Raw genomic sequence first — 72,089 nt, 5'->3', positions numbered from 1 at the left:
TACTAGTACTCCAAACACCTTCAGTTGGAGTGCTGTATTAGCGTTGTAAATGCCCTATTATCTTGTCATATAGAGACACTATTAGAATGATTCAAACACCTTCAATTGGAGTGTTTTTAAATGGTTGTAAATGCCCTATTAAATTGTCATCTTGAGTCACTACTAGAGTGATCGAAACACCTTCAGTTGGAGTGTTCTATTAGGGCTGTAAATGCACTATTATCTTGCCATATAGAGACACTACTAGAGTGCTCCAAACATCTTCAATTTGAGTGTTTTATAAGGGTTGTAAATGCCATATTTAATTGTCATCTGGAGTCACTACGATATTGCTCCAAACATCTTCAATTATAGTGTTGTATTAGGGTTGTAAATGCCCTATTATCTTGCTATATAGAGAAACAACTAGAGTGCTCCAAACACCTTCAATTGGAGTGTTCTATTACGGTTGTAAATGCCCTATTTTCTTGTCATGTAGAGACATTACTCGAGTTCTCCAAACACCTTCAATTAGAGTGTTGTTATAGGGTTGTAAATATCTTATTATTTTGCCATATAGAGACACTACTAGAGTGCTCCAAACTGCTTCAATTGTAGTGTTGTATTATTGTTGTAAATGCCCTATTATCTTGCTATATAGAGTCACTACTAGAGTGCTCCAAACACCTTTAATTAGAGTGTTATATTAGGGTTGTAAATGCCCTATTAGCTTGCCATCTTGAGACATTATTAGAGTGCTCCAAACACCTTCATTTGCAGTGTTTTATTAGGGTTGTAAATGTCATATTATCATTCCATATAGAGACACTAGTAGAATGCTCCAAACACCTTCAAATGGAGTGTTGTATTAGGGTTGTAAATGCCCTATTATCTTGCCATCTTGCGATATTCCTAGAGTGCTCCAAACAGCTTTAATTGGAGTGTGGTATTAGGGTTGTAAATGTCCTATTATCTTGCAATATAGAGACACAACTAGAGTGCTCCAAACTCCTTCAATTGGACTGTTGTATTAGGGTTATAAACGCCCTTTTATCTATCCATCTGGAGACACTACTCGAGTGTTGCAGAAACCTTCAATTAGAGTGTTGTATTAGCATTGTAAATGTCCTATTATCTTGCTATATGGAGACACTACTAAAGTGCTCCAAACACCTTCAGTTGAAGTGTTGTATTTATGTTGTAAATGTCCTATTATCTTGCTATATAAAGACACTACTATAGTGCTTTATAAGGGTTGTAAATGCCCTATTAAATTGTCATCTGGAGTCACTACTAGAGTACTCCAAACACTTTCAATTTGAGTGTTGTATTAGGGTTGTAAACCCCATTTTATCTTGCTATCTAGAGACACTACTCGAGTGCTCCAGACACCTTCAATTGTAGTGTTGTATTAAGGTTGTAAATGCCCTATTATCTTGTCATATGGAGACACTACTACAGCGCTCCGAGCACCTTGAATTGGAGTGTTGTATTAGGGTTGTAAATGCCCTATTATCTTTGTCATTTGGAGACACTATTAGAGGACTCCAAACACCTTTAGTTGGAGTGTTGTATTAAGGTTGTAAATGCCCTATTATCTTGTCATCTGCAGACACTTCTAGAGTGCTCCAAACACCTTCTATTGGAGTGTTTTATAAGGGTTGTTAATGCCCTTTTATCTTACCATCTGGAGTCACTACTAGAGTGCTCCAAACACCTTCAATTTGAGTGTTGTATTAGGGTTGTGCGGTTAGTGCTTCATTCAATCATATCATCCTCGTCAAAACTGTGTTGATGGTCGGTTAGTGCAACTGTTGTCATATCTAGAGTTACCTCCAAAGGGACATCCCTATCCTCCGCATGACACCAACTCTAGGAGAGACGCTCCTCAATAATAATTGACATAAGGGGAAGGCACGTATGCATACCATCATAGAGATGGTGGAGAGGTGGGCCGGCTCGGCCAAGAATGTGCATCTTGTGGAGGGTAATCATATCCAGGAGTGTCCTGGCGCCTGGTATCACTGGGAAGACAGAGAAATCCACATCCATCTTTCTGGTAATGTAGTCCACCATACCGGTGTAGTCGAAGGGACCCGTGCTGGGCTCATTGCTCAGAACCCAATTGATGGTTCTGAGCGACAAAATGGGTGATGTTGGGCTGCATCGGCCCCTCCATATGCCCAGCCAGCCTCAGCATACATTGGAGAAAGAAGATCTTGCTGGTCTGAACAAAAGACATAGTCTCGCCTCGTGGGAAGACTGAGTAAGAGAGGGCACGGTGAATGTATCGGAGCAGAACATGGCAGATGTGGTTGCTCTTGCACTCTCTAATGTGGGTCCTCCTGGTGATCCTCACCCACGTCTTATGGATAAGACATGGTGGCTCTTTGACTCCTCCCCTTAGGACATCCAGTACATCAGAGAAATTGTCTGATAGGGTGGAAATCAATGCTAATAATATTTATAAATCTACTCTACTGTCTATTCACAAGCGTATTAATCTATCGTATAGTATAGATCATGGTGTCGATCCGCAGGGATGATGAATCAAGAGATCTAAGTGTGAAGTCTAGGTTATTAGTTCTTTTATATTGGTTGTTTGATTGTAATGTTGAGTTACAACAGTGAAGTAGTAGTTGATTTAGTGTTTAGAAGATGGGCTTCTAGAGAATCAGACATCTATCCTTCAAACTTGTCTAATCTAGATTCTGGTTATCATAACAATTGTGTATGGTCTGGCACTAACTGTATGCTATTGCCAATACCTGCCAATGTAAAGTAATTATGTTGCATACGGTTCTGTCACCATCTGCATGCTACTGCGCAATTTGTACAAAGATTGGTTACCACTCCAGTTGAAATCGCACACGGTTCGGCTAGAACTGTGCACAGCCTGTGCCGGTATCAATTGCAATATGAGAGTTTCTAATCCTGTTTTAGTGTTGATTTCTTGGACAGTAAACACCCTAATTGACTAAGTCATGGTTGGGTACTTAATACAATTGCAAGAAGATTTATGATAACTCCTAATTAGTAATATTACAAAAGGGTCAAGTTCACTTGATCGGTCCTTCCTCTAGCCTTTCATAATAACAATTAAGATTAGTTCACTATCAGTCATAAAGTGTGACTTCTGTCTACTAAACTATATCCTAATAGGTTTTTAACTGAAGTTCGGATACAAGTGGTCAACCGGTCAGTTTATTCTACTTTTATCTAAGATACTTATATTATATGGTTATTAGTTAACCCCGCAGGGTATGCAAGGAGCGTATGTCTCAATGCATACGAGGTCACTCTAAGCACACAATAAGTAAGAACATAAGGGATAAATCTCAGTAAGAATTCAGATCATAGTGCAATGATAATATAAATAAACAACTAAATTAAACTCATAAGAATTCAATGTTACATGTCTTCACCCTAGAAAAGGGTTGCTTAGCCGCTCATGGCGGGTTCAACAACAAAAGAGATAAAAGACATAAAGAAAGAGAGAAAGAGAGAGAGAGATGGAAGAGGGACACCTATGCTGTCTCTTCTCTCATGCACATCTTCAAGTCTTGTCTCTTCCTCCTCTTCTAATGTAGACTTCGTTATTTTATTGATTTCTCCTTTGCATAGTCTCCATAAGAGAAAAACCCTAATTCTAAGTGCTCTCTAATGTGTATGCGTCTTCAATTATGCATAGATTCGAGAGAGAGATCTTTCCCTGACGTCCATATTCTTATATAGGCCTTGATTGGGAAGTTAGATCTGTAACCACTGTTTTGGCAGTTTCTGCGTGCAGATGCCTGAGTTGCATGCGGTTTGGGTGTAAACCGCACAGATGGCATAACCGTCTATGATAGTTCTTCTGGGTCGCATGCGAATGAAGGCATCTGTACGGCTGAGGCTAAATGTCAAATTGCATCGTTTTGTGGCTGTTTTAGCTCCAATATCATTGAAAATCTGCAATTCTCTAAAATCAAGTGAAAATAAAAAGGAATTTGATTCTTCATAAAATAAACAATTGTGACTCGATAAATGGTAATAATTTAGGCTAAGTGATAGGGAAAATAATGACTTATTTCACCTCTATCATCATTCAGGCTCATCTCGTGATGTTAGTCCAAAAGCTGGAACTCAACCTTGTCATAAAGAAGCAGATGCCGATGATATCCACCAACCTGTGGAACTGCTTGGTGGTCCCAATCTGCGCCATGGTGGGAGGATCAATGACCCAAAACTTCCCGATGCCTCGGGATCGAATCATGGCCACGTACCTAGGGTCTAGCCCTGCTGCACTGGAGCTACCTCCCTGATCGGAGGTGTCTATCTGGACTCTACTAGGCTGATCCAAGTGCCCAAACTCCTGCTCGTAGAAAGTTGAATCCTCGAATGAGCCTTCTGTCTGGCTAGCACTGCTATTAGCCGGCTGACGAGAGGAGGACCCTGAGTTGGAAGGAGATGGAGAGCAGGGAGCAACAGACATATGTTTGTGTTGGGTTTTGACGGTTCAAACCCATTGATTAAGTATGTTGGGGTTTTGACGGTTCAAACCCATTTGTTTGCTTAAGGTGCGGAAAGAGTAAAACAAAATTTTTACATCTACCTTAAGCTACGGATTAAATGAATCAAGAAGATCCGTTTAATCCTATTTACAGATCTACTACATAATTGATTTCTAAAACATTAAATCTATTTATCAATTAAATAGATTAATATAACATGTTTATACCTTGTTTCCAAATCACAGTTGGAATGCAGACCGAGCGAGTAGAGCTACACCAGGGAAGGAATCGACTCGGAGTATCACACGTGTGATACCTCTATTGGTTATCCACCAGGACAAACTAGAGAGCGATTTATTTCTTTTGCCAGAAATACTATAAACCGCGGAATTCTGCAAAAACACTATTCATCAAACTTTCGGTCAATCAGATTCACTGATTATCAAAATCTGAAATACCGCTAAATTCGGTAAAACACTATTCACCAATCCAAAAAACCATAAACAGAGAAAGAGAAAATTCCAATTAACGAAGTAATCAGATTAACACGTGAATTAGTGAGTTTTCTCTTTCACCTATGCCCCTCTATTTATAGGCATTTGAGGAGGTTCGCAAAAGACCGAAATACCCCCGAAGTTGCCAAAATTACCAAAATGCCCTTTAATGGCGGTTTTGGAGAGGTATTCAATTTGGATTTTGCAACTTTATATTGGTTAGATTAGTTTAATGGATTCTAAACCCATTAACCCAAACCCATTATGAATAGTAAATATCCAAATCAAATATGTATAATTGTCATGTACAATTATATTCGTCTACGGTTTTCGTTTGGTAATTTTTATACAACATGTCAAACACGTTTATGAACTAACCAGTGTTTCTGTTTGTCATTCTAAATGACATACAATTAATTATAATTAATTATACCAAGTATAACTAATTATAACCATTAGTTTTTGTTTTGTCATTTTTAACATGACAAATATAATTTAATTATAACACGTATAATTAATTATAACCATCTTAATATTAATTACAATCAATTTATAATTAATCAGTAAGATTCTCCGAATAGCTCCTATATGGTGTGACCCAATATGATCTGTGTTATGTTGGTAAATAGAGTTAAAACTGTTTTAACTTCTATAATCATAGGAGGCATCTGGCAGTATACACTATGACCATCCAATTACACAGATGATGCTGTACTGTACAATATCACGATCCAGTAAACAATTTACTTGTGTCAGTTCTTCTGTCTCATAGCTATCAGATTAGTTTCAAGGTAGATGTGTGTCATCCTTGCTAACTGTATCTTTTCTTGATCTTGAGTAGATTATCAAATATAATTACTCTTGTAATTATACCGCATGTAGATAATCTAACTCTCGTATAGAGATACGAGGGACAAATAGTATTCTTGGCAGACTATCACTTCCTCAGCTAAGCTATACATATGGAAATGCTACCGTTATGACTGCTTTTTACGGACAGCGTTAGATAACACTTACACACACATATTTCTTAGTAGGAACGATAAATACCTCATACTGTAGAACTTGACACTGAATGAAAACATAAATGACACGAACACAATTCTTTTTAATGATTCATTCGGGGTCTGTCAAATACCATGTTCCTATAACATGTATCTGTTACGTTACGAAACTTTTACAATTACTTTTTAATGATTTAAAGGCAAGAATCGAAAATCGTGCTAACAAAATGGAAGTTTAAACCTTAATTAAGGTTCCCCTAAATAAGTAAATTAAGTATGAATCAAAACCGCATCGGAATTTTGAAGTTCTGAACCTTTATAGGTCCAGTGCGTCCGCACTGGTGGTGAGTGCGGGTGACTGACCCGCACTGGATTCTGTTTTCCTTAGTTGTTTTCTGAATTTCTTCTCAGTGCGTCTGCACTGGATTGAGTGCGTCCGCACTGGAGTATTCTTCTGTGTTGATTGAATTTCTTTCCAAAATCCGTCTAAGTACTGAGTGCGGGTGACCGACCCGCAATGAAATTGAGTGCGTCCGCATTACGCTCAGACATTTCCCTTGTTCAGTGCCGTTTTTATGAAAATTTGACTAAGTGTTGAGTGCGTCCGCACTAGACTGAGTGCGTCCGCACTGGAGTATTCTTTTCTGTGTTTTCAAGCTGCCGAAATTCTGCCAAGTATTGAGTGGGGGTGATTGACCCGCACTGAAAATGAGTGCGTCCGCACTCATGTATATTTCTGTGTATTTTCAACTGCTGAAAATCTGTTCTAAGTGCTGAGTGCGGGTGGCCGACCCGCACTGAATTGAGTGCGTCCGCACTCAGGGTATCTTTTCATAAAAGCCCAAAATTTCTTTCTTTCTCTCTCTTCCCTCCGCCCATTTCCCCATTATTTTGTGATTTTCGCCAAGAGAGAAGAAAAAGAGTGAGAGAGCTTCACTTTCCTCTCTAACCCCCGATTGTTGCGAGAAATCGAAGCTGGAATCGAGTAAGCGCCCGTGGATCTCTCCTAGCTCTCCAATTCGGTATTCTTTTTCTCTTCCCGTTTCTCTCTAAATCTCGAATTTTCTCGATTTCTCGGATTTTCGTTTTAAACCCGAGATTTGTGTTCGAACTGCTTGTAGACTAGCTCCTTGAGCTTCTTTGACCGTTTATTTGCCGATTCCTTCCCAATTTCAACTCGATTTCGGATTTTGATTTTTAGGGTTTTCGTGCCAAAACTGAAATTGGGCATAATCGTGAATTGATTTGTTTAATCCGACCGATTAGGCTTGTAATCGGAAGGGTTACCTCTTGATCTTGAATTTCTAGAACATTTAACGGCTGATTTGAGATTTGACCAAATTAGGGTTTAACCAAACGGTAAATGGAATTGTCACGAGAACCAAATTGGTGAACTAGTAAGTGAATTGTTACCCAATTGAGAGTTTGTAAGGTCCAGAGGACCTAGATGAGATTGTGTGAGGTTTTAGAGGATTTTGGTAAGAGATAATGAACCGAACGAATTAGTACCAAAGGATAGGAGATTAGTTAAGGTATGAGCCCTAATACAACTCGAGTAAACTCCTCGATCATGAACCAATGTTAAACCTAGTATACGCGTAATATAGGTGTAGGCTCGATCAAGCAAGACGTTGCGAGGCAATTCGAGACGCCTGATACTTAACTAAGCGGTACGCTCATCGTAACCAGGTGCGGGATTCTTGGACTTGTTTGATACTTTATTTTCAGGAAGTAAACTGTGTATTCGTTTGTCATGTTGAATATCATTGATTGCATCATTGAATTGTGTAAAGCATTTGCATAGCCCAATCAAATTAAACTCGAATTGATGTGACTTGAGTGATTTGCATGCTGGTATGGTTATAGGTTGTGTTGATCTATTATGATCTGATTTTGATTGGAAGTCACCACGAACTATGTATGTGAATGGATTTACGAAGTTGAGCACTTGGATCCAATGAATTTGCAAAGTCGGGCTGTATGCTGACTTTGATTCCCAGGATCCTAATGGCATTAGGTGAACGGCCCTCAATGTTTCCCAGTACCGGTTGGGACGAGGGAGGGTGATTATGTATGATGTGTGGATTGGAATCGTGGGTGACTAGTGTGTAACGTCTGTGGCTCGGTGGCATTCTCCTACGTGTTAATGCATTTGGAAGGTCAATTGAATATTGCGAATATTGGAAACGATTCTAAAGATAATTTTCTTTATGTGACTTGAACCAGACCTTAATAACTGTTAAGCCAAGCAATTGCAGATGGGCGTCAGATAAAGGGTCCAGCTCAGTTGGCCATCTGTAGGTGTCAGTAACCCTACAGATGTGGGTTTGACAAAGGGTCCAGCTCGAAAGAACATCTGTAATTGCTACAAGCCCTAATAAATCGAGTTAAGCCAAAATATGTGTTGTGTTTGAAATTCATCTTGGAAATTCCGTTAACTGTGATTTATTTGATTAATTGTTGTCGAGCATTGGCATTCTGTTATTTATGAATATATATCTGTTTGAACTGTTATGGTTTGGGTTTCATTTTTGAATATGGAGTCTGATTGCAAGTCGTCTAAACTATGGCAAATTCGCACTGAGAATTTTATTCTCACCCCCACCCTTCGGGTTACTTTACAGGTACTGGTGCGATTGATTCCGGAGAGGCACGAGAGTAGTAGGCCTTAGTAGCTTACCACTACATGACCCTAGATATGTTTTGATGTATAGATTTAGGGTAGGCCTCATGGTTGGTATCCGGATGTGATACTTTTGTTGTATGATATTCTGACCAGACTGTGTACTCTGATTTACATATATGAACCTGCTTTTATATTATTCTATTGTGAAATGCTTGATTTACTTTAAATGCCTTGTAAGTATACATGGAGTGTATGCTTACGGCGGGGGACTGTTACGACCCGTGGCCGCGGGGTGTGACAGTTCTCTTCAGTGGTATCAGAGCTCAAGGTTTTAAGCCCTAACCAGACTGATAGGATACGTGAGTGGGGTACGTTAAACTTGTGGTCGTCACGGCTAACGACTTGTTCATTCTATGAAAGAAGTGTATGCAAACTTAATAAATTATTTTCTTCTTATTTAAGTTATGGAAGGACGTCGAGGTAGGGGACGACCTCGAATCAGGAATCGTGATCCTATTCAGGATCCACAGAATGAGCCAATCGTTCATGCGAGTGAGGCCGGATCTGCAGGGCCTAAGGTCCAAAGAGTTGATCTTGGACCTAGAGGTGGGCAGGACCGGGATCGTGATTTAGATGAGAGACTGATTGAGGCTTACGAGAGAGGTCGCCAGGCAGAGAGACGCGATGTGATACCGGAGGTTCAAAGAGATGGTCCTGAAGTGTTTAGGAGGTTGTACGACTCCTTTATGCGCCTTAATCCACCTCGGTTTAATGGCACTGGCGAGTATGCCGCTGCGGAAGAATGGCTCGCGAGCATGAATGCGAAGCTAGTTCTATGTAGAGCACCAGAACAAGATATGGTGGAGCTGGCAGAACAGCAGTTAGAGGAGGGTGCGAGGTTCTGGTGGGATGGAGCCCGACGTAGTTATGTCGGGGAAGAGGCCAAGATTCCGTGGGAGTGGTTTGAACTGCAGTTCACTCGACGGTTTCTGAGTAACTTGCAGCGAGAGGCGTTGCGGAGAAAATTTATGGATCTGAGGCAGGATGGGCGAGCGGTGACAGAGTATAACAACGAATTTCTCGCCCTATCCAGGTATGCGACTGATGTGCAGACTGATGTGGTGAGATACCATAGGCAGTACTGGATGGACTTGATGGGGGGATCTCTATGATTGTGGATACCCCGATGGCTACTGAGCTGCAGGCCATGATGGATCATGCTGAGCAAGTAGAGTTGCGCAGCAAGAGGAGAAGGTTGCAGATGACGGAGAGGAGTGTGAAGCAGAGGGAGGACCAGAACAGGCAGTTTAGGTCGAGGGGAGGACCATCGACGGCTAGACCACCCCTGAGACAGTTTGTGGCACCTAGACCCCCTCCGAGGCAGATAGCAGCACCTAGACCACCCCTGAGACAGTTTCGGTGTGGTGCCGCTCATGCAACCAGGCCCACTCTGAGATCGATTGCAGACGCCGCAACCAAGCATGTTACACCTGCGGCAGTATGGAGCATTGGGCGAGAGAGTGTCCGAATGCAGCACTAAGGTTTCCGAGAGACAGCGGTGGTAGAGGACCCGCGGGACGTGGACAGGGTAGACCACCATTCCGTGGTCGAGGTGCTCCTCAAACCAGCGGAGGCAGGATTGGAGGTCGAGTGGCTGCCCACGCACTCGGTATAACAGAGGTTGCATATGACGCGACAAGGACTCTAGAGGAAGGTGAAGGCTCGAACCCACCCGACTCTCGAGCTGATGTGATGACAGGTATACTTCCTATCTCGGATCAGAGTGCATATTGTTTGATAGATACTGGGTGTAGCCATTCCATTGTATCGAAGGCTTGGGTAGAAAAGTATAATTTGCCAACCGAAACCAGTAACCAAGTCCTGAGTGTCCAAACCCCTTTCGGTTCGACTGACCGAAAAATAACCATATGCCGAAACCGAAAAGTCAGAGTTGACGGGAGGGATCTCAAAATCGATCTGTTGGTTATGGAGATTTCTGGGTACGACGTGCTATTAGGGATGGATTAGTTAACAAGACATGCCGCGACAATCGACTGCCCGCACCGCAGGATTTGTTTTGTGACCGCAAAAGGTAGTATGTCGTGCATGCTGAACTGTAGAAAAGTTGGAGGGTTAATACCATGCATTTCGGCTGTGGAAGTTAGGCATCTGATCGATTCAGGGTGCAATGCGTATCTGGCGGCAGTAGTGTACACCACTACGAAAGTTAGAGAGATAAATACGATTCCGGTGGTGTCAGAATTCGTGGATGTGTTCCCGAAAGAGATAGTCGGACTACCTCCCGAACGAGAAGTGGAATTTGGTATAGAGTTGATGCCGAGCACGACTCCAATTTCAAAGAGTCCGTATCGAATGGCTCCTGCGGAGTTGAAAGAACTCAAGGCGCAATTAGAGGAGATGCTGGAAAGCGGGTTCATTAGGCCGAGCATGTCTCCATGGGGTGCTCCCGTGTTATTTGTAAAGAAGAAAGATGGTACCCTACGATTGTGCATTGACTACCGTGAACTGAACAAGGTAACTGTGAATAATAGATACCCATTACCCCGAATTGATGACTTGTTCGATCATTTGCAAGGATCTTCGATTTATTCCAAGATAGACTTGAGGACCGGGTACCACCAGCTGAGGATACGCCCAAGTGATGTAGAGAAGATAGCCTTCCGTACACGCTACGGGCACTATGAGTATCGGGTTATGCCGTTTGGGCTAACGAACGCCCCAGCTGCATTTATGGATCTGATGCATCGCGTGTTTCATGATCTACTAGACTCGACAGTGGTGGTGTTCATAGATGACATCCTGGTATATTCGAAATCACGAGAGGAGCATGAGGTACATCTGCGGATAGTGTTGCAGAGGTTGAGAGAGCATCAGTTGTTCGCGAAATTCTCGAAGTGTGAGTTCTAGCTCGAGAAAGTGGCATTTCTCGGTCATGTGATATCAGGAGAAGGGTTGGCAGTAGATTCAGAAAAGATTCGGAAGATGACTGATTGGAAGAGACCAGAGACAGTTACGGAGATTTGCAGCTTTCTGGGGCTAGCAGGTTATTATAGAAGGTTCGTACTTGGATTCTCACAGTTAGCTGCTCCCCTTACGAAGTTGTTGCATAAAGGTGTGAAGTTCGAGTGGGGTGCCACTCAAGATCAAAGCTTTGAGGAGTTGAAGAATCGGTTAGTATCTGCACCGGTTCTTACCATGCCTATTACTGACGAGGAGTATACGGTTTACACTGATGCATCCGGATCTGGTTTGGGATGTGTGTTGATGCAGAAGGACCATGTTATAGCGTATGCCTCTCGGCAGTTGCGATCGCACGAACAGAATTACCCGACCCATGATTTGGAGCTGGCTGCAGTAATCTTCGCCTTAAAGATTTGGCGACATTACCTGTATGGAGTGAGTCGTGGAAAGGAAGTCTTGAATACGAAATGTGATCTTCATTAGTTTCTGTTCTTATCAGTACCTCTTTGATACGCTTAGCTTTGTTAAGCAGTCAGTTCTTGTAACTGACTTTGTGTTGGGGTTTTACGGTGCTAACCAAAAACCCGTTTAGGCTTAAGTTACGGAATGACCGTAGAACAAAAATTTCTACGGCCAACTTAAGCTCAGGATTAAACGGGGTATGTCAGGAAACTTTCCAAGGCGGTCCACCTTCAGTATTCCTTTGGCATCAAAACTCAATTTAATCCTTTTACAGATCTACTCCATGATTGATTTCTAAAACTTTAATCTACTTACCAATTAAATAGATTAATATAACATATTTATACCTTGTTTCCAAATCACAGTTGGAATGCAGACCGAGCGAGTAGAGCCTCACCAGGGAAGGAATCGACTCGGAGTATCACACGTGTGATACCTCTATCGGTTATCCACCAGGACTAACCGGAGAGCGGTTTATTTCTTCTGCCAGAAATACCGTAAACTGCGGAATTCTGCAAACACACTATTCACGGGAAAAAGACGAAAACCCGTAAACACGAATTTTTGGTTGCTCAGTTTCATCAATATGCAAAACTGACATACCGCTAAATTCGGTAAAACACTATTCATCGATCCCGTAAATATACTCCACAACAACCCGCAAGATTATACGTCAACTACGTATAACTTTCTTTTCTCAACCGAAACACTATTTGGGAGAGAAACCGAGAAAGAGAGAAAATACCGATCCGTTTCGACACGAAACCGGTATGAGTGAATTAGTTATTTTCTCTCTACCCCTCCACCCCTATTTATAGTGTTTAGGGTCGGTTGCAAAAGACCAAAATGCCCTCCAAGTTCGGCCTATTTACAAGGTATGCCATTGACACCTCATCCTTTTATATGTGAAATGACCAAAATACCCCTTCCACACCCTTCCACACTCTTCTCCATGTTTCTACAGATGCAAGGTGGCATAGGTGTGAAATGACCATTTTGCCCTTGTGGATAGGATTGATGACATGTCATCTGGATAGGATCAATGACATGTCATGCGGATAAGGACGAATCTGAAAAGACCCGAATGCCCTCGGCCCGAACACAAATAATATTCGTATAATTATTCTGAACAATTATATATATATTTTTCTTGCGGTTTGTTATTTCGGTAATTTATACAATGTGTCCTGCACATTTATAAATTAACCGGTTAACTTTTATACAACGTGTCACACACGTTTATAAATTAACCAATGTTTTTGCTTGTTATTTTTACATAACATTTATAATTTAATTATAACACGTATAATTAATTATAACCATCTTACTATTGATCATAACCAATTTATAATCAATCACAATAAGATTCTCCGATTAACTCCTATATGGTGTGACCCAATAGAATCTGTGTTATGTTGGTAAATAGAGTTAAAACTGTTTTAACTTCTATAATCATGGGTGGCATCTGACAACACATCATGACCATCCAATTACACAGATGATGCTGTACTGTACAATATCACGATCCAGTAAACAATTTACTTGTGTCTGTTCTTCTGTCTCATAGCTATCAGATCAGTTTCAAGGTAGATGTGTGTCATCCTTGCTAACTGAATCTTTTCTTGATCTTGAGCAGATTATCAAATATAATTACTCTTGTAATTATACCGCTAGCAGATAATCTTACTCTATCAAGGGGCCCAGTGATGCTATAGCTCGTATAGAGATACGAGGGACAAATAGTATTCTTGGTAAACTATCACTTCCTCAGCTAAGCTATACATATGGAAAAGCTACCGTTATGACTGCTTTTTACAAACAGCGGTAGATAACAATCACACATACATATTTCTCAGTGGGAACGATAAATACCTCATACTGTAGAACTTGACACTGAATGAAAACATAAATGACACGAACACAATTATATTTAATGTTTCATTCGGGGTCTGTCAAATACCATGTTCCTAGAACATGTATCTATGTGATTAAAATGACATCTCGTGTCAGGTGGTTTGTAAAACTTAACCATCTTTTAATCCACATACTAACCTTATCGCGGTAATTAGTGTTTCTGCTAATTACCTTGATCAGTGACTTTTTAAGAGTATATATTATCTATATTATGGAGTTTCACAATTTTAGTCATGAACTCGAAATGATCCATAAATTCAATAATAATCAAGGCAACAAAATGATATTAATCATCCAATTCATGAACAAAGTTTTATGATAAATTATCGTATTATTAACTTCTAGATTATTACACTAACACTTTGGACATTATTACGGACACGTGAAAGTCGTCTGCCAGAAAGACAACGGTGAGTTCCTTCACAAATCTTTCTTTGACATCACGTGATTTCACGGTTCCTTGAAAGCGATAAATCTAATTTATTCATTTCATATCAAAGCAGTAAATCTAATTTACTTATATACGGGACCAAGTCAGGTATATTATTTATCAGTTCCTAATTCTTTATTTTGCAGCTATGCTCAGTTCTTTATTTTATACCGTTTAAAGCATATAAACAGTTTACATGTTTTAAAAACAGATATTTTTTTCGGTCCGTAAAGCAATTTGGTAACGTGACAAAGTTCCTTTTCGGCCAGCCATTAGGACATGTAAAAGGGGCTCCCAGGAAAGATCGGAGTCACAAGGACCGCTTAGACTCAATCTTTCCTAGACAGAACCATCTCTTTTACGGTGTGGAAATGACAGCTCTTACTAAGGTACTTTATTGCTTCATCACATTCTTCGATGAACTTTACTTATCCGAAGGTTTTCGAAGAGGCGAAAAAGTTACACTAAATTTTGCCATTTTAAAAGCGTTAAAGCAATTTGGTAACGTGACAAAGTCCCCTTTGGGCCAGCTATCAGGACACGTAAAAGAGGGTTAGACGAAAAGCCGAGACTTTTCTTGTCATTAACCTTGTCTTTTACGGGTGGAGATTAACAGCTCTTACTCAGGTACTTTATTGCTTCATCACATTCTTAGATGAACTTTAACGCAATCAAAAGTTTTGTAAACGAAAACATAAAGAAAGCATAAAATCCTATTTTATCTTTCTCGGTCGGAAAACCGATCCAAGAAATGTAAAAGTTTACATTTCATAAGAAAGCATAAAGAAAGCGTAAATCTAATTTAACGTTCTTAGTCGGTAAAACCGAACCAAGAAAATCTCATTTCTAATCGGTTTTGGACTTGTGCTGCAAATGTAAGAATTTAAACCGATATGTGGTATATGCACCTTATTTGCATAAGTTATAACTTTTAGAAAATCAATCAGCGGGAGAGCCTTGAGCTCTGATACCACTATTGGGTTTTGACAATTCAAATCCATTGATTAAGTATGTTGGGGTTTTGACGGTTCAAATCCATTTATTTGCTTAAGTTGCAGAAAGAGTAAAACAAAAAAAATTTACTTCTACCTTAAGCTACGGATTAAATGAATCAAGAAGATCCGTTTAATCCTATTTACAGATCTACTCCATAATTGATTTCTAAAACATTAAATCTATTTATCAATTAAATAGATTAATATAACATGTTTATACCTTGTTTTCAAATCACAGTTGGAATGCAGACCGAGCGAGTAGAGCTACACCAGGGAAGGAATCGACTCGGAGTATCACACGTGTGATACCTCTATTGGTTATCCACCAGGACTAACCAGAGAGCGGTTTATTTATTTTGCCAGAAATACTATAAACCGCGGAATTCTGTAAAAACACTATTCACCGAACTTTCGGTCAATCAGATTCACTGATTATCAAAATCTGAAATACCACTAAATTCGATAAAACACTATTCACAAATCCGAAAAACTGTAAACAGAGAAAGAGAGAATTCCAATTAACGAAGTAATCAGATTAACACGTGAATTAGTGAGTTTTCTCTTTCACCTATGCCCCTCTATTTATAGGCATTTGAGGAGGTTCGTAAAAGACCAAAATACCCCCGAAGTTGCCAAAATTACCAAAATGCCCTTTAATGGCGGTTTTGGAGAGGTATTCAATTTGGATTTTGCAACTTCATATTGGTTAGATTAGTTTAATGGATTCTAAACCCATTAACCCAAACCCATTATGAATAGTAAATATCCAAATCAAATATGTATAATTGTCATGTACAATTATATTTGTCTACGGTTTTCGTTTGGTAATTTTTATACAACATGTCAAACACGTTTATAAACTAACATGTGTTTTTGTTTGTCATTCTAAATGACGTACAATTAATTATAATTAATTATACCTAATATAACTAATTATAACCATTAGTTTTTGTTTTGTCATTTTTAACATGACAAATATAATTTAATTATAACACGTATAATTAATTATAACCATCTTAATATTAATTACAATCAATTTATAATTAATCAGTAAGATTCTCCGAATAGCTCCTATATGGTGTGACCCAATAGGATCTGTGTTATGTTGGTAAATAGAGTTAAAACTGTTTTAACTTCTATAATCATAGGAGGCATCTGGCAGTATACACTATGACCATCCAATTACACAGATGATGATGTACTGTACAATATCACGATCCAGTAAACAATTTACTTGTGTCAGTTCTTCTGTCTCATAACTATCAGATCAGTTTCAAGGTAGATGTGTGTCATCCTTGCTAACTGTATCTTTTCTTGATCTTGAGTAAATTATCAAATATATTTACTCTTGTAATTATACCGCATGCAGATAATCTAACTGTTATATTCCGAAATTTTAAAACATGATTAAATTACTAAATCGAATATTACACTTAAATAATTTTTTTAATTAAACTAACGACCTTTCAGATTTTTATTTGATTGATTAAAATTTTAATTAAAATTTCAAAATATAAATGAATTATGAAATTATGTATATTGAAATTTAGAGATTTGAAAATAAAATAAAATATAGCACCATGAATAAAATTATAAAATTTATGATGAACATTCGAAATGTTTCGTATTAAATTCTAGTATTAATTTCTAAACCTAAGTTCGTAACTGGTTTGATTGAACATAAAAGATGCAAATTAATTTTGACTCAAATCAAAATGCAACCTAATATTTAAAAGATATTAATTGACTGGGACATGAGCCCATTTGATTCGATAGATTTTTGCTTCCCGTCGGGATCTAATTCGCACCATATATATCTCATCTATGAATGCTTATTTCTTTTGAAATATCTCAACCATTCAAAGGCAACCAACACGGATCTTAAAGCAGTCCAATTAATAACCCCTCCCCTTCTTTCTCTCCTCCCCCTCTCTCTCTTTGCGTTCTTCTTACGCCAACAGAGCTCCCCCCCCCCCCCCCCCGCTCCCTTCCTTTATTCTACACCAAAACCAGCGCCCCCCCCCCCCCTCTCCTCCTCCCTTCTGCCGTTGCAGCGGCCAGCCCACTGATCGCCGCCCCACCCTCTCCTCCCTCTTTGGCCGTGATACCCTACCAGCGTCACCCCGCCCTCTCTGTCTCTCTTCCCGTTTCCCTCTTCCTCTCCATTCCAAAACTCTAACCCTCATCTCTCTTGATAATAGACCCGTCTTCGTTGCATGGGGGTTTCCCTTCACTGCCTCTTGGTTGTAAGTATGTTCTTCTCCTCTCATTTTGGTTAATTCGGTTGTTTGGTCTCATGTGTCGAAAATTTTCGATCTTCCCCTCTTTTCTGTTTTCCTCTAATTAAACTGTTAATTACCCGAATTGTAGAGAGTTCGCTGTGATTTTTGAGAAATTTGGTGCATTATTGTCTCGTGGTTGTGATTTGATAATTTTGGAGAAGGTTGCGAGGCGAGATGACGAACCTTGGAACCGGCCCTCTGTCCGTGTCTTTAACGGGTGTTCAAACTCTCTCGGGTAAGTATAAAACAACCCTTTTTCTTGATTCTCGAGGCTTGATTTCGCCTTGCTGAATTTAATTAATGTCGTAGCATAATCGTAGGAAGTGATTTATTAAGCATCGAGTTGGGTTGTTGATTTTTCCGACTCGGTCAAATTGACATCGCCTTATGCGAGACCCTCTGTTTTGTTGTTGTTGTGCTCTTTGAGTGCTCCTCTGTTGTGATATTGGTAATGCACAATAAAAATAGAAAAGGGAGGGGCTTGGCAATTATTGATAATATTAAGGGGCATATTGTAAAAGCCTTTGAATTGTATAAATAAATTAAGTATAAAGGGCCTCTATGCGAATCTGAATTTTTTGAATTTTAATTCGGCCTAATTAATTGGTAGTTGTAGCTGTGGCTTAAAATTAGAATTATAAGATTATGTACATTTACACACCTATCAGGTACTTTAATATATAGAAATATATATCATGATTTTCTTATAAAAATCATGAGAGTATGTAGTATCATAACAAGTTACCTAAACTAGTACTTATCATATGACATATGTAACATACGCCTTACTACTAATAACATCATAGAGCTTTCTAAAACGTTTTTACATGTTCTTATGACTAAGCATAACACACATAGAGACACACGTATATATGTCATGGACTTTCTAACGAACATTATAAGGATGACTAATATAGCTTAACAAATTATTTGAGACCATACTTACCGAATAATATATGTACATCTACAATAATACTAATTTTATCTAAAGTTTATAATTAAGAAATTAGCTTAATAGTTAGTAAATAAGTAATTTAAACAAGAACAATATTTTATTCTGACTTAGATTCGAAACGACTAATTACATGTAGAATTAGATTAGTTATAAAATAACGAATTGCTCGACTTAGAAATAATTAGAAAACACGTAAAAAGGTAAACATGCTTTTCTAAAATTTTGTAAAACCAATATACGTATCTAAATTATAATATAACTAAAAGCATATTATAAAACGTATTAGTTTAGTAATAAGAACAGTAATATTGGAGTTTAATAATAATAAATTAACTTTCAAAAACTGCAATTCGACCGGTTAGAATAATTTAGCGTAGATTTTAATTAGTTTAAATTACGTGATCACAGATCAGTCGACTCCGTACGAGTCCGACCCGTGGATCGATCCGACTGACTCGCAGTTCGGAGCATACGCGGAGCACGCTGATTATTAGCGATAGAGACTCCAGCCCTACAGGTGTGGGATATCTGAATTATTCTTTTCGTGGGCGTACTCTTACCAGTCGTTCCATCTGACCTGACATCCGCACTTTATTTTAAGTAGTTGCAGTAAAACTGTAGAGCATGTTTATCCTTTCTGCACTATAGGTAGAATTGCATAACCCTGAAAAATATGAATTTACTGTATTGTAGGAGTAGGGTAATTAAATAATATTATATTTTTATTATTAGAATATTATGATACTAGTTTGTCTTCTTCTCGTAGAAGACAATGTATTATTATTATTTTACGTGCATATGCATGCATTGGTGAGAGCTGAGCAGAGCCGAGTGACTTCGTTCCGTCTTGTGTCACTTGGCATGGGACGGCCCGACAGCCACTGAGCTGAGGGTCACTTGATCCTTTGATGGCTTTAGGACTATATTATATGTATAAACTTTGATTATATACATTTTTCGATCATTTTGCTATTTGACGTGAGCAGTTCCGATCTCGAGTTCTGTGGCACGGACGATTCGGGATGTTTCCCACGCCTACATTAGGAGCTACATGCCTAGAACGGGTTACCCCACCACGGTTCCGATCTCGAGTTCCGTGGTGGCATTTTTATTACTTGAGACTGCACAGTTCCGATCTCGAGTTCTGTGTAGGTCTGTTTTACGCTACCGCATGGTTCCGATCTCGAGTTCCATGGCGGATTTGGTGATTTGGTGTGGCGGGTGTTGGTGTGGCGGGTGGCGGGTGAGGGCACAGTTCCGATCTCGAGTTCTGTGGCCCTGGTGATGATATTTTTACGACTTGCATTGTATGATTTCTCCTATTGGATATGTTTGGCTTATGAATCGTCTAGGTGAGATGACACACCGAATTTTGATATAACCATCGGCTAGTGTGCTATTATCTTGTGGAGCAATGCTCGATGTCACTAGGCAACGTGTATCATTGCACTCTGATCACAGTCCTTGGATTATATTGTTGGATCTTGTGATCCTATTGGCACAGCACGGGGTGATTTACTTTATCCATATTATTATTATTATTATTATTATTATTATTATTATTGTATTTGGGCACACAGTGCAAGGAGTACTGGATTCCGACTTGATTTATATCTGATATTTCACCTTGATTTTATTTTGGGTTATTCCGCATGTTGGCATAATAGAATAATCGCATCATGGCATCATTCAAAAGTATTATAAATTCTATTAGATATTAATATAGGTTCATACAGGTGCATATTTTTAAATTGTATTCATATTATAAATAAAAGTGCTTTGACCATAGAGGATCCCTGAGGGGATAATTCTGGGTCACATACTGGGCGATTCGTCGCTCACCCACAAGTTGTTTCGTGGGTTTTAGGTACAGCATCTGGCGATCCGCAGCAGGAGTTGTCCCCGATGGCCACACCGTTTGATTAGCTAGAGTTAGACTTTTGATTAGGTTTACGAGTCTTGTATTTCCTGTGTTATATATACGAGCTCGATAGATCATGTATCCCCTTCTATAGATGGTGTTATTTGGATTCCGAGATGGATCGAATTATATGTTATGTATGTGTATGTTTATTTATTTGCTATGTGACTAATGCTTGATATTTATATTATTTTTGCTTCCGCTGCTGTTTGATTTATTATTTATGGTTAGCCTTGCGTGCTTAATGATTAATTAAACACGAGGCGAGGTTGATCACATCTTAATCCAGAATTCCTGGTTTGGGGTGTGACACTAACTCTACCAAGGGGCCTAGTGATGCTATAGCTCGTATAGAGATACGATGGACATAATATTCTTGGCAGACTATCGCTTCCTCAGCTAAGCTATACATATGGAAATGCTACCGTTATGACTGTTTTTTACGGACAGCGTTAGATAACACTCACACACACATATTTTTTAGTAGGAACGATAAATACCTCATACTGTAGAACTTGATACTGAATGAAAACATTAATGACACGAACACAATTCTATTCAATGTTTCATTCGGAGTCTGTCAAATATCATGTTCCTAGAACATGTATCTATGTGATTAAAATGACATCTCGTGTCAATGGTTTGTAAAACTTAACCATCTTTTAATCCACATACTAACCTAGTAACGGTTAATTAGTGTTCCTACTAATTACCTTGGTCAGTGACTTTTTAAGAGTATATATCATCTTAATTATGGAGTTTCACAATTCCAGTCATTACCTCGAAATGATCCATAATACAATAATACTCAAGGCAACAAAATAATATATAATTAAACATCCAATTCATGAACAAAGCTTTATATGATAATTTATCGCATTATTGACTTCTAGATTATTATTAACTAACAGTTTGTCTTTTCTTCCCCTCTTCTTCTTCCCCAAGTTGAACAGCTTGTTCAGGGGCTGATTGAGAGACATTTATGCATACGGCTTAAGTGCTAGTCGTATATGGTATAAAAATGGCCCTTTGCAGCTTACCTGGTTATTGTCTGATCTACCTAAGTATCTTATACAGTACTGAGTTGTACCGTATACGGGTCCCTGTTCAGTTTAGGTCTACCAGCACCTATTATGGTCAGTTTAGATGCCGCATAAGGGTTCTGGTGCTAGTAAATGCTCTTGGTACTGGTACATGCTCATTGTAACCCCCGCATGCGGCTTGTTTTGTGTCATATGCGGTACCAACACTTAACAGCTTTTTCTAAGTAACGAAAAAAATTTAATTTTTGAAAATTTAAATATTCCTATGTCGTATGCGGCCTGATATGAGCAGTATGCAACCTACTCGGGGTTTTTCATTTTTTGTACCAGTTTTGCATGCAAAAAATTTGGTATCAATCGGTACCAATCAAGTACCAAATCACTTCCTACTCTTAATCTAACATATCTACTACACATCTAAAGAAAGGGTTCTAAAAATGGTATACCGATGGGCTCGAAAACTTGAAGAGAAGAAGGGGTCAAGCAGAGAGGCGATTGGAAAAAGGTGTTCCAATGCCGTGTTCAGCTCCGGTCGGTGAAGAGAGAGACGAGACGAGATCGATGACAGTCGCAGCTTCAAAAACGGGGAGGCAGAGCCTTCTCCTTAGTGGCCAGCAGCTTGAGAGGAAGAGAGAAGAGCAAGAGGAAGAAAAAGGAGAGAGAGAAAAAGGGGCAGCGAGAATAAAAAAGACAGAGGAAGAGGCACTTCGGGCCGATTTTTTTATTTTTACCCAAAAATATTATTATTTTAATTAAAATATCCAGTTTTTCGCCGGAATTTTAAAAATACCCAACCCGTGGAATTTTTCCACGGGTTGAAATTTGAATTCCCACTGTGGAAAAATTCCACGGGCCAGACCCAATTTTTTTTTTTTTTTTTTTTTTAAAACAGAAATTTGTATTTATTTTTTATTTTTTGTATTGAAATATTAGAAATATTGGATATATTTCTTTGAAAATAGATGGAATACAATATAATTTGATTTATTAGAAAGACTGCAACAAATAACCCGGATCAATATTTTTCAGATCAGATTTTTCGCGGCTGTAAGAAAAATTAATATATTTCTTTATGTGTTATTGGAAAAAAATAAAAATGCTTAGATTCCGAGTTATTGATCCCGGTTCAAAAGTCACTTCTATGTAATTTAGAAAATATTATGATCTTTCTAGTACATTTAATTTATTAAAAGTTTTATCTATTTTGAGAATTATTTTTGAATAATAATCATTAAATAAATTAAAGTTTTTGTTTTTTTTTCAAAATAGATATAACTTTTAATAAATTAAATGTACTAGAAAGATCATAATATTTTCTAGATTACATAGAAGTGACTTTTGAACCGAGATCAATAACTCGGAATCTAAGCATTTTTATTTTTTTCCAATAACACATAAAGAAATATATTAATTTTTCTTACAGCCGCGAAAAATCCGATTTGAAAAATATTGATCCGGGTTATTTGTTGCAGTCTTTCTAATAAATCAAATTATATTGTATTCCATCTATTTTCAAAGAAATATATCCAATATTTCTAATATTTCAATACAAAAAATAAAATAAAAAAAAAAAAAAATGGTTCTGGCCCGTGATATAACTTTTGAATAATAATAATTAAATAAATTAAAGTTTTTGTTTTTTTTTTCAAAATAGATATAACTTTTAATAAATTAAATGTACTAGAAAGATCATAATATTTTCTAGATTACATAGAAGTGACTTTTGAACCGGGATCAATAACTCGGAATCTAAGCATTTTTATTTTTTTCCAATAACACATAAAGAAATATATTAATTTTTTCTTACAGCCGCGAAAAATCCGATCTGAAAAATATTGATCCGGGTTATTTGTTGCAGTCATTCTAATAAATCAAATTATATTGTATTCCATCTATTTTCAAAGAAATATATCCAATATTTCTAATATTTCAATACAAAAAATAAAAAATAAATACAAATTTCTGTTTTAAAAAAAAAAAAAAATGGGTCTGGCCGGTGGAATTTTTCCACGGTGGGAATTCAAATTTCAACCCGTGGAAAAATTCCACGGGTTGGGTATTTTTAAAATTTCGGCGAAAAACTGGATATTTTAATTAAAATAATAATATTTTTGGGTAAAAATAAAAAAATCGGCACTACGGGTGCCGTGCGGGACTGGGTGAGATCAAACGTCACATCCGTTCGCACAGGAAGCACAGAATGGGTTTAAACCGGGTTCGAATCTGTCCCTTCCGAATGCGCACAGCCTCCAATTTGAGTCTACTGGCATTTAACCAAAACAATAAAAAATAGAATAATTATAACAAACCCCCCACTCCCATCCCCCCATTTTCCCCGCACTCTCTCTCTTCCTTAAATGCCATATATCCCCCCACTAATTTTCCTAAAAGTTTCCTTTTATCCCCCCACTAATTTTCCTAAAAGTTTCCTTTTATCCCCCCACTAATTATAAGAACCCCCCACTCCCATCCCCGCATTAATTATGCATTCCTCTAATAACAATTCCCGCGTTAATTATTGCTTTAAAAACAATCTGCGCATTAATTATACTGTTATCTAATAACAATCACTGTTAATAAATGTTTATCTGTTAATTGATGTTCAAAAAAGTATTTATCATTATTTCTGAGAAGTATTTACCCTTGTAACATAGAGTATTTATCCATGTAACATAGAGTATTTATCATTATGTCTGAAAGTATTTATCATTGATGTTTTACTGTAAGTTGCAATTATGTCTAATAAGTATTTATCTATGCAATACAAAATATTTATCCATGTAACATAAAGTATTTATCATTATGCATGAGAGTATTTACGATTGATGTTTTACTGAAAGTTGAAAGTATGTCTGAGAAATATTTATCCATGTAACATAAAGTATTTATCCATATAATGTCAAGTATTTACCCATGTAACATAAAATATTTATCATTATGTTTCAGAGTATTTATCATTGGGTGAGGAGATTGTTTATTTAATGGTCTCCAGTTGTGCGGGGACGATTCAAAAAAAAAGAAAGTTTTGTGCAGGGACAATTAATGGATTGATTTATTCTTTCATAAATAGAGATCATTGCATAGGGTTTAATACCTGACAAATTCAAGTTAAATACTTCGATGCTTCAAGTTAAATACTAACAGTTTTTTAAACGTTCATTAATGATTGAGTGGTCCCCCCATGTTTAATGGTCCCCAACTGTGCGGGGATGATTCAAAAAAAAAGGAAATTTTGTGCGGGGACAATTAATGGATTGATTTATTCTTTCATAAATAGAGATTATTGCATAGGTAAATACTTTAATGCTTTAATGATTCTTTCATTAATACCTGACAAATTCAAGGTAAATACTTTAATGCTTCAAGTTAAATACCCGCAGTTTTTTAAACGCTCATTAATGATTGGACGGTCCCCCCATGTTATTTTTGTCCTTTTCTGCAGGATTTTTTGCGGGGTGGAGGGTGCGGGGACTGTTATCATCGTCCATTATAATTTCTCTAACTTGAGTTCAAATCCTAGTTGACAGAATTTTCTAGCTTCGTCCCGGTCAGTTTCCCATGCATTAATATAATTTGGAGAGCCCATATTACTTCGACTGCTTATAAGAAACACGACATATAATCGGGAAAAACCATCATGATTTCCCAGATAGAAAAATTTGAAATTGATAAGAACATAATTTATAATTTAAGAAATCATTTTTCTAATTTGGTTTCTTTACTTGTATTATGGACAACATCGTCGTTACCCAAATAATTGGAACTAAGAAAAAGGAACTCAATTGGAAAGAGTATTAAATAAAAGGGAAAATTGTGAGAATACCACTCCAAAACTTTGAAATTGTGACATGTTCAACTGTGACTTGTCGGAGGAAATGGCGCAACAAGGAGAATGGCAAGAGGTGCACCACCGACGTCGTCGCTTCCCACAGGCCTGGAACAAGCCTCCCGTAGGCACCCCCTACCAACAAAAGATGGCTCCGGCACCCTTCAAACCCTACGCAAACCGTCCATCATATGCTCAGGCGCTCACCAACCCCACACCAAGAACAACCTCCCCACGGAGCTCTGCAGCCACATCACCACGAAACTCAAACCCTAACTCTAGGCCGTCATCCCCCGGCTCAGACAAGGGTGCTACGTACTACGTATCACCTCACAGCCCCACGCACCTAAGGTTTCCGCCCTCCCCGGCATTTCCCGAGTGGCGGGGGAGGTGCTTTAAGTGTTGTAGGCATGGCCATACCAAAGCACTGTGTCGCAACAAACCAAAGTGTGGCAAATGCTGGAAACTAGGGCATGTGGCAAGGAACTGCCCCATATCATCACCACCGGCAGCAGCGCAACCAGCGGCAAGAATACCCAAACCCACAGCACCAGTTAAAGTAGAGCCGTTATTTGATGACCTCTTGACGGGTACACTTCCGAATGAGCTCCCGGTCATGCCTGAAGATAGACCATTTAAGGTAACATGTTTTATAGCAAGAACCCCTGAGTTCTTTCAGGAAACGGCAAGGCTAGAAAGAGCGGTAGTGTTACACACTTCAGAGCCGGAAATGGAGCTTCTTACTGACTTGGTGGCAGCCTATGCTACTAGAACGGGTCTGCTGCAGAGGGAAGACTTATCGGTTGGGGTATTGCATGGAGGTAAGTATCTCATACAGCTACCTCACGGGATGGCACCAGAGACATTTATCACGGCTACACCCACAGACTTATGGGACTTTGGTTTCTCCTTTCAACCATGGTCCCAACATGAGAATGCAGCTATTGTAATACCTTCATACAAAGTGCTGCTAGCTCTCAAGGGGTTGCCCAATCATCTGTGGAGAGAGGAGTATGTCATACAGGCGTGCAGCTCTATTGGCACGTACTTGGGCTCAGTCAATAATCAGGAACCGTCAGACCTTAAACAATGGCTCGCGGTGGTGGCAACCGATGACCTAAAACGGGTGCCGAAAAATGTCGGCATAGTAATCGGTGGGATGGAGCAACTAGTAAACGTTGAGGCTCTTAAATACGTGCATGGCCCCATATACAAGCCGACAGATTTGCCACCCACGCCAATACGGTTCAGCAGACCGGATTCTTCATCATCATCGGATAACTCTACACAGGATGGAAGTCTGGCGGATGGAGATGAAATGTTTATGATGAGCAGAGCAGTACTAAGAGAGATTTGCCAAGGCATGTCTGTCAATGAGGTCCCGGAGGAAATCAGGTCGATAGTATACGGCAGAGATGGAATGAAACAAGACGGCAACACGGAAAATGCATGGGGAGAAAGAAGAAGGGCTTCCACACCCAATCAGCCACAGCAGATCGTCATGCAACGGTCAAATGCTGCTGATGAGGGAACAACGCCTAGGATTATCCTAAGGCGTCCAGCTAATGAGGCGGGTCACCCCAAAGAGAAAGAACAGACCGATACACGGCCTAACCCACAAGGGAATACAGAGCACGGTTCCCCTGACCTAGGACAGATGGGACAGGCATGTGACACGCCAGTGCAAAAAGCTAGTGTTCGCACAGAATATATGCTACAAAGTTTCAGTATAGCAAGCTATACCTTTTAAACCTTTGTTACACTCTGTCAAATCAGATAGCAAGTGCACTATCCTATCGATGAGTATGCTCAGGTATCGATCCACAGGGACGGAAGAAAATGACCGGACTCGTCTTAAAATTACTTGAGATTCTAGAAGTGAGAAAAATTGGTTTGATTTAATCCTAACAATTCTACTGATTTATGACAAGTTTAAAAGACAATAAAAAGAATTAAAGTTGTTTTCAAATGATAAAAAGGCGTTTCCAGGGTTCAGATTTCATTTCTGTTCAGCCCCGAGGCATACGGCCCGTATGGGAATCCATACGGCCCGTAGGGGACCCCGAGTTAATGCTGCAGCTACTGTTTTCTGTGTTGATACTAATGTTTAGGGTTTCTATCGACCAGATCTAGATACCTAACCTCAACTTTCGCATTTTGGCCTAGTACCCGATTACCGGACTCAAATACTTCCCTCTTAGATGCGTTAAACCTCAACTTTCGCATTTTGGCCTAATTTATCTAAGTTACTTGTTGGTTTACTAAAAGTATCCAAGGACTTTCGCCTCAAGGAAAGTTTCACCTTTCGGGTACTCCTTGGTTTCACCCTACTTCATATACTTTATTCGGTTGGATTAAATGTCATAGACTTGGCTCCTAACACTTAGATGTGCGCATTCATCTAACGGGATGACTAATCAATTCAAGCAAGCACAAATAAAGCAATCAAAATACTACTCAACAAAGTAAAAACAAAGCATTCAACACAAAATCCAAGTAGCATGCAAACAAAACCAAACTAGAAACTACATCTTAACCCTAGAAACAAAGTAAATTAGCTACTCATGTTCATAAGATAACACAAATAACAGAAAGTAAAAGAGTTCATGACAAAACAGTGGAAAATCTGAAGATCCGTTGCAAACTCGCGTTTTTCACTTCTCTTCCTCTTCTCCTCTCTTGTCTTTTGCTCCAAGAAAGCTTGTCCCAGTTCCAGTGGTGAATCCCCCCTTTTTTTGGTGAGGAAATATCTCATTTAATGCCCTGGATCGCGTGTGCAGAGGCTTCCTTTTCGGCCTCCTTGATTTCAGCTGATTTCAGATCCTGCTGGATTTTTCCGATTTAGCACCCTACGGCCCGTAGGGGACCCCATACGGCCCGTAGGGCTGTGTTTTGTCTTGGAGACTATGTGCCTCTGTTGTGGAATCTTCTGTGTGGTTGGGCAGATCCCGTACGGCCCGTAGGGTATGTCATACAGGCCGTATGAAAAATTGTCAGATCCAGTTTTTCGCCCTTTTTCCTGCAAAATACCAAACAAAACATAGCAGTACCACATTTCTTCGAAATATAAGTAAAAAGTCCACATTTATAGGCTTTAAAACACAGGTTTAAGTATAAATTAGGGCTATAAATTAGACATAATATGGAGATATCAGCTAGACCAGATAAACTCAAGGAGAAGGTTTCAGAAGCCGAACTGCCTCAAATGCCGAGTTGCAAATACGTTAACATGAATAGGAGAAACTTCCAAAACTCAGCTCGAGGACAAAACCAGACAGAGAGGTCAGAAATTCTGCTCTCAACAGGTAAGGACACGGAGGAGGCCACTTCCAGCCAAAAGAGGAAGCCGCTCACCAAAGAAAATAATGAAGATGGGCCTTCAAAACGTGTCTCCTTGCCAGGCCCAGAAAATGCAACTGCTCGGCCCGAAAGAAGGCATGCCACCTGCAGGAAAAATGAGGAAGGCCTTTATGAAATCAAAGTACAATACAGTCACTGTGTTAACTTGGCTCAGAATTGCGGGATCCAAATACAGGACTTACAGGATGTGATTAATGAGGACAATGCGGATCGGGCTAGGGAACATGCCAAGGCCCAGAAAGAAAAAGCAAAGGAAAAAGAAAAGGAAAAACAAGCCCAGACTGAAAACGAGGCAGAGACAGAAGACAAGCGCAACAGCTTTGACCCATTATTTGATCCAACTTCGGAAGATGAGTTGGACTCAGAAATGGAGTAAGGGATAGCTAGATTGAGTATCCAGTGTAGTAGATGTTTGTTTAGTTCAATTAATGAATATGAAAAAATTTAAATTTCTTTGTTGGAACGTTAGGGGGCTAGGAGATGCCAAGAAGTGCAATGTTGTTAGGAACATAGTGAAAGATTCCCGTTGTGATGTATGTTGTATGCAAGAAACTAAATTAAATGAAGAGAATTTAAATTATGTGTGGCGTGCATTACCTACTTATTTCGACAGGCAAGTGGTGAGCCTAGATGCAAAGAACACGGCTGGGGGCTGCATCATAGCATGGAGAAGAAATTATCAACTCCAAAGCTCATGGTGCACGCAACACACAGTGACGGCAGTACTGAGGCAAATTGGTTCGGGACAGTGCTTTGTGGTCACTACCGTTTACGGTCCAAGCACAGATGATGGCAAGTTGGAATTCATCGATGAGATGAGAAGCCTTTTCAACACAATAAGGTATCCTTGGATAATAGGAGGAGATTTTAACCTCGTAAGATGGTATATTGATAGAACGGCGGACATGAGAGGATTTCAGTTGATGTGTGCATTTAATGATCTAATTAGAGAATTAGAAATAGCAGAGGTGCAGTTGGAGAACCGCAAATACACATGGTGTAGCAAGCGGCCTACGCCGAGCTTCTCTAAAATTGATAGAGTTTTCATTTCAAATCAATGGAACTTGGCCTTTCAGAATATCAACTTAAGAGCGCTGGAGATGATAGTGTCAGACCATGTTCCATTGTTAATGACATGTGCAGGAGCGGCAACTTCACCTAGACGGAACCAGTTTGAAAATTTCTGGTTAAGGTATGACCCGGTTAAGGAAATTGTTCAAAGGAATTGGACTGACCCGATAGAGAGGGGAACCAATCTGTCATTAACAGAGATAATGGATGAAAAAATGGGGAAAATGCATAGGGAGCTAAGACAATGGCATCGCCAACACTTTGGAGAGGCAGCAAAGGAGCTGCAGTTTCATAAAACCGAAATACAGAAGTTGGATAAAGTAGAGGAGACACGGGTACTAAACCCGGACGAATTTCGAAAAAGACAGTTTAGCAGACAGAGGGCCTTCGAACTTTCCAATATAATAGAACAAAGATGGCACCAGCGGTCTCGTTGCAAGTGGTTGCAATGTGGTGATAAGAACGCACGTTTCTTTCACCAATATGCATCGGCACGGTGAAGGCGTAACACGGTGGCTGTGCTTGAAAGAGAGGGGCAAAGGACGGTAAATGAGGAGGAAATAAAGCATGAGTTCTTTATACACATGCAGAATATACTCGGCCAAGATGGCCGGGCAATAAATTTTAACCCGGCAGCCTTGTATGGGGAAACAGAGGGCCTCCAAATATTGCAAGAGCCATTCAGCCATGATGAAGTACATGCAGCAGTCAAACAATTGGCAAGGAATAAAGATTCTGGCCCGGACGGCCTGACCAACGAATTCCTGGGTACATATTGGGAGATATTAAAGGTACAAGTAATGCAATTGTTTCATGAATTTTATGAGCAGAGGCTAGATTTGACAAATCTAAACAAAGCTAATATAGTCATGGTGCCTAAAAAAGAGGTCTCGACAAGGGTCGAAGACTATAGGCCGATTAGTATAATCAATGTCTTTCCCAAATTGATCTCCAAGGTGCTAGCAAACCGGTTAAGGGAGTGGCTGCCGGTTTTGATATCTGCCAACCAGACGGCATTTGTGCGTGATAGGCATATAGCGGAAACATTCATCTCAACAAGAGAAATGCTGCAATTTATTGCAAGGAAGGGCAGCCCGGCTATATTTGCAAAAATAGATTTTTCGAAAGCATTCGACTCTATCAATTGGTCCTTCTTGTTAGAGGTGATGCGAGTTAGAGGGTTCCCAGAACAGTGGGTAAATTGGATTGAGCACTTGTTGAAATCCTCTTCTTCAAGAATTATAATAAATGGGGAGCAAACAGCCTACTTCCCCCACAAAAGGGGTCTCCGTCAGGGAGACCCCCTATCGCCCATGTTATTTTTGATTGTTGTTGATGTCTTGCAAAAAATGATACATGCGGCAAATGCGACACTAGACTTGCCGATCAACACAAGGATGATCCAACCGATTACGGCGCTCCAATATGCCGATGACACGGCAATAATAGCAAGTGGCCAAGTGGAAGTGGTGGTCACTTTAAAGGTGATATTAAGGATCTTTGCAAAGGTTTCCGGCCTAGACATAAATCATGGCAAGAGCTGCTTTGTGCCGTTTAACTTAGGCGCAGATCAAACGGAAGATGTGGCTGCAGTTATGGGTTGCCTACAAACAGAATTACCCGTGATGTACCTGGGAATGCCGCTTACGGTGACAAAACCAGGTAGACTACTCTTCACACCTTTGATAGAAAAGATAGACCGAAGGCTGCAAGGGTGGAAGCAAAAATTAATCTCCCGTGGAGGAAGATTGCAACTAGTTAAATCGGTATTGTCTTCCATACCGATATACTACATGACGTGTTTTTTGCTTCCAAATTGGGTAATTGAAAAAATCGATAGAATCCGCCGAAGTTTCTTGTGGGGCAAGAGCAATTCGGACAGAAACGGGATTTCGTTAATAAATTGGAAAACGGTATGTACACCGATTGAATGGGGAGGTATGGGAGTGACGGATTTGAAAGTCCAAAACAGGGCGTTACTGTTAAGGTGGTGGTGGCGGTTATATCACAATCCGGAATCACTGTGGACCATAACGGTTAATACATTAAGGCAAATGGTCATCAGGATAGGGGGGCCGCTCTATTGGACAATTGGAGGATCCTTTTTTTGGAAGCAGATAGGCAAATTGAGGGGGATTTTTGTCTGGTGCACGACTTGGCAAATAGGAAATGGGAGAGGCATCTCATTCTGGTTCGACTCTTGGGGAGAAGAGCCAATCCAGATAAGGAACACACCAAGGCAATTGAGGCCGCACGTCTCACTAAGAGATGCTAAATATGCTCCACAAACCCTCCACTTAACAACACGGCAGCAACAACAAATCCAATCGGTAATTCTGACTGACGGCCAAGATAGAATTCGATGGAAATGGACATCACACGGAGTGTACACAGCAAAGTCTGTGTATCGGACAATCATGAGTGAAGGAAGGCCGATAGATGGGTTTAAATCTGTCTGGAAGTATAAGACACCTGCAACGGTCAAAATATTCGCTTACCTGCTACTCAAAGGTAAGATACTAACCAGAGACGTTTTGCAACGAAGGAACATAGGAGGGAGAACAGAGTGTGCTATGTGTCAGAATTGCAATCTTGAGACAGCTCTCCACTTGCTTATTTTATGCCCTTTTGCAAAACAAGTGTGGAGTCAGGTGAGCATGAAACTAGGCTACAAGCTGATAGAGGAAGGTCGGTCACTGGAAGAAACATGGAGCAAATCAATTCTTCAGACAATAGCCAAGCCTACGGACTGGAGGATTACTGGGCCGGTAAGAATAATATGTGTATGCTGGTGGATCTGGCGACAAAGAAATGCGGTAGTTTTTGCAGGCAAAGAAATGAGACCTCAACAATTGGCAGATTTAATCTGCATGGAGATGATGCTGTGGATGCGCTACTGTTAAAAAAAAATGGGGGACGTGCATGAGAAGTGGAATACCCATGCAAAAATCTGGGGAATTTTGTAGTGGCATAATAAATTCTAATAATTTTGTAATGTTCTGAATTGGAATAAGGGAGACAGGTAATTAATGGGTAGTTGCCTTGAGTTAGGAAGTGGGGTGCAGGATTGGTTGTACCTAAAAAAAAAAAAGATGGCCTAAAATGAGGCGATGTATCTATCATTTTTCCTTTTCAATGCATTCTTAGCAGCAACTGCTAAGCTTTCAAAAAAAAAAAAAAAACCTTGAAATTGTGAGAATGCCACTCCAAAGTTGGAAATTGTAAAAATGCCATTATAAACTTGGTTATTTGTAAAATTGTCATTTATACCGTATTAATTTTGTTAAAAAAGTAATAATAATAATTTCGGACTAAAATACCCTTCTCATACAAACTTATGAACCGTTCTCTCTGAAGGCACGAGCCCTTGCCCTAGCCCACTTCCGCCTCCATACATTCTCCGTTCTCCTCTCCGAGGCGCAGTGGTAGAATTTGCAACAGGAAAAATGGCTCTGTTCTTCTCTCTGAGGTGCAGTGGTAGAATTTTGCTCTGTTCTTCTCTCTGAGCCCTAGCCCTAGCCCACTTCCGCCTGAACCATGCTTCTCCGCCTCACTCAATATAAGTTTCAACAGGAACCACTTCCGCCTCACTCAATATAAGTTTCAACCGTGCTTCTCCGCTTCCATACATGCTCCGTTCTTCTCTCTCTGAAGGCACGAACCATACATCAGCCCTTGGTGTACGAGATCAGCGCAACCTTCTACAGCGATCTGAGATTAGTAAACTTTCTTATAATTATGAGCCTAATTAGGTATGCTAAATAAAAGTATACTCCTTCCAATGCTTAATTTTGAGTGAATTTTATTCCATTGCGGGTTGTTGATTTTCCCGAATGAACTTGATCAATCGTTACAATTGTTGCCATTTTGAGGTTTGATTGTGCTTGCCTTTCCCTGTTGAGTATGGTTGTGCCATTTCCTTGTTGATTTGTGCCGATTGGTTCTGTTCAAGGCATACTGGTGCTGACTTACTGGATGTATTTTGGGGCATTAAAGTTCTGTTCAATGTGGTTCAATACTGAAACCAGAAATTGGTCTAGCGGTACCTAACCTCTGGTACTGTTACAAAGTTTAACAGAAATACATCAAAGTAAAGCATATTGCAGTTTCTAAGCAAAATCTCTAATACAAACAAACAGCAAGCTATACAAAACAAACATCAGTTTCTTGTTTATAGAAATTTCGATCTATGCAGGTACAACCTTACCTTAGTTTTTTTATATATGTATACTGGATAACTCAAGTAAGTGTTTCTTTTTAAAATGTTCGTCATCAGGTATTTTAATGGACTACAACATGGACTGTACTGATGCTTATGATACGGAAAATCCCACTTTTCCATGCACTCCATGCCAGCTGACACCATCTGTTGCACCTGTTAATCAGAGCCAAGTGGAGAGCTCTCAGGGGTGTAACACTTCATCCCAACCAGCACCATCATTGCTCAGGATGCGAAGTGAGAAATTATGTAGAAGTGTAATGTGAGAAATTATGTGTAAAAGGATATTGTGAGAAATTAATTTTTTGTATAAGATGTAATATTTAGCAATTTTATTTGAAAAAGTGAGAAATTATGTAGAAGTGTAATGTGAGAAATTATGTGTAAAAGGGTATTGTGAGAAATATATATATATATATATAGAGGTGGGCTACGGTGAGTTGCGAAGTAAAATGCATTTCTACTTCACGCTGTATTTTTATTTTGAAAGTCCAAACGACTGATCCGAACCGTTAGATGTTTAATCCATATTGAAATGTGCTCGGAGACCAAATTTTACATTTTTTGGAATTTTTTTACTATTTATTAAGCATTTTTTAAAATTGTTGTTTTGCTGTGAACAGTAAAAAACAGTAAAATTTTCTAGACCATCAGATCAGTCACTTTCAAAATTGCTTAATAAATAGTAAAAAAATTCCAAAAAATGTAAAATTTGGTCTCCAGACACATTTCAATATGGAGAACAAGATGAACGGTTTGGATCGATGTTTTGAAATTAAAAATCGCAAAATATGAGCGTGAAGTAAAATAGTCGCTTTACTTCGCAACTTACCGTAGCCCATCTCTCTCTCTCTCTCTCTCTATATATATATATATATATATATATATTTGTATAAGATGTAATATTTAGCAATTTTATGTGAAAAATTATGTCATGTTTTGAGAAGGGGTAATTTGAAGTTATTTTGTGAAAAAATTATGTCATGTCTTGTCATTGCCAAAATTATATATATATATATATATATATATATATATTTTATCGTAGTTGTTGATTTGTTTGCAAGTTTTAATGGTTTCGAATGAATTATATGTTAGTGGTCTTTTTTTCATAGTTGCATGCATGATGTTGGTACTTGGTACTGCAATAATTGGATTATATTATGTTGAATTAAAACATGATGACTGCAATTTAAAAACCAAATAATTGGATCATCTATTTGACAACCATCATCATTTGCTACAAGTTCATGCCTCACAAATTGTTTACTGTTGTGCTACCAAAGTATTTTTTTTGTTGAGAATTTACAAGTAAATTTATTATGGCAAACAAAAAGATACAAATATTGCACCTTTTAAATCATATTTTAATTAAATGAAAGCTTTTACATCAATTCAAATGATATTCCATCACATGTCATTTAAACAATACCACCAAAATTGAAAACAAAAAAAAAAACAAAAAAACAAATATGATGTCACTAACATCAGCTCCTACAACACTAACTTTGCAAGCCAGCCTCCAGCTACTTAATTTGCTCGATCCAAACTTACAGCAATATGATGACACCATTCTATTTCAGTGAGAAACCTGTGAAAACAACATTATTACATTAGAATTTGTAGTACTGATTTCTAAAGTAATTTCAATAGAAATTTATACCACTGATACATTCAAAAATAAGAAATTTATATCACTATGTAAACAATTTTATCCCAATTGATTACATTAAAAATTTAACATGAAAGGATTTGTAATATGGATTATCAAAAAAAAGCATAAAAAAGGTAATAATTACACAAATGCATTCCTTATTTTATCATTATTCTCATTTTATAGTAGCAATAACATTCATAACATTAAAAAGGTAATAATTATGTTTAATGCAATATTGTCTTTACACTGATACATAATACACCACTCCTTCGATCAGTTCAGTAACTCAGGTCGTGATAACAGTACAGATCTTGATAAGGCACATGGTCCATTATATGCTGCATTACATCATAGTAGCAAAACCAGACCACTAAGCCTAATTTTGATAGATTATTATCTAGTGCTGCCTTGAATTAAACCAAGGAAGTAATGAATTAAATTTAGAACCTGTTAATTTTACTATCTAGTGCTGCATTTTCAGTCATTAATTTTCGACAGTCCTTCAAGATACAACGGCTTGTATGAAACTGCAAATAGATCTATTTCCTTTGTCATAATTTTGTTTTTTCCTTAATGAACATACAATATACTGACTTCCGCCATTCCAAGGGATCACAATAATAGAACCGGAAAGAAAACAAAGTACCTGTACCAGTAATGATAGGTTTTTCTTTATGAAATTCAGAATGTCAAAATTGAACACCTAAAGGTATTAAGGGGATTTGAGACCTTCTCGTCATCATCCTAGAATATTTATGACTGAAAATAAAAAAAACTATGCTATATATTGGGTGCTCAGTCAAAAATAGGTGGCTCAAAACAAACCCAAAAAAAAAAAGATCAAAGCCAAAAAGAAGCACCACAAGGTACAGGACAATATGCAATTCAGATTGGGTATTTAGATCATTTGAGTTACAACAAATTCTTTGGTTGGCTGGTCAGAAAAAGAGTACTGATTGCACATAACTGCTACTGTTACCACACCACCTTCTTTGAATAATACCCCTTCTATGTGCTGCTTTAATTTGGTGAGAAATTTCTAATTTGAGTTTCGATGCGAGAATTGGATCAATGATTTCAGAGGGGAAACCTCATCTGTGAAAGCTATGGAAAGAGATTTAAAAAAGTTAGAGAGAACGAGGGAGAGGAAGAGAGTGCTTACCGGAAATGAAGAGCTTTGAAAGGGCAAGGGAGGCGGCTGGAGGCGCTCCTTGTTTTCATGCGCTGGCCAGCAGCCACTGTGCCTCAAATCTAGTAGCCAACGACTGGAGGAAGGAGGAGGCGAGGTGATGCAGGAAGGAAGGAGGTGATGGGAGGAAGGAGGCGATGGGAGAAAGGAAGGAGGCGATTTCACCTCTTCCCTGTTAGAGAGCGACTGGAGGAAGGAAGGCGATGGGATTATTTTGATTTTTGTTTTTTTTAATAAAAGGCAATGTATACATTATGGAGGAAGGGTATAATTAGAAATACAGAAATACAGAAATACGTATTTTAAAATAGCATTTTTCAGTTAATTTTTAATCAAAATAGTATAAATGGAATTTTCACAATTTCAATGTTTTATAGTGGCATTCTCACAATTTTAAAGTTTATAATGGCATTCTCACATTTTGAAGATTTTGAAGATTTTGTAGTGGCAATCTCATAATAAGATTTTGTAGTATAAATAAAACTGTTACCTACGAACGTGTAGTAAACTGCTTCAAAACTGTAAAACGCATTAGCTCGTGTCCTAAGAATGACAAGCCTTGAAACATATAATATTTACATACGTGGGCTTTTAAAAAAACAATTTTGCTAAGGTCAGAACGCAGCGTACACCAATGACTGTATAAGATTTACCTTGGTCTGTTCAAGCATGCAGAAAAGCTTAACCGTATCTGATATGCCCAAAATTTGCAAATGAAATTTTCTTGCAAGCTCCGGACACAACTGTAAACTACCTAATAACTAAGAATATATTAAACGTGCTTGATAGACTAATCAAATTCTAAAAAACAAAACATAACAAATATTTGCTGGGACGGGTCCTATCTATTCAAGAACCATAAGACAAATATTTACAAGTATAAATTTAGAACTAAACATCAAGGATCATCTAATAAATTTAAAATTCATGCTACAAATATATACACAGAAGCTATTGAAGGTTAGAAATGAAGATATAAATAATGAAAACAAATTCAATGGTTAACATCTGGGACCCCAGCAGATGCATGTGCATCCTCGAGAGCCTTAGCAATGGGTCCCCCACCACAAGATCTTGACACTGACTCAAACAGTTTTTCGATATCAGGTGCAACACGAGTGAAAGGTCGGTTCCAGAAATTGTATCGAGGATTCTGCACAAACAGCCACAAAAATATAAAATTTTGGATAATTCAAGTTCTCAAAACCTAAAACAAGAGAATAAAATATAACACATACCTTGATCATTTCAATGAAGGTGATGAGAAGTCCCCAGGGATGAGGCCTATTAACTATCAAACGCTCCAACAGCACCCTTGTTATCTGTTCCTGAATTAATTCCTGGTATGACGACAACAAAAAGGAATATTATCCGTTATTTGTTAAGTAGAAAGTTAAGAACCATTGGTTTGATATTACAGGGGCAAGTTAATCCGTATCACTGCAAAATTTTGTATGGAAGTTAAACATACAACACACGAAACATCATATCATGCCCCCCAAAAAGAATTATGCCCCTCTACAACTCTAAATCTCAGGTTCTTCCCCATGTTTGTCAACATATTTGAATGTAGAGTTTTGTCTCTCTCTTTTCTTAGGTGGGTAGGAGATATTTCAAATGCTTCAAGGGAACAGGAAAATACCATACTATTAAGCTTTAGGACTTTGGTCCTACGATCTCTAGTGTAGGCATAATATAGTTCGTATTATTATTAGTATTATTACTATTATAATTGGTACCATTATTATATATTACTATTAGTATTACTACTATTGTTATTACTATTATTATTATTACTATTACTATTATTATTATTATTATTATTATTATTATTATTATTATTATTATTATTATTAATTTATTATTATTATTATTTCATTACTATCTATCTTGACCTTGTGACTCCGATTGGTTTTCATTTCTAACCTACCCCAACTTGTTTGGGACTAAAGGCTTGGTTGTTGTTGTTGTAAGCTTTTGTTGGGGCAGACATGAAGATTTGCCAAAAAGAATAAATAATAGTGAACCAGGACTGGAACAACTAAAATATGAAGGCTTACACTGCTTGCTTCGGCCCAAAGATAGAGAAGTACAAAAGAGAAGTAATGGGTGTGATTGTTGGGATAGCGCAGTTGGTTACAAATGGCATTGACCAAGTAGTAGCGTCCCTCAGTGTCAAGGTTCTTCACCAGACTCTGGTAAATATCCATTGCGGCTCCCACCAAAAATATGTCCATTGGACTGTGAGTCATCTGCTGGGCCGATGTATTCTTACTCTGCAGTTGTTGTATTGCCTGCACAGATTTGTTATTAAATCAGTGTCAAAAACATGCTTATTAGGTATGTGAAATTGTGAGGCTGATGCTGAGTATTGCCATCTATGATATTCTTGAAGTAACATCTCAAAGAGTGACAATCTTGAGAATTGGAAAAAATAATTGGTAATTTGGAACCTGACTTTTAAAATGTGACATATTCTATATTTATATTAAGCACATGAAAAATTATAGACTTTGACACAAGTTTTACCACTCCTCAAATGACTTAAAGTGCAAAGACAATAGTCTATATATAACGGCATTTGATGGAATATCATATAGCACAAATTATATCAAAGTTGATACACAATCAATCCATAAGTTCAACGTCTATAATTTTTTTTTTGAAATTTTTTATAGTTCATTTGATATGTATTGTAAAAATTGTCAGAACATTCACTGTTAAGGTATCCCAACCCATCTATTAATGGGAAGTTAAGGGTGCATGTGTGCGACTATTGCTAAAAAAAATCTTTAATGAAGTGCAAAGATTAGCCATAGTTACAATTCATGAGCAATTAAGCAACAAAGAGAAAGAATAAAAATAAAATGAAGAGGGGGCTAACTATCGCAAAAAGAATTTTGTTCTCTCGCCCTTTTTTCGTTTTAAAATTCATGGAGAGTTCACTCTATGTCGAGCAAAAAAAAGGGTGAACCCTGTAATGATTGAAATCTGGGCAATTTTTCCAAGACAAGCAAAATCATTACCGTAAAAGAAACAAAACTAACTACGATTAGCTGGTCTCAATTGGTAATAAGGAGCATGAACCAGACTCCTAGTACTTCTAGGTGTCACAACAAATATTAACTCAGATTATTTCAACCTCATGAAGAAATCTACCTGCATGCCAATGTAAAGCACGAGGGAATTAATCAATGGGACATTGAAGCGCGTCCCTGCCTGGCTCACTTCACTTTGAGGGAGCAGCAGCTTCTGCCTAAGTTCAGCTAAGAAGGAAGAACCTTCTGGCCTAGTCTGCAACATTCAATTAAATTACTATTGTGAGAGAACTAAATAAAATGATTTCAAGAGTATGGTTAAAAAATAAAAATTGAGGCAGACAAAATGAACCAAGTAAACTTGTCGGCTTCAATGATACAAGCTATCAACTTTGGGAACATGCAGAGAGACAATTACAGGCAAAGTTAACTCTTACCTTGAGATATTCATCAATGTCACCCTTGATCTGTTTTGCCTTGAGAGCTCCCTCCACATCAGATAGAATTCTAGGCGCTTGAAGGATTTCAGGCAGCAAATCAATCTGCATTTTGCCATAATAGATCAATAATTATGCTACAATTCTGGATAAGCTAGTTTTTTTCCTACCTAAGATTTAAGACTATTCCTAGAATTACATACCTCAATCACCACTTTGCACAACCACACAACCAACCACATAAATGATGCATGTAATTGATTCAGAAGGTGACAAGCTTTTTAGGTAGATTGAAGTATAGAATACCTTTGATTTGTTAATTGAACCTTTTGAGTGGTGACAGTTGGATTCCCCAAAAGTATAAATTGTGGTTAGCACAAAACAAACCTTTAAGTTAGGGGTGGAAGGATCTGGAAGCCTCATGTTACGAGGGAATGCACTGAGAATCAAGTTACGCAATTGAATGCATGTGGCAGGAATCACATCACATAAACTGAAGTGATAATCACATAGAAATTCAGGAAAGTCGTGCAGAAGAACGAGCATCATTTTCAAAATGCCCTTATACAAAAGTACAACCTATACGAAATGAGACCACATGAGTTAGTGAAGAGAGTTGCTACTATAACACAATTACTAAACAACTAACATGGTAAAAAAAACTAAAAAATAGGGCACAAATTTGCCATAATAATGATCAGACTGTCCAATAACAAGCATCTTGGTTCTTCTTATAACTATGTACTCAATTTATCTTAATTGTAAATTAACAGAAGCAAGTCTGTATTTCTATAATTATCCTCACGCAAACAAAAGGTAAAGAAAAAAAAAAATGCAAAACCATGTACCCCTAAAAATGTTTGCATGGAAAACATAATGTAAGAGGTACAAAGACAAACCGGTTCAGGAAGTTGTGATTTTCTCAAGAAAGGTTCCACAAACTTAAATAAACAAACCAGCAAGCGCTGGAAATGCGGCCAGCCTTTAGGAGAATTGCATGTCAGAATTTTAGGCATAAAATTCTTGTGGCACAGTAATTCGAGCCAAGCAAAACTGAAAAAAGGACAAAGAAAAAATAAAATCATAAATATTCCGAGTATGGATGAATTAAAAAAACTTCTATCAGACAAACTTGAAAATTCTAAGAGCAGCAAGCTTTGAAAAGAAACTAATGAACCAATAGAATGGAAAGAGACGAGAGATAGACCTAAAGCTTGGAACTCTCAGTGGTTGTAACGCAAGGAATGCACTTGCAAAACAAGTCAAGACCTGAAATAACAACCTCATGTTATAAAAGAACAGGAGCATCAACCAAGAAGACTTTACATATAAGCCATGGCTTCATATTCATTGATCATATATCTAAGTTGAATTATTTTAAATCTCAGGTTGATGGCATTATATACCAGAAAATCCTCTACATTTTCATAATTACATTGACAGATGCAAGAAATTGTAATATCTATGTAATACTCCCGGTAAGATAAGGTAGAGTTTATTACAATGCTATGGTCTATATGACAAACATACCTGATAATTAGCGCCATCAAGATCTGGAGAAACAATATCTAAGAGCCAATTAACAAACAGTCTGAAATATGGTCTGGCATTAAAGTCTGTTTTCTTTTCTTCTGCATCCTTTACAATTACTTTAGCCGTCACTGATAGAAGCTGGAAATGCAACAAAGAATAGTTATTAGCATTGTCTCTCATAAACTAACAAATTTCATGTCATCAGATGAGGAACAAACCTTCATGAGTAGAAGAGCTTTATTGGGCACTTGTTCAACGGATGCATACTACAGACCATAAAAAAGTAAGTTACATAATGAGATTAAAACCGTACACGTTATAGATTGAAAATTCAACATATTTCCTTTGTACATAAGGCATAAATTCTATAATAGTTCCAGAGTATTAATGAGCTGATAAAAATTCTTAATAGGCTTACACAAAAATAATATCACATATATAACTTAGATTCTGCTATTCAAAGTTCCTCATCAATTGTTTATGTTTAGTAGACATGATCCAAAAGTAAACACTAATGATGTATCCTGATAGAAATCTTTCACATTCTAACCAAGAATAAGGTCCTTCACATATGTGCAAGAATCCAACATACCTTAAGAATTACAACAGTGAGCTTTGCATAAGAATCAATTGGGAAAAAGGAAATTTGCTCGTTTGTGTGATTTTGCACTGCACCAAGAGCAGCTGGTTCCTTAACAAGGGAATGCGCAACAGACAGTTCCTGAAATAGATGCCAAGTAGGAAATGCATTACTTCCTTAAAAAGCAAATAATTTAGTAAAAAATATTTACAAAGGAAAATATAGGTTATAAAATTGAAAAGTTACTGTAAGAACACGGAAGAAGCGATCGGTGATTTCATCACCCTTCAGGAGGCCATTTTGTTGCAGTTGAGAGATGTAATGGCTATAGGTCATATCATTCACAACTGGGAGATCACATAACTGACACCACTCAGAGAATAGAACAGCAACCTAGGATCAAAGGGCAGAAAATAATTGTTAGCCATAGCAAGGGTGAGAGATAGAGAGAGAGAGAGAGAGAGGGGAACTGTCAATTTATAGCCGTTATAAAACCTGATCTTGAAAACCAGCTGGATCTGGGGATAGTGGCATGGTATCACTTAAAGTAACATCCTCCTTAGTTCCAACAGGCCGACCAGATAAAATCTGCTATGACAAAAAATCAAAAAACAATTTTTTTACAAAAACAAGTTGAGAATTAAAGGGATTATATAGTAGACTGTCAATTAAGTTAATGACCTTTTTGTCCCTCGAATGTCTAGCCTTCTCATCCTTGCTTGGAGCATTATTATTGCGCACAATCTCAATCAAGTGTTGCAATGATTCAGGTGAGCCCGGCCTATTCGCAATCTGATAAAAAAGACCACACTATTCAGAGAGCCCCGAAAAGAAACAGCATTCAATGTCCTTGCTTAATAAACCAAGATTCTTTATCTATTTTTTTTGTTTGGCACAATATGTTTTATTTTTTGCTACAATTTGGGAAGAAGAGGTTCTTGCCTTCGACAGAGCATCCACAACATTGAATACCTCAGAGATGAAAACACCAGATTCCTGTGTAACCAGAGTCTGCACTAGTGCAATGGCAAATTCCGTGGCCGCTTCTTTATGAAAGAAAACAATGTATTAAATCATACTATTAGGACCTTATTAGGTAAAAAATAAAAATTCCAAGAGGAGACGTACTATTCCTTCCACCATCAATGAGCTTAGCCAAATGGAGATTGTATTCGCCGAGATTCAGCAACTCAGAACGGATAAGCCCGATTGTGATCTCTACATTAAATTTCTTCTCCTCGTCAGAGTAGATCACCTGTCACAATAATAACTCTTATGCTATACAAAAGATGTATACAAAAATAATCACAATAACAGCACCAATTCAATTATTTGTCAATAGATACATACCCAGCTAGTTAGCTCTTTAACAGCAAGTTTGCAAACATCACGAATCGCAACAAGTATTGCCAGGTAGGAGGCAACATGGACACCATTTGATGCATTCTCATACAAGCTTCTAAAGACCTGTCATTAACCAACTTGTCAGATTGCAAATGAAAGAAATAAAAGAAATTTTCTTCAGAATAATTTAAGGAAAAATGATATGCCTTCTGTGCCATCGCCAGAGCAGCTTCGTCTCGGCTAACACATTTTAGTATGATGTCAGGAACCTCAGAAACCACCGCCTACATAGAAAAGAGTAATTAAATCAACCTTTGAACTTATATTTTAATAGCTCTTCAAACTATAAAAACATGCTAAGACCAAAAAGTACCTGAATTTCCACATCCCTTCCATCTTTAGCGATCAAAGCCTCCAACTGAAACAACAAAATTATTATTCCATCCACAGCCAATAACACTTAACAGATCAAAATCACAGTATCTGTGCAAACAAGTAATGAAGATTTGTACCTTCTGTGACACTTGCTGATACCTCTCCAAAGCATCGCCTGTACTCAGTGGTTCAGGTGTAATAGTTCCCAGCCGATCAACAACTGGCGTAGGTGAAGGTGGCACAACAAGCCCCAAATCCTAATAAGTTATTGGCAGAAGTATCAGATATAAGAAAAATACTGATTGTCACTCAAAAAACCAAGTAAGACCATAGCATGTCTTACTTTCGTAGAAGGTGCATTGTCAATCATGGGAAGATCTGGAGATGCCACTCTGGCTGTGAATTGAGCTGCAGCATTACTAACAGCAGCCTCACTTGTCACAATACTGTAGCACAACAAAGCAAGAAATTAGATCTCTAAACTAATCTTAATAAGAAGGTGCTTTGTAAACAAGGCCCATGATTTCTCATATTTGCAAATGGCATTTAATCATTAGATAACACTGATACCTTAAACTAATTAGCCACGTTTTTACATAGTCCAAATAGACTTCAACAAATTGTGGGTACATTTGGATAAATTAACATAAAAGAGGTTTGAGAAACTGAGCCATTCTTTTTTCTTCTGTTCAATATATGAGTGTGCTTCTAAAAGGCCAAAAATAAAAGAGCTAAAAAGTAGACAAAAGGTGTGTATACTTGGGTGTCTGTGAAGAGGTGTGGTCAGGTTCATCAGACGGTATATCCAAAGGCTGAGGTGCAAAGGCAGCAGTCTGTGCAGGAGTAGGGTAAGTGCCAGAGCTCATCTGAGACGGACTGGGAGAGTATACTCGTGGAGCCGAGGAGCTAGCAACAGTAGAAGCAGCACCAGAAGTTGCAGTTGCCTGGCTGCCAGGGACTGTGCTTGAATTTTGACTCCCTTGAGTCTGCCATACATTGACAAAGTCCTGGAAAAGCAAAAGGCAAAAAAAAAAAAAAAAATTTAAGGGAATCAACTTCAGCCTAGGTAAGGAAACAATGCAAACCTATCTTTCACAAATTTACAACACTAATTTATCCCAAAGTAGAGCAGAGGTACCACACTGTTAACACAAGGTGACTAGAGTCACTAGAGTCTGCCGGAATAAGCATTTTCTTGCATGTTGCTGAAATAACATGCAACCTTAACTGCATAATATACTACACAAAATATACCTCATAGACACGCAATTGAGTATTGGTGAGTTGACCAGGTTTGGGGCGAAGTGCATCCGGAACACGTGAATGCGAGCCTTGAGCATATGTATAGGCATCATAATATGCAGAGCCAGCAGCATCTCTTTGTTTCCTGAGTTGAGAAAGTGATTGCCCTATATCTGTATCTATTATCTCCACGGCCTAGACACACAGAGAGAGAGAAAGAGAGAGAGCAATAAATTGATATGAAATATGTACTTTTTGAAATCTAATCAACTGTTACAGATTCCAGAAAAACCAAGATAAAAATTAGCAAGGTTAATACCTTGCGGGTCGCCACACTCTCAATCAATGCACAGCCAAGATCAAGATGATCAGTGATAAGAATTTGAATGATTTGTTCATTGTTGTCATTATTGCTGTTGAATGCCTGAAGCATTGTCCTTAGATTGCTGGTTAAAGCCCCGCGAAGCGGTTCCTGAAAGAATGCTTTATCAATCAAACACCACACATGACAAATAAATGAACTCAAGTTCGTCTGCTTGTGAGCAGAATGTGAGCGAACTATCTTCTTTTTTCTGTGTGTGTGTGTGTGTGTGTGTGTGAAAGAGAGAGGAAGAGGGAGGGAGTTAAAACCCATACATGGACTATCAGGTGCCATTTACATATCATGCTCCAGTTCATTTTGGCACATATAATTAATTAGGATTTAACTTCATGTAAATTTACAAACTAAAGGTTAAAATGACAAAAAAAACATAAAGAGTATGCAAGACCTTGCAAGTGACATGGGCTAAGCTCCCTGCAAGTGTGCCAACCATCAGATGCGCAGCACGAAATATTACACCATCATCAGGCTCCACTGAATAATCCTGAAAGAAGAGAGAACAAAAATAAATTATAGTATTTTGACCAAAGAAAAGTTGTGGACATCATATGGTATCATTCCAACTAACTAGAACCTTGAGAATAAGTTCCTTTGTTGTCCGGCTAGCAATTGTGACACTCCTCTGAATAACAGGAGATATGATCTCTTTGACAGACTTATCCATGGCAGCTTCAATAATCCTGAATATTTCAACCATATTAGAACAAAATAAAGAAGAACAGCATCTATAATATAAGATTAAGTAATAAGTTGAACCTGTTATAGGGCACTTGAGTACCGCCCACAGCACTAAGCTTAGGGTTGATTCTGAAATAAGTGTCGGCCCTAGGAATAGCTTGCAAAAGCTGCACAAAAGCAAAACACATCAATTCTATGAAGAGAAATTGCTGTTGATAGCATTTAAAAAACAAAAACAAAAAAAGATATTGTTATGTAAATAGTAGCAAGCATGAACCATATTTCTGGATATAACCAAACATTCAGGATTGAAACAAACAACCAGCACAATTACAAATAGAACCATTCTGTCAAGAATTGATATTTTCATTAATATCAGTATGACTGATACCAAGTCTAAAGTTATAAGCAAGGTAAAATCAAATGTTGATTTCTCAATTCATATGATAGGTCCTAAAATAAAATTTCAGATCTCTGTTCCAATGAAAAAGGGACAACTTCAAAAATATTAAAAAGAAACAAAACCTGATTAAGCGAGAAAGGAGATGGGGACGGGGATGGGGAGGGAGCTTGAGCTGGTGTGACCACCTGAGGAATGCCATGAGGGGAGGGAACCTGTTCAGGCATGACAAAAGGGCCAACTTTGTCCTCTTCCACCAATGCACCGTGACCAAGATGAACAGGCCCAGCATACTGGAAAAGACACAAAAAGTTAAACGAAAATAACACATCACAATTTTCATAATATGGCATGGTATAATACTGCAAACAGGTGAAAATACTAATGCTGTTCTAAGCACTATAATTTCTGTCATGTTTTATGATTCTTGCTAGTCTTTTATGGATAGTAGCTAAAAGAATAACTTTTATCAGTACCAATGCACTTTAACTTTTGATCATTCAATATTTTTAGTCATGCAACCTGGAAATGCTGCAAAAATTATGTTAAATGGAATATCCTATTGTATCTACTAATAAAAAAGTAGTTAATAAATCAGTCGTGAAAAATCAGATCTTCACCCTTGTGCCAGTAGAATGATGGTTGGGCCCTGCAGCAAAATGAGGGGCAGTCTGAACAGGCACTGCAGCATGATGAGCAGGTTCCGCATACTAAGGAAGAAGCAAAAATAACAATATGAAGAGCTGAACAAAAGATTCCATAGGACCAAATAAAATATATGAACTAGGGGTGTAAATTGGTCGGGTTTCTTTTAGGTTGTCAATTCAATTTACTATGGTCAGGTTACGATATTTTCAATCTGGGACTAAATAATTAAATTTAAATCCATTCAATCCAAGATTTATGTTAAGATATTTTCAATCTGGGACTAACCAATTAAATTTAAACCCATTCAATCCAAGATTTATGTTAAGCTTTATGTTAGGCGGTCAGCTTCATTTAAAATTTTGTTATAAAATACAAGTCATAATTAAAAAAATATATACATACTCTAACTGACAATGACACAGAGAAAGATTTAATTAAAAAATGAATATTTAACAACATATCATATTTCTTTAATAGTATTACTATTATAGATATGTAAAAATAAATTGTTTCAAGAAAAATAACATACTGGTCGGGTCGGGTTTTTACTCAACTTCATTTACAAAATCCATATCTAATATTTAATTGTCGGAGTAATCAAATTCAATCCATACCTAACCAATTAAACTATAAATCTGTATTTTTTCAGGTCGGACAGGTTAATCTGGTAGAGTTACAGCCCTAATATGAACAATAACATCGCTTATTATAGATAAGGTATAGAGCTGAGCTTAATACTATTGTCATCTTTGCTTTATTGAATTGTTTTTTAGGAATCCTAATAATATATAATAGTAATGTATGCTCCTTTCTCCCAACAGAAGCATACAGTTTGGTGTGTAGTAAATGCTAGATGAACATGCCAGACACAAAGCACAGGCAACTGGTCTCATCTGGTTTGGTAGGAGACCACTATCGAGTCAAATTATAAGTGTATAAACAAGAAATAATTGGAAGCTGAGGAAAACCTGATTCACTATGGATGAAAGGTTGGCACGACCAGGAATACTACTGACGTCAGGTGGCAGTTCCACATGGTTTCCAGGAACCGGTATGGAAGCTTCTGTGACAATAGGCGACGGAGACACAGTAGTAATGTCCTTGTTAGAAAAATCAGGATTGCCTTCCACCTCACGCACCCGGTCCTTGATCAGAGAGGAGGGTTTCACTTCTTTCACATCGACTCCAAGATTCTTAAAGAGCACCTGAACATAATCAGGCATAAATTTAAACTTTGATCTTTGCTATGACAGTCATAATAGGTTCAATGAGCCAAGTGACATAAATTTGAGAAACATCAAAGGCACCGATACCAAATGGATTCTGATATGCATACATCTAAAATTCTAACAGTACTAATTAGGTGCCAACTGATCCAAGTTAATTTACTTTTTGCTATTTATGTTTTGATGCACATCCTTAAAGTATGTAGTGGCCAAGAAAGTAAATTCTGATTTGAAAGAAGACATAAAGAAACATGTGTTTAGATAACTTATGCACCTCAATATCAAATCTCAAGTTCATTTTGAGATTCGGCAGATTGTATATCTCAGCAAGCAAGCTCAGGATACCCATGGTCCATGGGTTTGGAGGTCGATATGCAATACTTGACTGGCAGGGTTCCAAAATCTGCACATAAATGAAACAGAGAAAAAATTTAGCACATGCCATGGACATGGATAACATGTATCATCACAACTTCGGAATAAATGGCAAACCTTTGATGTAAAAGGTATAACAGCAATCATCAGTCCCCTTTCATATGCCTGTCAATGAAGGAAAAAAAGTGTCATTATACTATTAGAAAACAGAGCACCCGGCATCAACAAAAGAGTGTATGACAACAAGATCCAAGAACCATAAAAGATGGACAACACAAACAGTACAGACCCAAAAACACTACCTCTATGATCAACGATTTTGGATCAATTTCTTTGGCTCTTAATGCCTGGTTCCTGCCAATCGTGAACTTCCCCAGCCAGCTCCCAAGATTTTTCAGCAAGGACCTTTCCTCCGAACTTGATTTTATCAGGTCAGATCTTAGCAAAACCTACAAGCAAAAGTTTGAATGATATAATAATAGGAGGAGAAAAAAATTAAACATTTGGTGCACCACAGTACTATACCAACAGTATTAAATTAATGACAAACAAAACAATACAAGGTATGAACAATAAGCTACCTTGCAATTCTCGTATGTGGCCTTCAATATTTCCTTGTTCAGTGCTTTGGAATTCACCTTGTCAACGAACTTTAAGTATAAGTCATGAAAGTTTGGTTCAATGCTCGCTCTGAAAAAAAAAACATCCAAAGAACTAGTAACATTTGATGCTGAGATTAGACTACCATCCCTAAGCATTTATATCCTTCTTTTTGACTAACCTTTTCATGACCATATATGTTGCAAACCAAGGAAAGTATTGTTCATTCAAGACTTCATTAAATTCCTTTGCCTTAGCCTCCATATTTGAAGTTGAAATGTTGTTGACAATGAACAAGATCTTATCTTGGACTTCAGTCGAAGGAGTCTACATGACAAATGGTGTCAAGATAGAACAGAAGTACTTCATATGTTTATTTACAGAAAAGGTACAAAAAGTAATGTCAAAATGGAGTCCAATCAGAAAAGAGTGATATAAAGGCAACCTCTATTTGTGTATCTCTTTGTTCAGCGGCGGCTACAAGTGTTTCAATGTTTAAAGCAGCCCCAAATCCTGTGTTATAAGAAGTCTGCCTGAGCACACCTGTCAGAGATGGAGTACACTATCAGCATGAACCATTTATAATGAACTACTAACATGCATGTCATACTGTACAAGTTAGAATACAATATTTCAAATGTTCGCATTTCAAAATTATACCTGAAGTTGCCAAATTTCGAGTACGAACCCCACCAGAGGATGCAGCAGATGACACACTAGTAGAGTGGGATGGTGCAAGCAAAGATGGCATCACAGCAGGCTACCAAGTCATTAAAAGAATGGAATGTTTATCATTATTTGGTATCACAAAATAAATTGAAAAGCTAGGAAAGGAAGCCACAAGCCATAAAGAAAAAAATGCACAATCATGCCATAATCTCCTAAAATCAGTAATACAAATATCGAGTTATACAACTGCAGTACTGTTCAGATTCCACATATATATTTTTAAATTACAAAGAGCGAAAAGTCAACTATAGGTAAGGCAGTTCCTTATTGCAAGAAGATATTTAACATCATGAAGTACAGATTATTGATGAAGACAAAAATATAAATGTCAAAATACCTTCAAAACATTAGGAGCAGAATCATTGGAAATAGAGCTAACCGCTGCCTGACTAATAGTGGAGATAACCGGTTTAGTCTGATTTGTAGGTACAGAGATGGCGGGCTTCATCCTTTCACCAAGAAAACCTTGAGGTGGTGGCCTCTGTTGCGGCATTTGGAATGAAGAAACTTGGCGCCCAAGTTGAGATGGAGTTGCGCCCACCAACTGCCACGATGCTTCTGATGTCTGTAGTAAAACGGCACCACTTAAAACTCTATTCTGCTTTTTTTTTCCTTCTTTGATATTAAGCAGCAAAAAAGGGAGCATCAGTTGGTTCTTTTAAAAAGCCATACCTCCATATTTTCTATTGATGTTGGTACGGACCCATGCTGCTCAAAGGAAAGAGAAGCCCCACCACTGTTCGGTTCATTCTGACTGGACGATACCCTCGCAAGTGTTCGCTCGATCACCACAACCAACTCAGGGTGGGTACCACGTAAATGTGAAATTTGCAATATGTGGTTACAGTACTGTGGCCACTCTACCAAGCGGTCCATGAATTGCTCCAATGCCTTCGTGCCGAAAACAAACATCTACAAAACAACAATCCAATAGAATATAACTACCCTGAGTATAGTAATATTACCCTAGATGTCACTTGTGGAGCAGATAATTGAAATTTTACTAACTTTTGAGTCAACAGATTTACGCAAGGCGTCAAGAACGCCACGTAGAGCTATTCCGAGTGCAAGGTGAGTCACGAGCTGATGCTTTATAAGGGAGCCTGGAACAAGAGATTTGCGGAGACAATGAACAAAAAAGGATTACTTCGCATGTACTAACAAAATTGTGTTCCATTCCTCATATCACATTTGTAAATTTCAAAGGTATATTTAAAGCGAACTCGGCCCAATAAGCAAGCACCTGTTCAATAGGCAACCTAATAGCTACTACAAATTGATGAAAAAATAATGCAGCACGCACCAAAGAGGACAGCAGCAAGCTTTAGTTGCTTATCAGGATACTTGGGAAAGAACTTGTACTCTTCAAATAAATTAGCAATCATGCAATTGAATATCATCTGCTCCCTGCAGATATGACAAATAAAAAAATTCATCTATATAGCACTTGAGATATATTAACAGATCGCCCCAGTCCTGTTAATTGCTAGCATCAAGATAACAGTGTGGAGATCAGAACCCAAAAATATAGAATAATAACAACAAAACCAAAGCCCCCAAAGAACAAGAAACTCCAATCATCAACTACAAACAAGTTATAAAACGAGGCAGAGGCAAGACTGCTAAGCAGCAGTAAAAGAAAGAAATAAAGGGCTTGCCTTTGGTCAGCAGACTCCTTGAAGCGGGAGAGCATCTGGACCATTTGTTCTATACTGAGCTGGCCAGAAAACATCTGATGGAAGTAGGTGTTGGCCTCAGCATCTACATCTTCTGTAGTTCCTGGTTGCTCAGCGCCAACTTCAGGAGACCCACGGTACGATGACATAGGCAGGCTACTCATTAACTTGTTTATCTCCTCAACTAGTTGCTCTGACATGAGTGAGCCTGAATGAGACTGCAAAAGCTGTTTGGTTGCCGAAAAAGTAACATTGGAATATGAATAAAGATTTAGTTAGGGCCAGGAATGATAAATTATTTTGAGGTGACTCCCCCTATCTTAGTATAATTCTAAGCACCATTTGCAGTTTTTTTTTGGTTAAAACAATATAGCTAATTCCCTGCCTTGTCACTACTAAATTCTCAAACAAGTCTGTTCTAAGCTGTACTCCAATTGATAATAGAGGAAGTAACATTGGAATATTGGAATATAAATAAAGATTTAGTTAGGGCCAGGAATGATAAATTATTTTGAGGTGACTCCCCCTATGTTAGTATAATTCTAAGCACCATTTGCAGTTTTTTTTTTAAATTTCTACTCCAATTGATAATAGAGGAAGTAAGGGTAGGGTAGGCAAGTGTAATTAGTCCTGCCCAAAATCCAAGCTTAAATAGCAGGGAAAGAGGGAGAGGATGTTCTGATCTGTAAACAAAGTCCCAAGCTTTCGTATCACTAAATTGGGGTTAACATCCAACCCTCTCCCCTACCCTCCCTTCCCCTTCCCCACCCCTCCACGTTTTCCTGGAGCACAGATTGACAAATAGTGAGAGTTGGGGCATAATAATACAAGACCTTCAAAAAAGTAGCAAGCATTTCCTTGTAGCTTAAAGCAACAGCTGCTTGAATGCTGTTTGCACCATCTGACATCTCAATAGAGACTTCTTTAAGGAACTTAATGCATTCCTGAATTAGCAAGGAAAAAATGAATCAAGGATCAGAACAGCTAATGAAAAAGTTCACACTTTATAATTGATAAGTATAAAGCAACTAATATTACCTCGCAGAAGGCCTCTTTGTGTTGCTCCAAATTTTCAGTAAACCACTTCTCAATAATGGTCTGCTCTTTTGGCGCAGCAACAGCAGCAAGCCTTATGCTAAAGAAAAAGGGTACTGCATCAAGTACCACAGGCAGGATCTGATACATACAAAAGGAAAATCCAGGTAACAATCAGCACATAGAAAAAAAAAATATATAATATCGGTTGGGATCCATCGACAACATATTAACTTGACAAATTTGACAACCATTGACAACAACTTATTATTTGAAATCTGACAGTTGAAATGTGATTAATGCATATCATACACAAAAAATGATGAAATTTGTTGCAAGAGTGACCATTCATCATACATGACGCTCAAATTGATGAAATTTGATACATTTCAGTCAAATGTCTACAATTTTTTTCTACTTCTAAAATTTTGTTTGGCTTGCTTTGAGAAACATAAGTCAATACATTGTTAATGAATATAACAAGGCCACCAAAGACAACCAAAAATCAACGCATACATGACGCTGAGGAAACTAGCAACACTGATACACAGCTTTCAAACACTCAAACAGTACCAAATAGCACCACTTTTGGTTGGAACGGGCCAGATACGGTAAATCAGTCCATGTACTGTGCTTTATTCTATTATTATACCTTCAGCTCACTGCATACTGTGCTAATTCTAATTAGATGACTTGTATCTTTGTTAGCCTCAATAAATCCCTTGATAACCAGATCCGGGTTAACTCTCCAGAGACAGCCAATTGTGCTCATTTTTGTAGAATCCTTCAAGACCATAGGAAAAGTGCAAGACACTACTTCATTCTGGATGAGGTTGTAGGCAGTCTGAGAATAGGAAAGGTAACATTATCTCCAGAATCATAAAAATAAAGATTTTTTTCTAAGGTATTGAGAGATAAAACTGTACTTTGATCTGGCTAACTCCCAGTAAAAGGACTCCTGCACAATGACCAATTGGGGAGCTAAGAATCCCCCTAACTGCAATGGCATGACCTTGCTCCGCCAGCTGGCACAGAACTTGAATAAGATCAAGGCAGAACCATGCCTGGTTCCCTTGTTTAAGATATGCCACTTCAGAGAAAGCCTTCAACAAAGAAAATGTCATTATATACAACCATAAACTGAATTTCTTAAGAGATTAATAACACTATTTTGAGGCAAATATACAATAACATAAGGCTTTTTCAAGTGCTTAGATGGCTAGTTTATTATATTCACATTGCCAAACAAAAATTTAAGTTTGATCATCCATAGTTGAAAAATATGCTCACCAGCTGATGTGTACAATGAGCAAATGTGAATACATCAGGTGAAGCTGTGACTGCATACTTCAAGAATGATAGCTGACCTTCTGTATTCTTCCAAACAGAGCCACAAACAGCATGAAGCGGAAAAGGATCCTGCAAAAAACACTATTTTGTTAATTACCCGTCCACTGACTAAAAGATATCAATTCTACATGAAAGATTAACAACTGCGAAGTACCTGACATGCGCGACTGTATAGCGACATAAGGAAATTGAAAGCCGCCTCATCTGGTACAATAAATCCCTCGTGGTCAAGATTTTCCATTACATTTTTCCAATCTGTGCTAGGAGCCTACAATACAAAGTTGACATATATGAGACAAAATCAAAATGATGCAAAGAAATAAATGCCACCTAAATAAATTGAACTCACCACTTGCTTGACTGAACCCACAAAAATTCCAACATCCCAAGTGCTTAGGGAGGTCGAGTCACAAGTCAGGCTACTGCCCGCAGTAGAAAGAAAAGCCGCATATGTACCATTACCATCATCAAGACCAATACGGGTACGGATCATAGCACCAACTAACTTTGCAATCATTGCATCATTGAGAGGCTGGAACTGAGACAGAACAAATTTGCAATGATCCATGCTAGCAGTACACCCATAGCCAAACTCTGTTATCATATCAGGAGAGATTGTCTTCTTCTGTATTTCATCTAAATAAGCATCTAGATCCTCATCACAGGTGCTGACATAATGGTTCCAGGTCCTACATAAAAAATGCAAAAAACCACCTCAGTTATCTACAAACATAGTTTGGTGAAAAATAGGGGACAAGTCAGAGATCCCCTCTATAACCTCTTTCCCCATGCACAAATCAGATGAATTAAACCCAAAACAAATGGCTTGTTTAGATGTAAACAACTACACATGAAAAACCAACAATGGTAACAACCAATATAGAAAGTATGTTGTCTAACCTCAAGGGTGCAGCAGGATAAATCTTCTCCTTCGGATTAAGACAAGGTACAATAAGGGGACTCTCATTCAGTTGCAAATAAGAAAGGATTTTCTCATAAGAGTCAGTGTGCTTTGAGGGCTCTTTATTCTGGAGAAAAAACGTCGCAATCTCCTGGATACGAGCATTCGATGTAGCCAGAGAAGGGTTCTCAGAGTGCTCATCAATCTGAGCTAAGATGAAATTATGCCCTGGAATGACAGAACAAATGTTAAATTGCCATTTTACTAACTAAAAGTTGCACTAGAATACCCAGAAGCATAGATATGCAATGTCTTTTAAAATATTGACAGCTTTGCTTTCAATTTTCACGAGATTTTCCCTAAGCCTGATTGAACTTGACAAGCCAAGCAAGATGACAAGGTGCCAAATTCATAGAAGATAATTGAAGAGATTTGCTCAAGTTAAAAATGTTACTCAACCTAGTTTAAAGGTGTGATTTTCTTTGCAAATAACCCAAAAATGTTGGGGGGTTTAGTGGCAAACATGAGAAACGTTGGCTTCAAGAAACTGACATGTATTTTTGTTGTTTACCTCTAAGCCTTAGATCAAGATCATCAGAATCCAACAATGCCAAGCCAACACCAATTTTTTCAGGTCCAGACAGCTTAAAAGCAGTTGATAGATCTCGCAGAAACTGTTCATTGGTTGGCACAGTCTTCAAAGCCTCGCAAAAGTCAGTGCTGAAACAAGGCTTCCCTAGCAAGTGTCTCAAGATGTTTGAAAAGTGGTCTCTTTTAAGTTGTGCAATTTGATCATCACCTTCTCCAGTCAACTTCACTTGCTCAAAACCAGCCTTCAGCAGTAGCACACCGCCCTCAGGTTCACAATCTGCCAACTGGAGAAGAAAAGAGAACTAAAATTTGTCAAGACAATATCGTGAAATATAACAAGCACATAAGATGCGTAGCTATTGTGGAAGTACAATTTCAAGTGAATGGACATGCTGATGGGAAAGGAGGAGATCATTTAAGACAAAATAGTGGCAGGATAACATTTTCGAGAAAATATATATGGATCTAGCAACTTGATAACAAATGAAGCAACTCTGGTAGCATTTCTAAATTATTGCAGAGTAACAATTAGATGACCCGATAGAAAGCACATTTTAGCAAACTGGTCAAAAAAAGAGATTAAAAACCTTGAAATTTACCCTCTGACTTCTTAGCACAGTGAAACGAAAAAAAATTCCTATTGAAAAATCACAAGAAAATTGAAGTGCTGGCCAGAATTAATTTCATGTGAACTCTACTTAGAAAGTCAGGGACAAACGACTGGGGGTCAAACAACTTAAACAACAATTTTTCCTTAAATTCTAGCACTCAACCACGCTAAAAGAAGTAAACCAAATTAGCCCTGATGAGAGGAGAAAAACAGGAGGGCCAGACCTAAGGTCAGATATCAGATCAGCTAAGTGCAGATAACCTGCTTAGATTTATGCGCTAAAGAACTAGAGAAAACGAGATTAGAAGATATTCATTAACCTCGCAAAGCTCGCCGCAGATCGTGTCGAAATTGGAATCGTTGAGGGAATCGACGAGGAGGCGAATTTGAGATGATACGGCGGTCGGGAACGCAACCATCGCGGACGGCGACGATGGCGGGAAAGTCGATCGATTGTAGGGTTTTTGAGAGAGAGAGAGGAGCGAGCGCGAGAGAGAGAGGAGAAAAAGATTTGGGGTAGAGATGGTTCGACCGGACTCCGGAGTGTATATGATTATTACTAGTTCGATTCTCTATGGAACCTCTCTGTATTTTAAATGTTAAAATTCGCTGACATGTGGGTTCCTACCCACTTTTTGTTATTATCAGCATGAGAGTGCCTTGTCCAGTAAATTCTTTACAGGAAATGGTCTAAAGGAATGTATAGGATTTATAATAGTTAAATTCTCTATGGCATCTCTCCGTGCTTTTCCTGTAAACTTTTCCCTGACATGTAGGTTCATACGAACTTTTTTGTCATCTTCAACATGAGAGTGACTTGTCGACGAAAAGCTGCATATGAAAAGACCACACAAGAAAAAGGCTAAAGGCCGGAGATAGTATCCAGGACCGGGTTTACGGGTTCGGTCGATGCCCTCGGCTCTCCGTACGTTTTCGAGTGCCTCTGTTTCCGATTCGGGATATAAATCTGCTGTTATTTCAAAGGGATCATAGGACCCTGCTGTTCTATCACAACCGTTTAAAGTTTTTTGTGCACGAATCTCGAGATAAAAATATTTTTGTACCCGAATCTCAGTAAAGATTAACGACTGAGATTGGAATAACAGAGTCATGTGATCCCTTTGGAATAATAGCAGATTTATCTCCTGCGGTCCGAGGGATGAATTTGTTCACTCAAAAAAAAAAAAGAATTTGTTTATTTATTTTTGTCACGAAAAATAAACTCAAAGTTAGAAAAGATTGTAATTTTTTATACTAAATTGAGATAAATATTTAATTAGGTGAAACAAGAATAACAATTTATAATAAATAATTAACATGCGTCGTAAATTGTTATTTTTGTTTCACCTGATTAAATAATTATCTCAATATAGAATAAAAAATGATAAAATTCGACTAAGATATAACGCAAGCTAAAACAGATGAATGTACAGTGCATTGTGCGTATCTGCTTAGATGTTTTTAATCAATGTGGGCTTCATCTGTATTCGCTAAATCATAAAAAATGACTTACAGTCCCTATTTTATTTTTTACACGGGTGTAAATTTTCTCGTGCTAAATTAAATACACACAACAAATATTATGCATAATAATTTGACAGGAATGTTTTTACATTATACTTTCGAGTGATGTTCATATTTTCAATTAATTTATACCACATTGATGGTCTTAAAGTCACCAAAATGACAGATAAACTCTAATATATGACTTTTACATGAGTCTGGATTTATATGCGCTAAATCGAACAAGTAAAGATTAATATTATGTTAGAATACGTTTATAGTGTGTTTGATGTGTTTGTTAATTTTTTGTTAATTAATTTTATCCCCACTGATAATCGTAAATTACCTCATTCAAGACATGTTTGGCTGCCATTGTGTGCGTGGGGAAAAAAAAATTTACTAAGAGTGAATTTTTTTTCCCTGCACGCATAGTGTTTCGGTCATTCAAATTGAACTCAAACCCAAGCTCGTTCCTGTTCCCATCTGGTAGCAGAATAGGCCCTTAATGCGTAGGTTTTGAATTATATTTTCTACATGTGTATTAAATTTATATGTGCCAAATAAAAAAAATAAAACAAATATGGTGCATAAAATTACGTGAGAATGCATCTACAGTGTGCCTGTGTCTATTTATTCATGTTTTTAATTAATTTTAGCCTTATTTATAATCACTTTAGCATTAAAACTGATAGGTAATCTCTAAATTATGGCGTTTACTAAAACTGTCTTTTTGGTGATGTTTAGTGCATTATGTCGGACAGTGTGAAAACTAAGAAACGAGTCTTGTTTTCCAAACACTCCTCATAAAAACCTTTAGAACAATTATCTTACTCATTGTGTCTTTAATTACTTACTGGGCATGCATAATCAAGCGCAGATAATGACATTGTGTAGGCTGATTGGATGCCAGAAGACACTGATACGATTCCTCTCCAGGTGTGAGATCCCAATACCACAGAAAAAGGGGAAAGGTGTAGGTCCGATGCCCATCGGATCTAGTTTGGTTCTTATGGACAGATCTACCGTCTAATTTGCTTCAGGATTGGTGCGCACGAATATTAAAGCAGACGCGAAAGTTCTAGTGCGAATCCTAAAGTCAATCTGACAGTGAGTGAATCCGTCGAAACCAAAGTAGGTCCGATGCCCATCGGACCTACTCTGTTTCCAAAAAAAGAACCCAATGATTTGTAGCTGGTGGTATATCATAGCCCCAGTGAGGAGGGACATGACTCCACTGAGTCATTGTGTAATTGCTTTAGTCGTTCGTTATGTTGCTAGTTTTTGTAATGTATTATCTATGCTTTTTGGAACTTTGTGGACTATGCTTTAATAGTCACGTTACTTAAGTTTGTTCTTTGCTACATGCTTTTGGACATGTGATACTGGGAGGTATGAACCTTACCCTCCTATTTGGTTTGTAACAAGTTTTTATATATATATTTGGATTTGGCTAATATGCTATGGGTTGCATAGAGGCCTCCCGTGCTACGGCTCAATATTCGAGTTTTCAAAATCCTAACGGTCAATCCGAACCGTTCATCTTGTTCTCCATATTAATATGTGTTTGGAGACCAAATTTTACATTTTTTGAAAAAAATTTACTATTTTTTTAGATTTATTGAATATCGCTGTTTTTTATGATCTAGATTTGTCTGAAAAACAACGATTTTCAATTAATCTAAAAAAATAGTAAAAAAATTCCAAAAAATGTAAAATTTGGTCTCCAAACACATATTAATATGGAGAACAAGATGAACGGTTCGGATCGACCGTTAGGATTTTGAAAACTCGAATATTGAGCCGTAGTACGGGAGGCCTCTATGCAACCCATAGCACCGTAACCAAGTCCTATATATTTTTTAAGAAAAGGGCTCAAAAAGCTTTTTATTAAAAAAATATATATATGACGTTTGCATGATTACATGTCCAGAATTTTTTCCGTGCTAAAGCACACAAATACAACAAATATTATACACAAGCAATTCTAAAATGCATTTACAGCATGTGTGTGTCTGTCAATACTTTTAATCAACTTAAGCCTCATTCTGTGATCGTAAAATCACTAAATTGGACATATAAACTCTAATTAATGTCCTTCACATGTTCATAAATTTATCTATGATAAAAGAAACAGACACAAAAATAAGAACAAAACTAGAGTGTGATGTGCTCACCAAGAGAGATTGGTGAGCACACCTCCAAAAGACTATCAGATTGACTTTGAACTACAAATTGAAACTGTTAAAATCTAAGTACTTCATGAGTGATGTATGAGCATGTAATTTTTTTAAAGTTTCAAATTCATTTAGTATATGGTCAAGCGGTTAAAAAAATGATGAAAAAATAATACATAAAACAATTAAAAAGTTAACTTATAAAAAATTTATTGTTTTGACCGCTTGACCATGTACTAAATGAATTCAAAACATTAGAAAATTTACATGCACGTACATCACTCATAAAGTACTTGAATTTCAACGGTTTAAATTCGTAATTCGAAGTCAATCCGATAGTCTTTTGGAGATGAGCACATCACACCCTAGTTTTGCTCCAAAAATAATATTGTGCATAAAACTGTTCTAAATATATTTTACAGGGCACTTGTGTAATTTTGTTAGCGTCTTTAATCAGTTAGACTTCATTTATTATTGTAAAATTACAAAAACTGACGTATAAAATTTTAATTATGTTCTGTACAGTGCATGAATTTAAATGTGCTAAATTAAACACACAAAATAATTATATTACGCATAAAATTATACTATATTTTATTTATAATACATTCTTGTTTGTGTGTCTATTTCGGTAACTTGTTTGCTAATTGCCATGATTTTCAGCTAATTCAATCGTTACCATATTACTCCCTTTCAACTTTCAAGTAAAATAAGTAGAGAAGCCAGACAAAGAAAGCTGCTCTACTTGAACAAAGCAAAGCATGCATCATGGAGAAACTGATCAATAAAAAAAAAAATGCCAAAATTACAAAAGAATAAACTTCATTACGAAGGCCAAAACATCAATCCATGTGGTACCAGAAGTACAAAAAAATGTACTTCATCAACAATGGCCAACACATCAATCTGTCAGTGCAAAACTCTCTCAACTTTACATTCCACTTACTGTAAAAAATTCCAACAGGTCTCATTCTATGAGGTGCGTTGTGTGGTTTTCTATTTGCCAAATAAACGAAGGAAAAGAAAAGAAAAGGCTATGTTACAAAACACACAAATGTACAGTACCAATCACAATGAGGCGAGAAGCCAAAACATGACAAGAGATGAGGCTGCAGTTAATGTCCAAGAAAGAAAAGCTAATGCAGTAGATAGCTGGAACATACCACAGGGGAATCCAGGGACCCTTTTGCAAGAGTTCACATCCTTTTCAAATAATACAACCACGCCAGCCGCTGAGCATGCTGCTGCAAATGACAGAATTGCAGTTACCTGCAAGCAAATCACACTCATTAGGAACAGTTATACTAGATCTTTTATGTTATAGCATAACTAGATGTCGTAAGGGTAATGATATGTCGTACAGGAAAAATAGGAGGGGACACAAATTACTTAAGCACGAATCGTACAGTACCATGTTTGCTGAGGTGGTAAGAAAAATAGCTTCTTACAGCCTAAACCTGGTTTAAGCTTCAATCGAGCATATCAATTAAAGCCAAACATCAAATTAACAAAAGTAATGACAATAAAAAAGGAAATTCAAGTGATTTAAGTTGATAGATAGTTGATACGAGAGACTAATGCTCTATTTAGATAAACCCATCACAGAGTATAACTAAATTGATCAATCACCTTTATTTTGTTCCCCAGGAGCCATTTAACTTCTTTTTGTCCCAATCAATTCACTTTGTCTCTCTTCAACACAAATAACACACACACACACACAATGAACATTTCTTTCGTTTCTCTTTTATTCTCGATGTCTTCTCACCTCTCTTACCACTTTCAATCAATGATAATGAAGAACTTGGATTAGAGGCGAAAAATAGTTGGTTGAAACTGAAAGAAAATAGAACATGTGGGGATTAATGGAAAAGTGAGGAGAGCGAGAGAGAGCTTGGAGGCAATTTACAAGTAGAACGAAGCGTGACTGAAATAAATGTTCTTCCAATTTATTTGTTAAATGAATGAGAAAGTTTCTCGACGATGACAAAATCAAAATACAGTGGCTACTGGGGAACAAACAAGCTATATAACCAATTCATGATACCAGGGTGTATTCAAATATCAGTGAACTCCAAAGATACGTATCAAAATCTTATCATGCGAAATATATAACTTACCCAGTCTCCAACTACAAATAAGCTGACAAGGATAGGGTTGTGAAGGTCTTTTTTCATCTTTAGTGCATATATATCAAGGCATGCTAAGCCAAAGCTCCATAGTAGTTGTAGTCCCATTGATGCAATTAAATAGCTGAAAGACATATTCTCTCATTTCTCAGTTCTCTTCTATTTTTGGTAATTAGTTGATAAAAAAAACCAATGCTTAATTTAGCCAGACATAGTAATGCTTTTTGCAAATCCTGTTCAGTGCTAAGGGTGCATTACAGACTGAAGTGCTGTGATCAGATTTGGAAAGATTCTCGCATCACACTTCTTTACTGATTATCAGAGACAAAAAGTCTACACTTATTTGCAAAATACCTTTTCAACTTATTACATTGATAAAATATCTCAAAGATTTAATCTGAAACAAGTGCTGGGCATTTCCTATCCTGAATTATTGTACTTCAATTCCAGCAAACAAAACCATAGCACACTTTATTCCTCGGAGTATAACAAGTGAAAAAAAGTAAAAAAAATTGGACAGCAAGGAATGTATCAAACACAATACCAGAAAGCAGTGTAATTGGAGAATCCCATGGCAGATGCCATAACTCCGATCGAAGCTCCAGCAAAGCTACACTGCGCCGCTCTCAGAACTAGACTTCCCCATGTCCCTGGGCTTCCAACCAGCTCCCTCATCCCCCCAAATCGATCAGATCTCTTTGTCGATCGATCGAATTGGGGAGGGGGTTTTGCAAGTCAAAATTCAAATCACTTTTACTAATTCAAACTTCCCGTCTTGGGTAATGATGCGATTTGTAGGTGATTAAGGATTGAAGAGATTATTCTGTAATCTGTTACAGTGTACCAGAGGTCAGTGATCGCGGTTTAGTCGGGAGGGGAGACGATGTCGGGTGGGACTTTCGTTGATTACAAACTAAATACGAGGTAAGATTGGTTTAGAATGGGGATTAGCTTGTTCAATTTCATTTTTTACTCGGTTACGTTTCCAGACCTGGTCTGGAGTTTAATCACTTAAAGTAAGTCAAATTTTGTGCTTAGGTCAGGACCGTCCGATCTGTGTTGGCACGATTATTAAAGTAAGCTGTGCATTCTATTTCGAACTGGATCATCTGATTTCTGATCGGACGGTCTGAATATAAACATAAAATTTCAGTTACTTCGGAGGATTTGCACTCACTGTTGTCTAGTGGTGGCGTGGCGTCGCTCGCGTGTGAGAATAAAGAAAACAGGAATATTCTTTTCATATCTCCATTAATAAGTACTCATGTATTATAATATTAGTATATTACCATATGAATACCGTTACGCTTGAAAGTACTTTGCTAATTTTCCAAAAATTTTATTTACATCCTTTCCAAAAGAAAAAAAAATCACATTATGGAGAATTCGAAAAATAATAGTCTCCAAATCAATCGGTATTTTTGGAGGGAGTAGATTGACTTGGAGCCTCCTTAAAAACCTAAATATATTTAATATTACAATTATTATTTGAGTTTTTGAGGGGCCGCCAAGTTAATATGTGAATCCGGTGAGAGATCCGCAGATTGATTTAGAGATCCTAATATTTTTTGAATTCTCCACAAAACATAATTTTTTTATTTATCTTTTTTTTAATACGGTATAAATAAAAATTTCGGACTGGTTTGGAAATAAAAGAGCCACGGAACATAACTTCTTATTTATAGAAATTAATATAAATAATATAGGATATAGAATGATTGTCCAGAGATTTTGATGCATAGACAGAACCGTGAAAAAGTTTCAGCTCCAAATAATGAATTCGAATTATTATTTATACCAATATTTTGACTCTTATCGTTTAAATCAAATTCATCACACACCACCAGAACTTTTAAATCATAGAAGATACTATTGCAAAATGTAAATTTGATTAGAATGAACCATGCCATACCAAACAAAAAATAAAATTCTTCGTGTCATTAATACATTGATCGAAAGTTTGGAACACACTGGTATAGTGGTATAAAGTACAGGAAAACAATTTATTCAATAAAATTATTAAATCCATACATATGGAAATAGAATAGTGTCTTGTTTTCAACAAATATAGAAAGATCTAACTCATTGAGTCCAATCCAAAATATATGGATCTGACTCAAAGGTCCATATCCACATATTATATTTTTTTTGACATCATCTGTGGACCAGAGTTTGATTCTTCTCTAATCAGACGGTCTCGATTCAAACTAAAAAAAGAAAAAAATATGGATCTGAACTATTGAGTCAGATCCATAATATTTAAATCAGACTTAATAAATCAAATCTTTCTATATTTATTAAAAATAAAACACTTTTTCTATTTTTAAACATCTGGTTTTAATAATTTCTAGAGATAAAAAAATCCCAAAGTACAGATACACTTATCCAATTAAAAAATTTAAAAAATACAGATAAACTTGTAATTCGAATACCGTATGTAACTAGCACCCACTCCGCAGCATATCCAACAACTATGATTACCTTGACTGTATATGACGAGGAGGGATCCACTTACACTATTTTTTCGTGACACCGAATTATATTCTATATTTTCGAAGTTTAAACAGTCAATCCAAATCGTTCAACATAATGAATATATTAAAATGTACTTGTAGATCAAATTTTACATTTATTTGGATTTGTTTTACTATTTACTAAGACGAGTACAAAAAATCAATGGTATGAAAACAACGATTTTGTAAAATACTTATTAAATAGTAAAAAAAAATTAAAAAATATAAAATTTGATCTGCAACCACATTTTAACATATCCATCATATTTAACGGTTTAGATCGACTATTTAGAATTTGAAAACTTTGAAAATGAAGAGTGTAATTTGATATTGTCACACCCCAAACCAGGAATCCTGGATTAAGGTGTGATCAACCTCGCCTCGTGCTTAATTAATCATTAAGCACGCAAGGCTAATCATCAATAATAAATCAACAGCAGCGGAAGCAAAATAATATAAATGTCCAGCATCAGTCACATAGCAAATAAATAAACATACACATACATACATATAATTCGATCCATCTTGGAATCCAAATAACACCATCTATAGAAGGGGATACATGATCTATCGAGCTCGTATATATAACACAGGAAATACGAGACTCGTAAACCTAATAAAAATGTCTAACTCTAGCTAATCAAACGGTGTGGCCATCGGGAACAACTCCTGACAACTCCTGCTGCGGACCGCCAGATGCTGTACCTAAAACCCACGAAACAACTTGTGGGTGAGCGACGAATCGCCCAGTATGTGACCCAGAATTATCCCCTCAGGGATCCTCTATGGTCAAAGCACTTTTATTTATAATATGAATACAATTTAAAAAAAATATGCACCTGTGTGAACCTATATTAATATCTAATAGAATTTATAATACTTTTGAATGATGCCATGATGCGATTATTCTATTATGCCAACATGCGGAATAAACCCAAAATAAAATCAAGGTGAAATATCGGATATAAATCAAGTCGGAATCCAGTACTCCTTGCACTGTGTGCCCAAATACAATAATAAAAATAATAATAATATGGATAAGGTAAATCACCCCGTGCTGTGCCAATAGGATCACAAGATCCAACAATATAATCCAAGGACTGTGATCAGAGTGCAATGATACACGTTGCCTAGTGACATCGAGCATTGCTCCACAAGATAATAGCACACTAGCCGATGGTTATATCAAAATTCGGTGTGTCATCTCACCTAGACGATTCATAAGCCAAACATATTCAATAGGAGAAATCATACAATGCAAGTCGTAAAAATATCATCACCAGGGCCACAGAACTCGAGATCGGAACTGTGCCCTCACCCGCCACACCAAATCACCAAATCCGCCATGGAACTCGAGATCGGAACCATGCGGTAGCGTAAAACAGACCTACACACAACTCGAGATCAGAACTGTGCAGTCTCAAGTAATAAAAATGCCACCACGGAACTCGAGATCGGAACCGTGGTGGGGTAACCCGTTCTAGGCATGTAGCTCCTAATGTAGGCGTGGGAAACATCCCGAATCGTCCGTGCCACAGAACTCGAGATCGGAACTGCTCACGTCAAATAGCAAAAATGATCGAAAAATGATATAATCAAGGTTTATACATATAATATAGTCCTAAAGCCATCCAAGGATCAAGTGACCCTCAGCTCAGTGGCTGTCGGGTCGTCCCATGCCAAGTGACACAAGACAGAACGAAGTCACTCGGCTCTGCTCAGCTCTCACCAATGCATGCATATGCACGTAGAATAATAATAATATATTGTCTTCTACGAGAAGAAGACAAACTAGTATCCTAATATTCTAATAATATAAATATAATATTATTTAATTACCCTACTCCTACAATACAGTAAATTCAGATTTTTCAGGGTTATGCAATTCTACCTACAGTGCAGAAAGGATAAACATGCTCTACAGTTTTAATGCAACTACTTAAAAATAAAGTGCGAATGTCAGGTCAGATGGAACGACTGGTAAGAGTACGCCCACGAAAAGAATAATTCAGATATCCCACACCTGAGGGGGCTGGAGTCTCAGTCGCTAATAATCAGCGTGCTCCACGTATACTCCGATCTGCGGGTCAGTCGGATCAGCCCACGGGTCGGATTCGTACGGAGTCGACTGATCTGTGATCACGTAATTTAAACTAATTAAAATCTATGCTAATTTATTATAACCCTCGTCCCAGTTAATGTGCAATTCAATTTCTCGATTAGTTCGATTTTATAAAATTACCGATTCAGTCAGTCTGACTGATCCGGTTAGGCATATATTAATTATTTAATTTCATGTCATCGAGCTTAGCGTTAATCTTAATTTCTTTATAAGTTCGTCAGATATTGATCATTCACTTTGATCTAATTTAATCTAATTTAATCCTAAATTAATTTATATAATTAATAATTTAATTTGAAGATATTTGCTTGTAGAAATTCAAATGTCGAATTATTCGTAAATAAAATAATTGTTCGAGAGCTATGGTAAATTAACGGGTTTTACTTAACTAATATATTCTAATTGCCTATCTACTTTGATTTATTTTAAACGGACTACAATTAATTTTAATTGATCAAAATTCGGTTTCGAAAGTAAATTCATAATCAAAAATCTCTAATGCGAATATTCTAATAAAAATATATTGATTGTATGGTCATTGCAATTTTTATAATCCGTTTTAATATAGTTTAGTTATTATATATTCTAGATGTATAATTCTTTTATAAAATTTTAAAAACAGAACCTTTAATTATCGTACAAGTTTTCTAATTAATTTATTCCTAAGTCGCGCAATTCGTTATTTTTATAACTAAATTAATTTCTACGTTTAATTAGTCGTTTTGAATCTATGTCCAATAAATACTTTCCGTTGCTAAATAAATTGGTCCTTTAATAATTAACAACGAATTTTTGTACAAGTTCGAAAAATGTTTAAAAGAATTATTTTAATCTTTAAAAAACTTTTTTATAAAACTTTTATTTTAGTTTAATGTGTTGGGTGTTTTCATTAGGTTTGTTTCGGGATCATACAGGTGTCCAATCGGGTTATTATAGTATCTGCTCAAATTATGTTATGAGCTATCATCGAGGCATCAAGACCCTGGACGGTATAATCATCTCCCGAGCTATTTAGGTTTACTTAAGCGTCCAATTTTATTCGATTCTTAATTATAACCTAAGTGTTAAAAGCCGTCTTTTATCCGACAATTACGCATTTTGAATATTCCAAATTCCAAAATTTTCATTTCCAATACCAATGTCCAATTTCAATTCCTTTTTCCTATTCTAAGATTGGGCCCATTTATTCATATATACGTATCATGTCATGTCATAATCCAATCAATTCAAAGGCCCAATCTATTAATCAAATTCATAAACAAGCCCAATTCCTTAAGGCCCAAAACAATCAACATTTAATTTATTTATGCATAGCACAACAGTAAGGTCACGGCCCCTTTATACTATATAAATTCACATTTTTCAGATTGGCCCTTAATCAATAAAATTTCACACAAGGGCATGCATTTTACATTCAGATCCCTAAGAAATAATTTTTGCAATACGGTCCCTGCCAGTTCAATATTCTGGTAAGTATACAAAACCAGACCCGATATAGTATCAAACAACCACAACACGGCAGATCAAAGAGGAAATTTGCACCATGTCAGCATGGCATCAAACACCAAAATCAAATCTCAAATTTTGAGTAATTAGCATCACACAACACCTCAACAAGGCACCAGAAAAATAAGAGGAATAACTCAATTCAGATCAGAACAAGGCAGCACCTAGGTACTGACTCGAAACAGAACAGCACACGGTATCAATGGTCAAAACAGGGAGGTCATGCCGCAACAAGGAACAAGGAAACCTCATTGCTTCCGGGAAAATCAACAACCCGGCAAGACAAATTATCTACTCAAAATCCGACAAAGCAACACATCAAATATACAAGGTAAATCAAAATTTACCCGATTAGAGCTAGCACAAGATGGAGATGGCAAAAACGGCCGGTCACGTCGCCTCACAGCCGTCGGAAAGAAATCAACACCACCACCAGATTTAAGCATCTCCAAGCACCAAATTAGCACCGAGAGACACCGAAAATACTCACAAGCAAGCAAAGAAAACCTCTAAACTATCTAGGGTTTTCGAATTCTTACAATCTCAAATAAAACAGGAAACAATGCAACGAGAGAGAGGGAACAGATTTTTCTCAACACATGAGAGAAAGAGGAGAGGCAAAACCCCACAAGAAACATAGAGGGGGTATATATATTACCCAGGTTCACACAAGGCAGCAGGTACGGAGCAGGAAGCACGGCCAAGCCCCCTTGTCAGAGGGTAGGCACGAGTACAGCACAAGTCGCACTGGGCAGGTGAAATTGCGCACAAGTCAAGTACGGGGGAGGGGTTTTCTGACAATCGACGGGACTGCACGAGAGCGGGAAATTAGTTTCCTTCTATAGGAAGGAAACGAGAGAGGGAGGGAGAGGAGTTCTCGGGTGGGGCCGTAGTTCAGAGAGAGAGAGGAGAGCCGGGTTTAGGTTTTCACGGGAGAGGTGAAGGAGGCGGAAAAGAGAAGAAAAAGAGGGAGTGGGGGGGGGTCTGCATGTAAGCGAGAGAGAAAGAGAGACTGGAGAGGAAGAGGTGATGGACCCGAACCCCACATCAAATTGGGTTAATTCCCAATTTCTAATTCATTCAAAAATCAAAGGGCATGATATCTTCAAGATTCGTGTAATATTAAGGATCAATGGCTTAGACAATTCCAGCAGTTCTAACTTGGTTTCAATTTATTGTTTCAAAATTTTGTTACGATTATAAGGATGTGAATCGAATTTTTCGTAAAATTCTCAAGTATTTATATTGCGATTTCAGAATTCAATAATTTAATATTAATTAGAGTGTGTGTGTATATATATATATATATATATGTATGTATGTATGTATGATTATCAAATCAAATCCTTATAATTCTCAATTAAACAAGAATTGTAACTCTCATAAAATGTGTTCGTATGAAAATTTGGTACAAGTATTCTACAATTTAACGCTCACTATAATTATTTATTCATATAATAAAATTTTATTTTGTCTTATCTTTCTTTTCTAAATCTCACGACTGGTAACGAATTTTCGCGGAAAATTATAAATTTATTTTAGGATCTATCACAAGTTTTTAAATCTACAAGTTTTATATTCATTTATATTTTAAAATTTCATATTTGTTTTAATTTTAAATCAGACGTGCGATCGATGATTAATTTAGTTAGAAAATTTTATTTAGTGTAAATATCATTTTAATGATCTTAACCACGTTTTAAAATTTGGAATATAACAGATATCACCAAAAAAGAGTGTAATTGGATCCCTCCTCATATATGTCTAATATGATATAGGGTTAGCGTCATAGCAACACCAATCCGAAATTTATTAATATAAAAAAAAATTCAAATTTTGACAATATACACTTAATTTCAGATTATTTTCAACTTTGTCCAATTCAGAAAATAATTTTTCACATTTGGACTTACTTTCCGAAGAATTATTCTCCGGATCCAACCTCATATAATATGTTTCCGCTGCAATAAAGATGCATAACGAACATCAGTACCAAGAAAGAGGATTACAAATCACAAAAAAAAATAGATATAAACCAAAAAAACCAACGATTTTGTTATTAAGTTTTGCATTCGGCTCATAGAAAAATGTACAATTTGAAATGTCAAAACTTATATGATAGGAAATCGAGACATGCGTGTTGGACGGAGATCTGACAGATACATTAATGTAAATCAACGACTCATAACAATCTTACGGTTTGAGAAAACCAGTTTTTGATATAGCGATAAAAATAATATTTCATGTAGAAGATTATGGATTCAAAATTTAGAAAAATATTTTTTTTATAAATATTAAATAATTAGATAGTTTCACCTTCAACCTTTACTAAAAAAATCCTACAATTTGAGCCATAACAATTAGAAGTTCTCATCTTATCTGTTTTCTTTTATATAAAATTTATATCATCCGACTATTTTAAATTAGTTTGTTCAATTTAAAACTAACGAACTGGATTTAGAAGAATTCTTTCATATAAATCTAATCAAGGATCCCATTTACGAATATTAAAGTTTCTAAGAAGGGAGAATTTCATGTACATCCCTAAAAATTCTCAAAATTACGTATTTTCTCCTCTAAAATTTATAATATCATACTTACCCCCTATAAAGTTAAAAAACTCACCGATTTACTCAATTTATTGTCTTTTCTATTCAAACTCTTTTTAAATTGATAAAGTTCTCATCTTGCCCTTTATTAAAAAATAAAAATATGTAATGTGTGTAAGAAAAATATTCAGCCCTCTAATTGATCACTTGCGGAAGGCAAATGATTTATTTATCTACTTACGATGCATACACAATGACATGTAAACATACACTTGTGTACACATCACATTAATAAAATAGATCACTTGTCTAGAAGACTAAATATTTCTCTTAAGTACATATTCTCTATGTTTTAAGAAAGAATAAAATGGATATATATCAAATTTATAAATAGTTTTAATATAGAGGGGCTATAAATTGAGTACATTTATGAGTTTTTGAAATTTCAAGATAAATATCACATTATGAATTGATGGGGGGGGGGGGGGGGGGGATACGTAATTTTGTGGTTTTCGAGGGGGTATACATGAACGACCAAAATCCTCATGTCTTTGTTTTTTTTTTTTTTGATAAAAAGGCACTAGTGTCCAGTTTCATTCAATCAACGAAACTCTTACACAAAATAGGATGAAGTTGTTCGTAGGCTAATCCTTAGAGAGAAGGTAACACATGACCTTCTCTCTCTGCTACGAATAAGAGCTACATAAAGCATGCCAAAGCAGCGCCTATCACTATCCCAAAAGAGGCTGCTGCACTACGCAGTTAGCTATTTAACAGAAGTTCTAATTCAACAGTCCAGTTATCATATGAAAGCAAACTACAAAACTAATTTTGGTGACATTAGTTATGACTGTCTGAGTCTTCAGGATGGTATGAGACACTATCGTCTTCTCCTGGCAAGATCATGCGCAAAGGGACAGCATCTATAATCTCTTCACCAGGAA

The 72,089-nt window shown here is 37.2% G+C and overlaps 2 protein-coding genes and 2 long non-coding RNA genes across 5 annotated transcripts; 1 reads left to right on the top strand and 3 right to left on the bottom strand.

Annotated features, from left to right (window-relative positions):
* The first annotated feature begins 17,403 nt into the window (after nucleotides 1-17,403).
* On the top strand, nucleotides 17,404-20,754 carry LOC144573335 (uncharacterized). Of its 2 annotated transcripts, none has more exons than XR_013517932.1 (4): nucleotides 17,404-17,625; nucleotides 17,750-17,896; nucleotides 19,025-19,133; nucleotides 20,484-20,754. It is a non-coding gene; the product is annotated as an uncharacterized LOC144573335 (long non-coding RNA). The 2 variants fall into 2 exon arrangements; XR_013517931.1 differs by having other exon boundaries at nucleotides 17,404-17,629.
* A 16,970-nt stretch (nucleotides 20,755-37,724) lies between these two features.
* LOC144573319 (transcription regulator) lies at nucleotides 37,725-57,168 on the bottom strand. The gene is made up of 52 exons (XM_078323068.1): nucleotides 56,970-57,168; nucleotides 56,020-56,323; nucleotides 55,448-55,676; nucleotides 54,897-55,236; nucleotides 54,702-54,815; nucleotides 54,488-54,616; nucleotides 54,124-54,300; nucleotides 53,850-54,041; nucleotides 53,201-53,338; nucleotides 52,996-53,106; nucleotides 52,145-52,389; nucleotides 51,790-51,893; nucleotides 51,495-51,589; nucleotides 51,159-51,398; nucleotides 50,824-51,051; nucleotides 50,418-50,517; nucleotides 50,203-50,300; nucleotides 49,939-50,084; nucleotides 49,739-49,847; nucleotides 49,460-49,606; nucleotides 49,275-49,322; nucleotides 49,057-49,185; nucleotides 48,525-48,761; nucleotides 47,529-47,618; nucleotides 47,034-47,201; nucleotides 46,587-46,675; nucleotides 46,405-46,510; nucleotides 46,219-46,314; nucleotides 45,768-45,920; nucleotides 45,461-45,643; nucleotides 44,966-45,213; nucleotides 44,550-44,652; nucleotides 44,344-44,463; nucleotides 44,205-44,249; nucleotides 44,038-44,115; nucleotides 43,838-43,954; nucleotides 43,616-43,742; nucleotides 43,430-43,533; nucleotides 43,169-43,279; nucleotides 42,983-43,075; nucleotides 42,734-42,880; nucleotides 42,500-42,628; nucleotides 42,126-42,173; nucleotides 41,905-42,045; nucleotides 41,582-41,643; nucleotides 41,274-41,427; nucleotides 40,762-40,953; nucleotides 40,375-40,479; nucleotides 40,059-40,193; nucleotides 38,960-39,193; nucleotides 38,138-38,239; nucleotides 37,725-38,052 (listed from the first exon to the last, which is right to left on the bottom strand). The coding sequence occupies exons 1-52, from the start codon at nucleotides 57,066-57,068 to the stop codon at nucleotides 37,894-37,896; spliced, it is 7,398 nt and encodes a 2,465-aa protein (XP_078179194.1). The 5' UTR covers nucleotides 57,069-57,168; the 3' UTR covers nucleotides 37,725-37,893.
* A 3,964-nt stretch (nucleotides 57,169-61,132) lies between these two features.
* On the bottom strand, nucleotides 61,133-63,391 carry LOC144573309 (CASP-like protein 5B3). The gene is made up of 3 exons (XM_078323060.1): nucleotides 63,000-63,391; nucleotides 62,447-62,579; nucleotides 61,133-61,595 (listed from the first exon to the last, which is right to left on the bottom strand). The coding sequence occupies exons 1-3, from the start codon at nucleotides 63,128-63,130 to the stop codon at nucleotides 61,395-61,397; spliced, it is 465 nt and encodes a 154-aa protein (XP_078179186.1). The 5' UTR covers nucleotides 63,131-63,391; the 3' UTR covers nucleotides 61,133-61,394.
* Nucleotides 63,392-65,406: 2,015 nt separating this feature from the next.
* Nucleotides 65,407-69,707, bottom strand: LOC144549527 (uncharacterized). Its single transcript, XR_013509700.1, has 3 exons — nucleotides 68,944-69,707; nucleotides 66,992-67,101; nucleotides 65,407-65,673 (listed from the first exon to the last, which is right to left on the bottom strand). It is a non-coding gene; the product is annotated as an uncharacterized LOC144549527 (long non-coding RNA).
* Between the last annotated feature and the right edge of the window lie 2,382 nt (nucleotides 69,708-72,089).

This window comes from Carex rostrata, chromosome 2, assembly GCF_964058835.1.
Source record: "Carex rostrata chromosome 2, lpCarRost1.2, whole genome shotgun sequence".
Taxonomy (NCBI): domain Eukaryota; kingdom Viridiplantae; phylum Streptophyta; class Magnoliopsida; order Poales; family Cyperaceae; genus Carex; species Carex rostrata.
This window is presented reverse-complemented; position numbering and strand designations above follow the sequence as displayed.

Coding starts and splice junctions, on each gene's coding strand:
- LOC144573319 (XM_078323068.1), bottom strand. CDS start 57,068: ATGGTTGCGTTCCCGACCGCCGTATCATCTCAAATTCGCCTCCTCGTC. Junction 52,390..52,995: donor TGCTTGCTACTTTTTTGAAG/GTCTTGTATTAT, acceptor GCAACCAAACAG/CTTTTGCAGTCTCATTCAGG. Junction 41,644..41,904: donor TTGATGGCGCTAATTATCAG/GTATGTTTGTCA, acceptor TTGTTATTTCAG/GTCTTGACTTGTTTTGCAAG.
- LOC144573309 (XM_078323060.1), bottom strand. CDS start 63,130: ATGAGGGAGCTGGTTGGAAGCCCAGGGACATGGGGAAGTCTAGTTCTG. Junction 62,580..62,999: donor TCCAATTACACTGCTTTCTG/GTATTGTGTTTG, acceptor TATGTCTTTCAG/CTATTTAATTGCATCAATGG. Junction 61,596..62,446: donor TATTTGTAGTTGGAGACTGG/GTAAGTTATATA, acceptor ATTTGCTTGCAG/GTAACTGCAATTCTGTCATT.